Raw genomic sequence first — 72,089 nt, forward strand, 5'->3', positions numbered from 1 at the left:
TGTTTTCTTCCTAAGATCACAAACAAAGTGGTGAGACTCTCACTACTATCACTCAGCATAGTACTAGAAGTTCTTGCCTGCACAATAACGCAAGGAAAGAAAATTAAAAGCATGCCAATCAGAAAGGAAGAAATAAAACTGTCCCTACTTGCAGGTGACATGATGGTTGACATAGAAAATACTAAGGAACCTAAAAAAAAATCCAATTGTATTTCTATGTACTATTTATGAATATGTGGATAGGGAAAATGAAAATATAGTGCCACTTACAATTGAACTACCAAAGCGTAAATCTAACAAAACATCTACTACAGGACTTGTATGTTGAAGACTACAAGATGATGATGAAAGAAAGCAAAGAAGATCTAGATAAATGGAGAGGTACAGTGTTTTCCACAGATTGGAAGACTCAACATAGTAAAGATGTCAATTCTCCCCAAATTGAAATACAGGTTTAATGCAGTTCATATCAAAATACCAGAAAGATTTTTATAAATGTACAAACATTTATTTTAAAACACATGTGGAAAAATCAAGTAACTAGAATAGCTAAAACAATTTTGAAAAACAAAAATATAGTTGGAGGAGTCACTCCACCTGGTTTTAAAACTTATATAGGGACAGTAATCAAGACTGTGTGGCATTGGTGGAGGAACAGACACATAAATCAATGAAACAAAATAGAGACCCCAGAAACAGACCCACAAATAAACCCAACTGATTTTTGGCAAAGATGAAAAGCAATTCAATGGAGGAAAGATAGCTTTTTCAACAAATGGTGCTGGAGGAACTGGACATTCGTAAGCAAAAAGATGAGTCTTCACCTAAACTTCACACCTTACACAAAAATGAACTCAAAATGAACCAGAGATTTAAATGTAAAATGTATAACTACAAAACCTTAAAAAAAAAAAAAAAAAGGAGATAACCTGCAGTACTAAAGGCTTGGTGAACAACTCTTAGATACAACATGAAAAGCCCAATCAATCCACTACAGAAAAAAATGGGTAATTTGGAATTCTTCAAAATTAAACCCTTTACTCTACAAAAGTACTGTAGAAAGGATTAAAAGACAAGCTACATTGTGGGAGAAAATATTTGAAAACCATGTATCTAACAAAGGACTCATATCTAGAATGTACAGAGAAGTCTCAAAACTGAATAGCAAAAAATCAAACAATCCAATTAGAACATGGGCAAAAGACATAAAGAGACATTTCACTGAAGAAGATGTGTGTGTGTGTGCGTGCGCGCGCGTGTGTGTGTGTGTGTGGAAAATAAGCATATGAAAAGATATCAAACATCAGTAAACATTAAGAAATATAAATTAAGAACATGATGAAATACCACTCCACGCCTATTAGAATGACTAAAAAACTAGTGGCAATGCTAAATACCAACAAGAATAAAGATAAACTAAATCATATACATTGCTCGTGGGAGTATATAATGGTACAGCCACTCTGGATAATAGTATGGTGGTTTCTTAAAAAAAAATCACACATTTTCCATACAATTGATCAGTTGCACTTCTGGGTATTGGTCCCAGAAAAATGAACAATTGTCCACACAAAAACCTATGTGTGGTTCAGAGCAGCATTATTTGTAATAGCCAAAAACTAGAAACACCCAAGGTGACCCCAAATAGGTAAGTGGTTAAACAAACTGGTACATCCATACCATGAAATACTACTCAACAATCAAAAGAAACAAACTCTTGATCATGCATGGATGAATTTCCAGAGAATTATGATGTGATAAATCCAGTCCCAAAGATTCCATGCTATATGATTCCAATTATATAACATTCTTGAAATGACAAAATTACAATGTTGGGGAATAGATTAGTGGTTGCCTGGGGTTAGGGATGGTTGGGTAAAGGGGGATGGGTATGACTATAAAGAGGTAGCATGATGGAGATCTTTGTGATGATGGAACATTTCTGTGTCTTGATTGTGCTGGTGGTTACACAAATCTACATTGATCAAACAGCATAGATCTGTATGAACACATTATACCAGTGTCAGTTTCCTGGATTTGATATTCTACTATAATTATGTAAAATGAAGATATTGGGGAATACTGGATAGAGGATACATGGAACCCCTCTGCACTCTCTTTTTCCCCTTATGCTATTTTTATTCAGATATAATTCATATACCATAATATTCACCCTATAAAGTATATAATTCAGTATTTTTAGTATATTCACAATGTTGCACAAAACTCATTATCACCTAACTCCAGAACATTTTCATTACCTTCAAATAAAATTCAATACCCATTAGCAGTCACTCCACATTTCCTTCCAAATACCTCAGCCTCTGGCAATCACTAATCTACTTTCTGTCTCTATAAATATGTCTATTATGGACACTTATATAAATGGAATCATACAATTTTTGGTCCTCTTGATTGGCTTCTTTAGGTTAGCATAATATTTTCAAGGTTCATCCATGTTCCAGGACATATTAGTATTAAGTTAATGTTTATGACAGAATAATATTCCTTTGTATGTATATATCACATTTCTTGTATTCATTCATCAGTTGATGGACATACAGACTGCTTCCACTTTTGGCTATTACGAATAATTCTGCTAAGGACATTCATGAAGTTTTTGTGTGAACATATGTTTCTAATTTCCATGGGTATCTATACTAGGAGTGGATTTGTTGGGTTGTGTGGTAACTTATGCTTAACATTTCGAGAAATGGCCAAGCTGTTTTCCAAAGAGGCTGAATCATTTTACATTCCCACTAGCAAAGTGTGAGGGTTCAGATTTCTTCCTATCCTCATCAACATTTCTTATTATCTGACATTTTCATTCTTGCCACTCTAGTGAGTGTGAAGTGGTATCATTGTTTTGAACTGCGTTTCACTAATGACTAATGATGTTGAGCATCTTTTCATGAGCTTGTTGCTCATTTATATATCTTCTTTAGAGATATTGATATTCCAACCCTTTGCCCATTTTAAAATTGTGTTCTTTTTTATTGCTAACTTTTAAATGCTCTTATATACTGCTAGTCTTTTATCAGATATATAATTTACAAATATTTTCTCTTATTCTGTGGGTTGTCTTTTTATTTTGGGGATAGTATTCTTGGAAGCACAAAAGTCTGCATTTGGATGAAGTCCAATTTGTCTGTTTTTGTTCTATTTGTTTTGTTGCTTGTACTTTTGGTGTTATAGCTAAGAAACCATTGTGTAATCCAAGGTCAAAAAATTTTACCCCTGTGTTTTCTTTTTAATGTTTTATTGTTTAGCTCCTACATTTAGGTATTTGACCTATTTTGAGGTATTTTTTGTATACGGTGTGAGATAGAGGTTCAAATTCATTTTTTTGCATGAAAAGACTGTTATTTTCCCATTGAATGGTCTGACCCCCTCGTTGAAAATAAATTAAACATAAATGTATAGGTTTATTTCTAGATTCTCAATTCTTTTCTCTTCATTCATATGTCCATCTTTATGCCAGTATAACTCAGGCTTGGTTTAATGTAGCTTTTTTCAGCAAGTTTTGAAATTGGGAAGTTTCAAGGAACCAACTTTGTTCTTTTTCATGATTGTTCCACAATCAGTCTGTATAATAGCTCTATAAAGTGGATATCCCTAGGCTTCTTTAACAGATTAAAAACTGAGGATCAGAGAGTTCCAATGATTTGTCCAAGGTTACATAGCTAGAAAAGATCTGACCTGGAAATTCCAGTCTCTATGGGCCTACTTCCCAAACTTGCTTTTCCATTGCCTTGATTCCTTCATGTATCCAAGATACCTTTGTGAAATATCTACTATGTGTCAGGCACTGTTGTAGATTCTGGTGATACAGCAATGAACAAAACAAAGCACTATCCCTCATGGAGTTGATAGCCTAGTGGAGAAAGACAGACAAAAGATTAAAACATACATATATACATACATAAATAGATAAATAATATGGCTGATAGTGATGAGTGATGTAAGGAAAATGAAACAGGACAATGGTCAGAGTGTATTGATGGTGATGGGAGGTACTCTTTTAGCTTGGGTGAGCAGAGAAGTCCTCTCTGAGGAAGAAACATCTGAGCAGGACTCTGAATAAAGTGAGGGTTCTGGGCAAACAGTTGGCTGGAGGAAAAGTATCCCAGGCAGTGGGAACACTAAGTGCAAAGGCCATCAGGTGAGAGTGTGCCTGGGTTTTAGCAGAACAGCAAAGACAGTGACTGGAGCAGAGGGAATGGGGGGAGATTAAGAAATTAATTCAGAGAAGTAAGGGTGGTGGTGAAAGCAGATCACATGGGCACTAGTGCTTACCTAGACTCATTGGTGGAGCTTTTTAAAATCCCCAGCACCAGGCTGCATCCCAAACCAATTAAACCAGAGCCTCTGGCCATGAGACCCAGGTATCGGTAGTTTTTTAAATCCCTAGATAGCTCCACTGTGCAGCCAAGTTTGAAAACCCATGATGTGTTTTCTTATAGATCATTTCAAGGCCTTTGGCATTTTACTATGGTTGTTGAGAAGCAAAGGGATGCTTTTGAACAGAGACATGGCATGATGTGGTGTATGTTTTAATAGGATCCCACTGGCTCCTGCATTGAGAATAGACTGAAGTCGGAAAAAGTGGAAACAGGGAGATAAGTCAAGGTCATGTTCCCTGACATCCCAGCCAGGCCTCATCTCTAAAATGTAGGCCTAGACAGTGTCATTTTACTAATTCAAAAAGGGGAAAGAACTGGCCCTGGGATTCCCAGCCAGTCACTGGTAGTGTGGGAACACTTCTGGGCCTCTTGCCTTCCTAGGCAAGCTCTACTGGCCCAAGTCTGCCCTCCTGGGAAGTCCTCAGAAAGTAAGGCCAGCCACAGGGTCATTGTTAAGCTCCCTCAATGTAGGGAATGGAAGCAGCACCGACTCACAGTATGACTGAGGATGTAGCCTGGGCAAGGACATGGGGAGCTGGCAAATAGGCTAGAATTCCCAGGGTCCCTGCCCTCTGATTTCTATGAAGGTGATTGGAAGGAAACTGCCAGAAGGCAGTGACTCAAAATGTCCATCCCTCCTCAGTCAATGGCAAATTTCATGTTAAGAAACACAAGGGCATCTGGATATTGTTTTGACCAGATCAGGTCACTGATGTAAGTGCTAGAGGGGGAACCAGTGAAGAACTGGAAAAGGACACAGCTACCTGGGCCTTGGGATACAGGAAGAGGTCAAGCCACTGATTAAATATCTCCCAGGTCAGAAATTGCCAAGCCTCAGCTCATAAACACCAGAGTTTCTTTGTAGCTCCTCAGTGCAAAAAGGTAAGAAGTGAGAGCTCGCACAGTGTGCCAGAGAGTCTGTGGCCTCTTGTACCAAAGCCTTCTTAAACCCCCTGTCAGGTAAGGACTACTTTACTGCTACAGAAACCGCAGCTCAGAGAGGCATGGTCCAAGGTCACAAAGGACTGGGGTTTAAACTGAAGTCGGCCTGATGCCCATACTGTGCTTTTTTTCTCTTCGCCATACCACCTCCCCTTGAGAAACTTCAAGGCTACTCAAGAACAAATGCACACACTCACTGGTTATAAAATACTGACTGGGCAGCCATAGGAAAAGATAAAGAAATTGCTGGTGGGATTCCAAGGCAGAAGAGATCAAGAAAGTCTTCCTGGAGGAAGTAACATGGGACTGTTTAAGGCCTTGAAAGCTGGGTGGGGTTTGGCAATGCAGAGAGTGAACTGCAGGAAAACCAGTGAGCAAAAAGAAGCCTGGAGTTGGGCATAGATATGGCAGGTCTGCATACTTATTTTTTGAATCTGTTTAACAACTCTGATATGGCCCTTGCTCTGTGTCAGGCACTGGTCCAACTTTACATAGAGCAACGAATTTAATCTTCAGAACAATCCTTCAGAACAGGAAACCAATCTTTGATGAGTCCAGTTTGGCTGAGGCATACGATTTATAAACAGGGAAATGGAGTTAAAGCTGGAAAACTGGACTGCAGCTTTATATAGGAGGCCCTGGGTGGCAGGCTAAGGACTTTGTACTTCATTTGGCAGGCCACAGGGAGTCATTGAGGGTTTCTAAGCAAGTGTGCAATAGGACCCAAGGTGTACATTTGAAAGATTCATCTGGAAGCCAGTGAGAGGGCTAAGGAGGCAGCACCAGGTGTGAGTGGGGGAGGAGAAGACTTGACCCTGGCAGGCACAGAAGGGATGGAGACATGCTGATAAACCAAAGGCATATCTAGGAGGTGGACTCATCAGGATGTCAGAGATAAGGGAAAGAGAGGAGTCCAAGGGGATAGAATTTTGAAGTAGAAGTCAGTAAACTGAGTCCCAAGCCCAGGACTGCCAGGAACATACAATATGATTCTGGATACATTTCTGTATCACCCTCACCCTCAGATCTTAGTCTCCTCATCCACACCATGGGAGCACTGAATATGTTTATCACTAATGGTTCAGCCACAGCTAATGACTTTTGCCTGTGGTTCTAGATGTTAGGGGATGGTGCTTATGTCAAACTGTTGTCCAAGAATGGGGCCTCCTAAAATAAAGAGAAGCTGCCCCTTGGTTAGTGGTTAAGACCATGGGCTCCATAGCGGCGCCTGCTTGGGCTCAATTCCCAGACAGTAAGCTGTTCAATAACATAGGTTCTTCTTCTGTAAACTGGGGCAATAAAATTCCCTACTTTGGAGGACTATAGTGAAGGCTTGGTGACACAATGCAGTAGACAAGCTGAGCAGCCGCACGGTACTTAGAGTAGCTTCCATCCTTAGTAGTTCTCCTCCTCCAGTTGGCATGAGTACAGGGTATGAGAACCAGGCTCAGAGGTACTCAGGAACAAGAAACCCCGGAGGTGAAGGATGACTTCCCAGTCCCAAGTTCCAGGAACCCAGCACAGCACTTCACAGTTTATAGAACTGTTTTCTATCCCAAGCAGCCTAGGAAGTAATAAAAATGATAATCACCATTTTAGAGATGAGGCCTGGCTAGGATGTCAGGGAGCATGATCCAAGGACAAGTTTTCCCACTAAGTCATATGCAACTTGGGCAAGTGTGTCAGAGCACCGCTAGGGAACTCCTCATGGTGCCCTTGGGGAAAGTGAAGCCCCAGAGGATATCCTTCTGGCCATCCTCAGAGCCACTGTGGTATCAGAGCTTAGGCAAGAGCAGGTGCCACCAGGAGCCCAGGCCTGGCTTTCATTTACCACTGGGCTGGGCGCCATGCAGCTTGCCCAGGGCCATGATTCGGGCCCAAATTGGGGTGTTTGGTTCCTTTCTTTATGTCTCCTCTTGTAACTCCAGCTTAACACTCCCCAGATGGCCGTTCCTGCCGGCTCCCTGCCCACGCCGCCATTCAGACGGGAAAACAATCATTTTGCAGCCCCATTAATTAAAGACTAATTGCTGATTGGAAACACATGGACTGGGCCCTGAGCCGGTATCACGTTGTGGGCCCTCTGGCCCTGGTGAAGGCCTGGCCCTAACGAGCCTCTGGCCCCCCAGCAGCTCGCTCTCTCACTGCATGGCAGCAGACTTGGGCCTGGACTTAGGCTAATGAGGTGTCAGCTGACTATTTGAACCACATTGATGGGGGAGGCTGGTGACCAGACCAGATAGGAGCTGCCACATGTAGCAGCCATTAGCTCTGAAGTTACTCCCTGGGGGCCATGTCTGCTCCCAAGCCCTTCCTGGCCATTTATGGAGGGATTCATCTTCCAGCTAAGTCACCCTCCGAGAAAGCCCATCTCCCCTGACCCAGGGTACTCTAGGCCTCCATTTCAGACACCAAACACCTAGTCTATGCCAGGCCCTGGGGATAGAGAAATGAGTAATAATAGCTGTGTTTATTGAGCACTTGCTGTAAGCTTGGCACTGTTCTAAGTGCTTTATATGGACTCTTTCTTTCTGACAAAACTCCTCTGGCAGGTTGGTGCTATGATAATCCACATTTTACAGAAGAAAACCATGGTATAGAGTGGCAAAGGGATGTACTCAGGTGCACACATCTACTAACTCGCAGGACCAGGGTTCCAAGCCAGGTAATCTGAGCCCAGAGTCCAGGCTCTTAACCACTGCATTCTACTGGCCCTCTGTCCTGCCTGGGATGAATGTCCAGGCTTGTAGGAGACCTCAAACAAAGGTGGTTTTATTACAGGGTACATGGGAAAGGGCCATGGTGGAAGTGAACCCAGAAGGCTCTGGGAGGCCGGGGGAGAGCCACCTAACTCAAATAAAGAGGAGAGCAGTCAGGACAAACTTTCAGGAGGAAGCAACATGTGAATTGAGTCTGAAAGAATACAAGGAATATGCCAGCACTAAAAGGGTGGAGGAGTTAAACGACAATCAAGACAGAGGGAGAAAATGACTGGGAGCTGTTTGGAGAGTTCCCGGCAAACGAGTGGGTGTGAGTGGGGTCATGGGACACAGTCAGCTGCGACCTTTCGGAAGTTCCCTCTGGCCACAGTGGAGAGCTGATGGGAAGGGAGGGAGAACAGGAGAAGGAAGACCATGTGGGAGACTCTGCTGTGGTCCAGATGAGAGGTGTGGGGCAAGGCAGTGGGGATGGAGAGCTATTTGGGAGGTGGGGGTCAAAGGACTTACAAAGGGTAAGCTGTGGGGGGAGAAGGAGACAGGACACTGAATTCCCCTTCCATATCCCATGGACCACCTGACTGGCCCAGAAGACAAGATAGAACCAACCACCTGCATGCTCAAAGTGTTCTATGGGCTTCCAGCCCTCTTCCTCCCAATACTGAGGCAGACCTGGGTTTGGGGTTTGGGATTCCAGCTCTTCTACTAGCTGTGTGGCTTTGGGCAAATGGTCTAACCTTTTAACCTCGGTTTGCTTGTCGTCTGGGTTCACAGGATTGCTGTAAGAACTAACCAAGTTCCTGCATGCGTGTACCTCACAGAGTGCCAGGTAGGCACTAGGGTCTCCAGAGATGAGGGGTCAACAAATGTTCATTCCCATCTCCCCTTCTCCTGCTCCCCTCCATCACCCCGAGACCCAGTCACACTCAACTAGTATACAACCCAGACATGGCCACCTCCCTGTCTTTGTTGTCCTTGCTGCAAATTCCAGTCTTCCTCCTGTTTCCATCTCCAACCATCCAAAGCCTGCCCATCCTTCCAGTCTCAAATGCAGCCTCTTCCTGGAAGCTTTCCCTGATTTCACTCTGGCCAGAAGAAAAGCCCCATTCTCTGCCATCCAGAGCCCTTTATTTATGAACGACATAAATAAAGGTTTGCCCCCCTTGCTTACATGGTGTGGAGAGAGAGAGAGGCCTGGGTAGAAGGGCTGGGGATAAATGACTATAGAACTAATGGGAAGCTCATGTGGGTAGACAGCTCCTTCAGTGCCAGGGTTTCCCTTGGGTTCAGACTCTGCCTCAGAAGGCACCAGCCCTGATGTCATATCAGGCCAAATGGGGGACGTAGGTGTAGATACAGAATGAGTGGCAGGAAGCTATGGGACAAGCAGGTGGGTGGATGCCAGCTGGAGTGACAACAGAAAGTACTGAGCCCTAGGTGAAATGGCAACAACGTGCCCCATCTCCAAGAGCAGCAGCTGGAATACAGTTGGTTGTTGCCATGTTGGAATGCAAGCCCAAGGTTGTCAGGGCTCCTGAATTTTTCAAGAGGAGCTCTGGATTTTTATATAAAATTACTCTTTCAATCATGGTGACTAATCTTAAACTCCCTAGATATTCTTCAAGCTGAACAACACATATCGCTTTTCGGGGTTTGGCCTATGTGCTACATCCTACTGAGCACTCAGTTCTGTGCCAGGCACTGCTGGGCAAAGAGACTCAGAGCTCGCAGAAGGCTTTTATCCCCGAGGGGGAGACAGATAGGTCCACAGAACTTCAGGGGCCATGGCTGGAGTGGTAATGAATGTGGGCCTGGAGTCACACAGATGTGAGTTCATGCCCTGGCTGTGCCACGTACTACCTGTGTGCCTCCAGGCAAATTGCTCAACCTCTCTGAGACTCAGCTTCTGTCTGTATGGGGAACAAAGAGGTTTAAAATCTTGATCTCCCGGAATTGTCATGCCTGCCAAATGAGCTAATGGCTGGTGAGTCCTTTGTGAATCATGAGCTGTGCAGGTGTGCAGGGATGTTCCAAGAGGCTGGGATTACAGGTTTGGGGCCACGCCTGGAAAGGGCGGAGCCTCTGGTGTGCATCCAGATGTGCATGTGCACCAGTAAGCTGAATGAGAAGAGCACTCTGGGCAAAAGAGGGTGAGGGACCCTGTCTCAGAGCCAAGCAGCAAGATGCTGTCTACTGCCTATTTCTGCCACTATCGTGGCAGTGTGGAAGTATTTCCTGACCAAATGCTGGGACACATGGAGCTCCAGAGGGAGAAAAGTGCCTGCCTAAGGTGGGACAGATCCTAAAAACCCAGAAATTTCATCTCTGTTCCACAGCCACTAATAACTTACAGCTACTAATAACAACCCACACTTATACAGGACTTATTATGTGCCAGGCACTGCTCTAAACACTTTTACATGTGTTGGCTCTTTAACACTCCCCTTGAACCTGTGAGGTACATACTGCTATTATCACCTCTAGCTTAGAGATGACGACACTGAAGCACAGTGAGGCTAAGTTGTAAGTAAACAGCAGAGCCAGGACCTGACGCCGGGCTGTCTCACTCCCGAGTTGGTGCTACCTGGATTAAATCCCTGTATGAAATCCCCTCTGTTGAAAAACCTATGGTGGTTTCTGTTGCCTGATTGCATTTCAACAGACACAGTCCCCATCTGTGCCATGGGGATAGTGGAAGTTATCAGAGCAATTCAACATGAATAACCCATGCCATTCTGATGGCAGCAGCCTATGCCTGAGCCCAGGCCTCCAGGAACACCATCATGCTGGTTCTCAGGGGACTGAGCTAGTGTGTACTTACATCCATCACAGTGGTCTCTGCTTCCCCTAGACAGGGCCTGGAGGCCTTGAGGGAAAGGCCAAAAGCCAGGCAGGGAGTGACAAAGAGGCCGAAAACAAAGCTGAGAACCAGGTGATTTCTGATGTGGGCTGCAGAACTGGGCCAACAGGTGTGGCCGAGGAGGCAGGGCAGGCTGAGGCCAGCCAGATCAGTAGAAGGGCTCAGCGGTTAGCCCCATGCTCCAGAGCCCCACACACCCATCCCCACATGCATGCTCACACACGCACACACACCTCCCACTCTTATCATACCCATGCCCAGGTACACACATTCACACGTATTCTCCTATCCAGCTGTGGTTACACACACAGACATCAATAAATACATACACACCCAGGAAGACACTCACAAGAGTTCCTGCACACACTGTGCCCCAACACCCTCATCCAGCCAGACACTCATGTGAAAACACAGGCAGGCACACACATGCATGAACACCCACAGACATGTGTGTATCTTCTAGGGAGGCTTGGAAGGGATTGTTCCAGCCTAGCCCATAGTGCTCCTCCCTCATATCTCTCCTTCAGTCTTTGGGGGACGAAGACACTCACTGAGCGGAAAAATGCCTCCAGCAAATGCCACCCACTTGGCGGCAGCTCAGCCTCCTTTCCTGGCCTCTGCCATTCAGGGCATGGGCTGGTGAGAAAGCTCCAAGATTCTGCTTGGAAACAGGCAGGTGGGGGAGGGGAGGAATCAAAAGAACATTGCAAAAAATAAAGATGAAGTCTAAAGACAATAGTCGACCTTCAGAGTCTGTGTGAGCTTGGAGGGTTAGGGTGGAAAGCTGGAGAAATGTGACGCCCATCAGAGGAATCACTGGGCTGTGAGTCAGGTGCATTGGCACCAATATATGCTTCACCATAAATTTGCTGTGTGACCTTGGGAAGTCACCCCCATCTGAGTTTGGTTTTCCTATCAGCATATAGGCTAAGAGCACAAAGTATAGAGCCTGAATGCCTCAGTTTCAATTCCAGCCTTGTCTTTGAACAACTAGCAGTGCCCTTGAGCAAGTTATTTAACCTCTCTGTCCCTCAGTTTCATCACATGTGTAAGTTGGATGATAACAATATCTACTTTATAGGATGGTCGTTGTGAGAATCAAATGTCTTGATGCACATAAAGCTCTAAGAATAAGTGTTGGCATTATAGTAAGCACCATGCAAGTGGCAGCAAATGATGATATGAATATCTACCAAACAGGATTGTAGCAGAGGTATATAAGTCAGCAGATTAGCAAAGGCTCCATATGCTCTACTGATGAATGTGCACAGTCAGCCTTCACCTGGCTCAGTGCTACTGGATGAATTCAGAGGCTCAGATGGGACTAGAGACTTGGCCTAAGCAGAAAGGACTCCAGGCAGCATCTCAGGGCTTCCTCTGCTTCTGTGGATGGTTCCTAGCCAGCTGAGGACTACTTGCTGGCCAGCCTTTCTGTGGCCATTCTTCTGCTTGCCAGCAGTAACAATACCTCCCTGGCCCTGCCTACCTGCCCAGTTTTCTTGAGAAAACAAAAAACCCACCCCAGATCCTCTCCCATTTGATCTATTTGAACTTGCCTGGATCATCGTAGTAGCTTCCCACACTGGTTCCCTGACTCTGCCCTTGCCCCCTACAGATTTCTCCACTGAGAAGCCTGAGAGATCCTGTTACAACATAGGTCGAGACCCTCCCACAGCTCCCCATCTCACTCAGAGTAAAAGCTATTGTCTCTACACTGGCCTCAGAATCCTCCTGCAATTCAACCCCCCAGCATCTCCAGCTACTCCCCCTTAGCTCACTGGACTTCAGCCACAGTGGTCTCCAGGCTGTTCTCCAACCACATCAGGCATGCTTCCACCTCATGGTCTTTGTACTGGCTTTTCCCTCTGCCCAGAATGCTCTGCCCTCAGATATCTGCATGGCTAATTCTCTCGCCTCCTTAAAGTCTTGGCTCAAATCTCCCCTTTTCAACATTTCAATGAGGCCAGCCCTGACCACCTTGAGTAATTCTGCATCCTGCCCTGCACTCTAGCATCCCCAATCCCTGCTACTTTTCTCTTTGGTTTTTCTAAAACATGCACCACCTTCTAATGCACTGTATAATTTACTCCTTACATTCTTGTTTACAGTTCATCTCCTTCTGCCACACTGTTAGGTAGCTCCATGAGGGATCTTTTTGTTTGCTGATGTATTCCAAGTGTCCAAAACTGTGCCTGGCACACAGTAGTCCCACAGTGAATTTCGTTGAATGAACACAGCTTTTTTGAGCTCCCTTGGCTGCAATGAGGATGGTGGGATGAAGATGTGAGCCTGGACTGGGGAGAAAAGTGCAGGCCTCACCCAAATCAGTTGGGGGAGAACACTGATGATAAGATAGGATCCATGAGAGCAGAAACCTAGTCCTGCCTGCTTGCTCATGGCTTCCCAGGGCCTGGCACTGTGCCTAGAAGATTCCAGGCACAATGACTATTTGTTGATTAAATGATTAAATGCATGAACCCTTGCAATGGTTGCCAACTTGATTGGATGTGGGGGAAGAGTAATAATCCAAAAATAACACCCTCAGTTTAAGCCTAGGTAACCAAGAAAGTAAGTAGAAAAGTTTCCAAGTGCTGGAATCACAAACCCAGAGGAGATTTCACACACATCACACCTTCAGACGTCAGCTCAAACATCTTTTCCTCTCAAAGGTGTTTCTGCTCCCCAGATAAAACCAGGTGCACCTGATTGACTCTCCTATGGCTGCATGAACTTGGCCTTAGCAGTGCTAAGACCAAGCAGTGGATTTACTGCATCTCCAAGGGCCTAGAATAGTGTCCCTGGGTTTGGGCAAGCCCTCCAATTGGTTCTCCTTGCTTCCCTCTCCTGTTTATCTTTCTCCTCCTCCTCTTTCCCCTCCCCCTTCTTCTCTTCCCACTGCTTCTCCTCTACCTCTTCCCACTCTTGTCTTTATAAGCTGAGTATTCAGGGAACTTCAGCTGATTGTTTGGATTAAACCACAGGAACTAAAGGATGACCTCCCCTGCAGGGCAGGGGAGGGGTGGGAAGCAAGACAACTTATACAAGAATTTGGCCCCAATTCACCTGAAACTGGAGACTCCTGGGTCTGGGCTATAGGCACTGGGAACTGAGTTTGGGGATCATTAAACTCATGCCATATAGATCACAGCCTCCCAGCAGACACATACACCTAATGACACACAGTATGTCTCCACTATACAGCAGCACCATGACACCCAATTTTCCAAGCACACCCATGCCACACTTGCAGTCAAGTATGATGCATCTCCCATATAACCCCCACCTCAGTGAGATAACACACCCATCATAGTATCCATCAGACCCCAAACCATTTACACAACATGCATCACAGCCACAACATGAGCACATAGGACAGAGTAACACCAAACACATACACTACCCCCAAAGCATGGCAGCCCTCCAACCTCTGGCACACAACACACAGAGTAAGTGCATGGCACTCACACAGCACAGTGACAGCCCATCAAATACCTCAGTGGCACCCAGCAGTTTCTGACACAGTGACACAACACATACATCACCACCACTCCACGAACCACATACACACACAGAAAGAGAGAGAGAGAAGAGCTGTCCTTTCCTTGCCTTTCCTCCCCTCCTCATGTGTTGCCCACTGGGCCATGCCAGGCCTGTCTTAGGACCCTGGCTCCAGAGCACAGGAGAGCTGGTGGGCACCATTTCCACAAGGCTGTGGATTTGGCCTCAGCTGATCAAACACATGCTAGGAGGTCCGCGTTTGAACTTCAGCTCCAGTGGTGGCTGGAATGGTCCCCACAAATGAACTGCAGGCAGCAGCTGGCTGTGGTGGGACACACACAGTGAGGGGCCAACTGGACTGAGCTTTGTGGGTGGGGGCCAGGCAAGACCCAAGCTGACTTGATGAGCAGGTATCTGGAGTTCAGGCTGCTTGTGGTGGGAGGGGCACAAGAATGCATCAGCAGCAGGAATGGGAGATAGGAGCTGAGCCACAAGGTAAGAGGAAGGAGGTGCTGTGGTAGAAAGACAAGAAGATGGGCAGAGGGGAAAGAAAGGGTAGAAGGAGGGTCTCCAAGTAACTCTGGCCCATCCTCAGGAAAATGAAGGAGGCAGGGATTGTGAAAGGACGCTGGAGGAGCTAGAGCCAGAGGCTAGCATGGGGGGTTGGAAATGAGGCTTTCAAAGAAAAATGAGCAGCTGGGGTGGGGATATACAGGAAACAAAGAATAAGGAAATGCACTCTGAGGCTATATAGTCAGTTTGGGGGGGTGTGACAGGCATGGGTATCCTTGTTGCCCAGAAGCAGGGGTAGCTTAGACATTGGTGTAGAAGAAGAGGACCCACTGATGAAAGTTCAAAGTGCAAAGAAGCTGACCATTCCTATGAGAAAGAAGAGTGGGTGATTGATGAGGAAAACAAGGGTAGAAAGGACATGTGGGAGAAAGAAGAAAACTATTGGTGAAGGCTTTCAGGCCACACACACCAGGCCTACGATCATGTAAACAGAGGGTACCATAAAAATCTGTACCCCATCAGAACTCCCAACTCAGTGAAAATCCTACTCTGATTTCAGATCACTTAGAAGGGCACAGCCCACAGTTTCCTGTGGCAGGTGGAGAAGGATTGGCCAGCTTCAGACGATGGTAAAGTCAAGTTCTGAACTCAGTAGAAGCAGAAGATGAGAGAAAGAAATGGAGGAAGGCCTTTGGCCTTTTGGGGTTGTCATCTGGCTCAAAAGTCCCCAGGCAGTTGACTCAAACCCCATAATTGACATATTTACATGTGACTTATGCAAAAGGACACAAGTGAACGCCTCCCGTCCCATTCTACCCAAGCTGAACATGGATGGCTTCATGGCTTGGTTCTAATTCTATATCCTCAGTGACCCCTGAACCCCTGAATACTTTGGCTCTGGTCTCCTCAAGGGGAAACCCCCCCTGAGCTGGGGCACTAGCCTAGACTCCAAAGACTAATCCTCTCCTCCCTCCCAGACAAAGCTAAAAACACCCACAAGTTCAGCAGTTTGCACTTCCCAAAGCATGATCTCATTTGAGCCTCACAATAACCCTGCAAGGCCAGCAGAGCAGGGATTATTATCCCTATTTTCAGATAAGGAAACTGAGGCCCAGAGAAGCTAAACAATAACCAAGGTCATACCACAAACGAGTCTTCTGACTCTAAACCTAGCACCCAGGCTGGATAAGGTGCTTTCCCCTTTAACATTATGTAGACTTTCCTGGTCTCATGGAGAATGCAGGGAGCAGGCTCAGATGGCATAGTGAGATGGGAAAGGTCTTTGCCCAAGGGGCCTGGTAAGGGGACTAGACCATGCCTACTTACTCCCTTTCTGAAAGGGGTGGTGGGACGTAAGGTGGGTGGAGTAGACTAATATTTCTTAGACATCTACTAGGCACCAAGTAGTATATTAAGTACCTTACAAACATTATCTAATTTAATTCTTTGAGGTAGGCCCTCATTTTACAGAGAGTGGCACCCTGTAGGTCTAAAGTCACAGTGATTAAATAATGGAGTTAGAACTTCAACCTAGTTCTGATTCTAAAGCCTATGCTATTTGTGAGGCCTTTTGTTTCCCCTTTCCCTTGGTATGTTACCCTTGCCTTGGTACAGGCAATGTACCAGTTGCTACAGGAAGCCTGTCCCTGATGGGCTTCTGTGAGTGGCCTTCGCAAATCAAAAAAACTGAGAAGAGGGAGGGCAAAGGAGAACTTCCGGGGGAGGTAAGAGCTCCAAAAGTCTGTGGGAGAAAGCAGATTCCTCCCAGGAACTGTGAGCAGTGTCCCTCCCTCTCCCCTTCCTCTCCCTCCCTCTTACCACAGCCTGGCTGGGGGATGGGAGCCATGGCCCTGAAGGGCGGCCTCTTGGCAGATGCAGGGCTGGAGGCAATGTGACAGAGGCCCACATCCTGGGTCACCTCCCACTCAGAACCACAAGGAATCTGGACAAGAATGCCAACATTTCTCTAAACCACCAGACTGCATTGCCTCTTCCCTTCCCAAACCAACTCTTCTCATGCCCTCACCATTAGCTTCTAAGACAGAACTCCAAGTTTCAGTAGACAAATCCACCTCCTTTCCCTGACTAGCAAGGCAAACAATCAGAGTCCTGAAGTTGGCCCTGAGATCATCATGTCCATCCCCCTGTCTTTAGGCATAATTCATGCAGGCCAATGAGATCTCTCCCTCTCTTAATCTGTGCCATGCCACCTCAAAGGTAGGACATTCCATAGCCTTCCTCAGGTAACTCTACATAATTGCACTGCATTCCTCACCATTAGGATGTTCCTCATAATCCCTAACTTTAGTCCCTGGTGTCAAGACTTTGCTGTTTTGACGTTAGTGGAAATGAGAAAGTCACTGACTGAATTCTGACTCTCCCAACAACAAATGAGACTAGGGGACCCAGCTACTCTTCTGGAAACCAGCAGCTGCACAGTATCTTTATTGGTTGGCCCAATTTTCTAATCTCCCAGAAAAGGTGAAGGATAGAAGGTAAGGTAAAGCTAAGATGGATGGTATTAGATGAAAAATCAGGAGTAAAATAGAAAATAATAGATTTAGTGAGTATAGCTATCAGACTCTTGGCTATCATAATTGTCATCACCATCACCATTGTCTATTGCTTCTGTCTTCATCACCATCATCATTATTACCACAGCCACCATCATTTCCATCCCCATTACCATTGTTATTGTCATCACAACAATTAACATTACCATCTTCATCATTACCCTGAATACCACTATCACCACCACTGCCTACACCATTACTCTCAATATCAACGACACCTCCATCAAGCACCACTATTCCTACCTCTAATATCACAAGTACCACATCTACCATCATCATCAACTTCACTACCTCTACATTAATATCTCCATTTCCATCATTGTCACTACTATTACTACCTCAACTATTATCACCCTCATCCTCTTCCTTGCCACCATTTCTGTGTGTAACATAATCATCATTACCTTCACTATCATCATCACCACCACCTCTGTCACGATTACTAAGTGCATCAACACCATCGCCATTACTACATGTGCCATCACCATCATCACCTCTATTACCATCACCTGTATTGTTATCTACATCATTATCTTCCTCACCACAGTCACCTGAATTACCACCATTGAGACTGTCACTATCTTCATTGGTAGTAGTGTTATTATCACAATGACCATTTTTATCATTAATGAACTGTATTTTTGTGGTCCTTGACTTCAAGGGCCTACAGACAATTGGTAGGTACTCAGGCAGAAAGTAAAGAGAATGAAGGCAAAGACCAAAAGTGTGAGAATTTGGAGGTCCACAAATGTCCATATCAACTGTGGCAAAAGAAGTTTCCCCATTCAGGGATGCAGGTCTGTCCTGGAGAGTGAAGAGATGCAGGACAGGATTTGAGACCTACAGTAGCAGATAAGGGTAGCCAGCCACCAACTCCCAGGGTGAATGATAGATCAGCCTCAGCTGAGCCTCAGAAGTGACTAAGTAGCCAAGCTAGGCTACATGATGCCCTGAGAGACAGAAGCCAAAGAAGAAGGCACAGGGATAGGTTGAAAATGCCATGGAGGGGAGCTAGGGAGCTGTTTGTTGCCTGGTTTCTAGATTCAGTCTGTGGTTAAGAAGCATCTCCTCCTATATTCAAATGTCCCTGGATTACCCTGGAGTTTGGGTCACCTTCTATTTTCGTAACTATGATCCTAGCCACTGGAGCATGGAATAGCTCTAGAACTAGCCCCAGGGATTCACTGAGACACTGCAACACCTGCTCTAAAGAAGATGCCACCAGGCTCAGACAGAGATAGGGGGCGGCCTTCTCAGTGCCACTGCATTCCCCTTCACTTCCCTCCCCTCTGAGGTTCCGGTTCTCTCACTCTTCCTCAAAACCCCAAGTCTTCTTCCAACCACTTATTCTAGTATTCCCTGCAAACTTGACATCCTTCCCAGTCTCCTCCCAAGTCTGCCTCCAGCATATGTTTCCTGTCTCCCTTCTCTCTCTTTCCCAGCTCCCCAGCTTTGTCCTCTCTTCTCTTGGGCAGGTAAGGCTTTGAAATGCCTTGGGTAAGAACCACAGGGTACTGGGAGGGACCATTTCCTAAGCTAATAGGCTACTCTGTCGGGAGCTGTTTCCTGATTCTCCAGCTAAATTGTCTTCTGCCCACTTTCATCTCATTCAACCTGCTGCTGAGAGGGGAGCAGGTTCATTAAATCATCAGATCCTTATACCCAAGTCTAGGCTTCTCTCAGCTTCCTGTGTGCATGCATGTGGCCTTTGCTCCTACTCTCTGGACTTCCCTTCCAGGAGGGTATTCCCAGGGTCTACCCAATACCTCCAGTTTCTTCAAGCAGGTTTTCCTTCACACACTCTGACCCATACTGGCATGCACACACACATGCTCATACTCTCTACATGGCACACATGACCCAGACAGCCAAGCTCACCATATACTAATTGCCATCATCATCATTATCAACAATTATCATCTATTGTGCACTCACCACGTGCCAGGTCATATGCTAAGAGTTTTGCCTACATTAGCACATTTTACACTCTCTACATCCCTGTGAGTTTGACCTTTGTATACCCTCCCTTTTTATAGGTGACAAAACTGGGACTTAGATAAATTCAAGGACCAAGATAAGTGTACAGCTGGGATGCAAACCCATGTCAGCTCTGACAGGTTTGGCTCAGTGGGTTGGGTGTCATCCCACAGATGGAGGGGTCACTGGTTTGATTCCCAGTCAGGGTACGTGCCTGGGTTATGGGCCAGGTCCCTAGCTGGAGGCGTGTGAGAGGCAATATTTCTGTTCCTCTCCTTCTCCCTCCCTGCCCTTATCTTCTCTCTAAAAATAAATTTTTAAAAAATCTTGAAAAATAATTCAGGTCAGTCTGGTTCAGAGTTTGTGCCTTGAACTCTATTTCACTCTCCTGCCTGTACCCACTCCCATGTAAACATACATTGCAGCACACCATGCACATTCATATCCACTTGCCAAGCATATATAGTACACATGACCACTGAGTGCACACTCTATACCCAAAGTGCACACATTTCATACACTACACACACACATGCGTGCGTGTGAGGTACAGACTCCCAGAAAGAACATACCTAGTCAGTCTAGTCATTTGACAAACACTGACTGATTATCTAGTGTGTGCTCACCCACTAGCTCTGCCCAGTGTTAGGTACTATGGTCACCCAAGGGAGGGAGAGAATGAGCACATCTTGAATGCTTACCATATGCCAGACCCAATGTCAAAGGGAGTCCATGGTCATAGGAACATACATGAGTTTGTACATAAATGTGTGTACATATACACATACACTCACTCTAGCTAGAATTAGTCCTGTGCCTACAATTCCTGGAGCCATAAGACCTGGAGAAGACAGTGGGGACAAGAATAGTATTTGGTATAGGTACTGAGAGAAGTTTGAGAGGTTGGGGGTTACTGAGCCCACTAAAATTAGGTCTGAAAACTCCCTGACTGCCCAAGTTGGGCGAAAGGGACCTCAGAGGTTCCTCCCCTGCTCCTGCCAATTACTAATACTTGTTTACAGAGGAAGCCCAGACTGGGAAGTGGTGGGTTCCACCAGCCTTCATAGGCTCTGGATCCTAGGCTACCTCTCTGGGCCCCAGGGGCCCTGGGTGAGCATCTATGAGCTTTCCCATGCTATCCCACCACTTTTGGCCTGACTTAGCTCCACTTAGCTCCCCAGTAAGGGAAATGGACAGGAAATTAAAGATAACTAGGCAGCTTGAGAGGATTAACGATAAGGGAGAGCAACGTAATTATGTCATAGTTGCTATTGGACAGGAGAGCAGAGCAAAGGAAATGTAAATGGCCTAAACTAGCCCATTATAAGAACAAGGGCAAGGCCAGCAAGCAGATAAGAGAGTCCTGAGCATGGGACAGAAACATTAATCACCCAGCAAGGCTGCCACCTCAGCACAGCCTACCAGGGCAATGGACCCAAAGATGGGAAGCCCGAGAAGGGTCCTAATGGTCCTGCATAGGGTGAAGAAACTGCCCTGTGCCAGCTGACCTGGCAGAGCCTCTGACACAGAGAGGGAAGGGAGTCCCTGGGCTTGGCAGCTGGCATCCTTTGACATGGAGCTAAGCCAGCTTATTCCATATCCTGAAGGAAAGACTTTGAGCCCAAGGACTCAAAGTATGGAGAAATCCCTAGTTAAAGTCATGTATTAGAAATTTCCCTGGGCCAAGAGCCAAGGGTCCTGGGTACCATGTCCAATCCTATACCATCCTAGCTGTGTTGCCTTGGACAAGTCATTTCCCCCTCTCTGGACTTGTGCCTCCATGTTTACAATGAATGGCCTTTTAGAAGAATGAAATGAAATGAAATGAAATGAAATGAAATGAAATGAAATGAAATGAAATGATAACAGCTCACATTTACTGAGCACTTACTTCCTCTATGAACTAACACAGAGGTTGGTAGCTATTTTCTGTAGAGGACCAGAAAGTACAGTCTTGGTTGAAACTGCTCAAATCTGCTGTTGTAGCACAAAAGCAGCCAAAGATGATAGTCAAATAAATTAAGCTTGCTGTGTCCCAATAAAACTTTATTTACAAAAACACACAGAGAGTCAGACATGGCCTGCAGGTTGTAGCTTGGTGATGCTTGGACTAAGCACTGTGCTAAAAACTTTATTTTCATTAACTACTTTGATCCTCATACAACCTTGGGAAGTAGGCACTACTATCATGATCCTCATTTGATAGATGGGGAAATTGAGACACAGAGAAGTTAAGCTACTTGCTCAGTGTCATACAGATGGGAAGTGGCAGAGCCAGTATTTGAACCCTAGCAGTTTGGCTCCTGTACTTTTGTACTATGTGGCCCCTCAGGATAGAAACAATGGTCATTATTATAACAGTACTAATCATTGCTTGCAAAAGACCTATTGGAAACACCAGCCCTTATCCCCAAGAAGTCGTGACCCATTGGTGTGTCACAATCAGTTGCATGGTGTGTCAAAGGTCATTTGTTGCTAATAATAGTTTTAAAAATGATTTACTGCTGTTTAAATAAACTAGAGTTGACCCAATGTTATCGCTCTAATAATGTCCCTCTCACTCACTTGCATTCAAATATGTTTCCTGGAAAGAGAGTGAAGGGGCCGGATTTCCAAGTGCCTTGACAGGAATGTCTCAGGAGGATGGCAGTGAGCAGCATGTCATCTGTTAGTCACTCGTAGAGAATCAGGGGGGAAGCAAAGAAAGTCTGATATAGCCAACCACCCTGGGTTATTGTCAAGACCAATGCTGGGGAGTTGGGGAAATTATTCCCATTGGGCAGCTGAATAAAATGAGGCTCATAGAGATGTAATAAGAGGCCTGAGGTCACACAGCTAGAAATTCAGACATAAGCTATTATGAATGGTATGAGTAAGTGTTCCATTAGCAAAATAAGCCAGGAGACAGACAGAATGGCATTCAAGTCCTGCCTCTAGCACTTGTTGTGGGACCAGAATCTCTTTCCTTGGGCCTCAGTTTCTGTATCTATCACCTAGAGATGTAGATAGAACCATACCTGACAGGGCGTGTTGTAGGGATTAAATGAGATAATAAGGGATGTCTGAACCTGCTGGGTTATTTAGCCTGGACCAGGTAAGACTCAGTGAAAAGAAAGTGTGAGAGAACCAACATTTAAGGAGCATCTACTATGTGCTAAGAAAGCTCCAAAAACTATCAAAAACACCCCCAGCAACTCAGAAGTGGGAATAGCTATCTCCATTTTACAGATAAGGAAATTAAGTCCTGAGGTCACCTAGCCAGAAAGTGATGGAACTGGAACCTGGGCTCGTCTGTGAGTGCAGAGCATTCTGAACATCAGCAGCCTTCGATCATGGCGATGGATCATGAGCTGGGAAAGCAGAGGGGTTCAGATAGTGACATAGTTCTGGAGCACTTCCTATGTGTCAGGCATTGTTCTTGGCACTGAGGATACAGCCCAGGTCAAAACAAAGTCCCTGCCCCTGTGGAGCCAAAAATCTAGAGGGTAACTAAGCACACTTTGGGGTCCCTTCCATTTGGTGGTGCCATTCAAACTCTGTCATGATCATGGGCAAAGTGCCTGCTCCCTTCCTCAGTTTACTTCTCAGAAACCCTTCTGAGAGAAATAAAAAAATAGCACTGTCTAGAGCCCTGGCTGGCGTAGCTCAGTGGATTGAGCACGGGCTGTGAACCAAAGTGTCGCAGGTTCGATTCCCAGTCAGGGCACATGCCTGGGTTGCAGGCCATGGCCCCCAGCAACAGAACATTGATGTTTCTCTCTCTCTCTCTCTATCTCCTTCCCCTCCCTCTCTAAAAATAAATTAAAGAAAAATAAAATCTTTAAAAAAAATAGCACTGTCTACCCCAACCCCTGTCCCACCGAGCCATGGCATCCTGAGTGGCTGCCTGCCCAGTAAGAATAAAATCTGGAGGAGCCGCTTCTCTGGGGCATCATGTGCTTCCTCCCAGGGGGTAGGGGCTCAGGACCCTGACCTGGCCTACACCTGACCCTGGTGAGTTGTCCCTTGGGACAATCGTTCAAAGGCATCTTCTCCAGGACTCCCACCAAGGATGAGAAGTAAGGCTGGGGACAGGCTGGCTCATTCATTGTTCAAAAGGTGGTTTCCTGGCTAAGTTAAACTTCAGAGGTCCCAGGGTACTGGAGTGGGCCAAGGAGGGCCTGCATTTGTGCCCCTATTCTCTTGAAACAAAGCCCCTCTTTTTACAGCCATCTTAGTTCCCTTGGAGGATGCCGCAGGGCTACAGAGCTGATCCCCACCTCCTCCGGTCCAGGATAGAACCCAGACTGCTCCACGCCCACACATGCACACAGGAGCTGATGCTCTGAGCCAAGAGGCTGAGAGGCTCGGACCAACCCACAGCACTAGCCACTCCTCACACACGCTAGAGGCTGCTAAGCACCAGGCAATGGACAGTGGGATGCCTCACACAGTTAGGCCATGAGCAGCTTGCCAGCAGTACAGTCCTCTATGAGTTAGTCTAGGTAGCTGGTGGCCATAGGTCCACATAACAGCTAGGTAAGGTGGTAATCAGAAGGCAGGGCTTGGATAGCTTGCCAGACAGGTGATTCACCCACCTACCCACCAGTGGTCAGATGAGCAGCCTGTTCTTCACTCATATCAGGCCTGAGTGGGGGCTATGGGCCTGTGATAAATACTGGGAGGGGGGGAATACCAAGACATCCAGGCAACCAAGAGAATGCACTAAACCCTCAGCAATGCTAAGAACTCATCTCCCACCCCCTGCCTCACCCCACCCTGTGCCTTTGATCACACACACATAGGCCAGCCCTGGCCCTGCCCTCCACATGCCCTTGTTTCTTCTGTACCCGCTCCTAGCACATCTGGGCAGGGCACTGGGCTTTGGGGCCTCACCTCTATGTGAACCTCTCCTTTGATCACCAACCAGCCAGAAAGGGAGAAGGGTTGGGAGGGGAGAAGAGAGAAGACACATTCTCCCTTTCTTTGCCTCTCTGAATACAGCTCAGTGAGGCTCAGAAAAGTCAAGGCGTCTCTGAAGGTCCTTCAGCAAAATATGCAACCACCGTTCTAAGCCCTGACCTTCCATGGGCTGACGCCTCAAGGAATCCCATCATGTCAAGTGGAAAGAACTGGGGAATGTGCCCCTGATGACAGAAAAGCAGAGAACCACCTGTTTCTTCTTTTCCATCCTAGCCATGTAGATAAATATAACACCCCTCCTGTCACAGCCCTTGACTGTTTACAGAGCACTTTCCACATGTTCCTCCATTTAATCCTCCCAACAACCCTGAGAGGGTATTATTCTTATCCCCCATTGTAGAGATGAGCAAACTGAGGCTCAGAGAAAGTGATTTACTTGCCCAAGTTCACTCAGCAAGGAAGAGGTGGCACAAGATATTGTGTCAGAACTGTGGTTCCTAAAACATTTGAGTGACCCCTTCATTTTCAGAGGAAAACTCTAAGACTTTAAGTGACAAGGTGTGGCTTGCTGAAAACAGGGTTTGAACTTGCAATTTAACAGGTAAGCATTGGCTTATTGGTTCCTGGGGTATGATCATGTTGGACTGCTAATGCTAGCCTGCCAGGAGAGCTCCGAGTCAGCCCTAGCCCTGACACCTGGTCTGTAGTACCCCAAGCCCCTGTGGATGCCACCTGGTTGGCATAAGGAACAGGGGCCTGGACCCACCTCCCTAGCACTCTGGACTCAGGCTGTCCCTCAATTACTCTCTGTGCTCAGCCTATGGCATGGCTCAGGGGCTGGGGGTGGGGTGGTGCTGGGGAGGGAAGCCTGAGTCATCCCCAGGCCAGGAAGCACAATGCTTGGCAAGATTCCTGGGCCCAGCTAAGGAAGGAGAAGGAGCATTGAGTTACAGAGGCCAGCTAGGGCAGGGAGGAGGCGGTAGAGAAGGGGGTGTCAGTGAGTCTATGGAGATGGAAACCTCACAGAAAACTGGGTTGCACAGGCTCCAGCCGGAGGGCCAGACCTAGGAATTATTGGGGGCACCTGGTGGGAGGAGGGGTGCAGAGAGGCCAGAAGGACCTTTATTCTGTCCAGCTCTCCTTCCCAACCCAGGCCCCCCAGCCAGGGCCCTCTCCCTGCAAAGCTGTGTAACAGCTGGGGCAGTTCCAGAGCAGGGATCCCCTTTAACCACACAGAGGGAGGGCACCACCACCCGCCCCCTCCCTCCACCTCTTCCTGTCATGTCCTTGGCCACCAGTGTTTCAAAATAGACTGGTTCTTGTCTGGCTGTTTACTTAGGAATCAAAAACATCAAGTTCAAATTCATTCCCACAGCTTTAGCTCTCACCTCTTGGCAGAGCGGTCCAGCCCAAACTGGTCCTTGAACTCCTAGCCCACAGAATTGACAGTTTACTCAATATGTCTTCTGGGGTGACCTTCAGATACCTCCAGCTCAACTGGGTCTCAACTAAACTCATCTTTCCCCACTCTTCCCCCCAAAAATTGATCCTCTGTCTCAAGGACTGTTATCAACATCCAACAGTAGAGCATCGTTTTGGATGTATCCCTCTCCTTTCCTTTCTTTGGCATTTATTAAACATGTGCCAGCCCTATGCATAGAGCTGGATCACAGTGGTGAACAAGTTAGACATGATCCTTACCATCCCCTGGCTTACAGAATATCACCAAACGGACTACTAAGGGTCGAGATGGGGCCAGCCCAAAGGGCCAAGGGAGCCCATCAGAGTAGTGGAAATCATGGAGCGATAGGTGATATCTGAAGGGTGAGTAGGCCAGAGCCCAGTGTGTGGGGTTGTTGGGTTAGGGTGAGGAGAGGACTAGCAGGGTGAAAACTGGATTAATCCAGGTAAGGAAGGTCATGAGACAAGGGGAGAAGTGAGGGAGAGCATGCAGCTACTGAGCAACTGAATGATGCTGTGCATAGAGCCAAAGCTAAGAATTTAGAGGTGGGGGGCTGCATGGTAGCAAAGGAGGTTGAAGAAATGGCTAGGTAACAGGGCACCTGGGCCCAGTAGGCCTCTGAAAGCCATTTAGACTTTACCCTAAAAGCCATCAGGAGCCATTAGAATGTTGTAAGCAAGTGAGTGAAAGCTGTGATGTGAGTTTCTGAAAGAGCACCCAGTCTTCCTCAGGCTGACATTCAAGTAGTGTAACTCCACAACCACTTTGCCACCCCTTATTCCTTCTGTCATCAACCACATGGGCCTATACTTGGACCATTGCCCCAGCTCCTCATCTTCAGGCCCTGGACCCTCCTATGACCCCATCCAGCCTCCGACCATAAGGGGAAGAAATGTTATATAGGTCAAATTTGATCATGTCACTTACTTTGTTGTGTGTCCATCCACAGTTCCCCATAGCTTTCAGGATAAAGTCAGGTTTCTCCTCCAGAGAGTCACACAGACCATCCCATTTTAAACATGACTGTCCCCACCTCAGCTCCATCCTTGGCCTTCTTACACCAGGTGTTCTCTCCACACACAGCAGGCCTCAGGGGCACTTGTCTCCACTGTGTCCTCCCACTTTATCCTTCTCATCTGTCTTTTGCAAGTTCTCCCTTATGCTTCAAGGTTTGACTCCAATGTCATGTGCCTGATCTTTCCCAGCCTTGTTCCTTTTCCCTCACCAAAGCTGGGTAGTTAGCATCTTGCTCAGGTGCCCACAGGAGCCTTGCCTGTCATTTATACATAGCGCCTCCTCTCCCCCACCACCAGGGTTAACTACTTGCAGCATGGATCTGCCTCTTCATTACATTCTGTTTGTGCCTCCACTCTGTCCCTCTGACAATGGCTGCCCAGTGTAGTCCTCAGGAATCTGCCCCAAAGCCCAGGTCTGGCCTAGCTTACTGGCTTCCTTGCAGGCTCACTGTCAGCTTCCCCCCACCACCACACCTGAACTGTGACCTCTCCAATTTTGAATCCCAGCATCCTCTGGACTAGGGAAGTTTTTCTGGTCAGGGAGTCCCATGGAAGCCTGGCCCAGCTCTCACAGGCCTCCCCTCCTCCCAGTACTCGGTGGCTAAGCAGTGTTGACTATAACTGCCTAGGCTGGGAGGGGGCTTGTGTGGCCTAGGAGAGGACTGGAGGCTGGTGGAGGGCTCTCCTGGCATAGGAAGGCTCCTCTCTCTGGGATGGATACCCAGCTTCACCTTAGGGAGGGAACATATGGGTAGCCAGGCTGAGTCAGCACCTGTGGGGTTGTGTTTTTGAGGGAGATGTAAAAGTTCATCCCATGACAGGGAAACACACCTTCCATCACCCTTTCCAGTGCCTTCCTAATCCCACCCAGAGAGCATGCTTTGGGCCCAGAATCTGATCGGATTGAAGAGGTGCAGAGGGCTTTATATATGTTCCCCAAACTAAGGCCAGCTCAGGAAGCTAGGGGCTCCCACCCATCTGCACCAACATCTACACTACTGAGCCCCTCTTCACAACAGCTTGGGGCCTCTGGGTTGCTTTCGGGAAGGGGGTGCTTCTCTCTACAGCCCAGTTTGGAAGAGGGAGAAGGGGGAAAGATGGCTTGATATGGATTTTTGTGGTCGGAGGTGATTGGAATCCCAGCTGTGCTCCCTGCCCCCTCTGCTACACTAGCACCCCTCCTCCTGCAGAGGTGGGCAGAGGAGGGAAGGGGGAGAAGAAGGGCGGTGCTGGCCCCTCTAGTGCTCACAGATACCCCATGAGGGCCGCAGCCAGATTTTCCAAAAAGGCCAGCAGGCCCAGGGCCTAGCAATAGGGTCAAATGCGAGCTCATCCTTGGAAACTTTTCCCAGAAAGTGAGCTCAAGCCCAGAGGTTCTCAGCACTGGCTTCACAATAGGATCACCTGGGGCGATTATACAACATCAGTGCTTAGGCCCCAGTGCACAGGTTCTGTCCTCGTTGATCTAGACTGAAGTCCAGGCAACAGGTGCTTCTCACCCCTGGCTTTAGAGCAGAATTTCTCAACCTCAGCATTATGGACACTTTTGGCCAGATAATCCTCATTATGGGGAAAGGGGAGCATTAGTAGGGTGTTGAGCAGTATCCCTGGGTACTACCCACTAGGTGCCAGTACTTTCTGGCCCCTCTTCTGTAACAACTAGGAATGGCTCCAGGCATGGCCAGATATGCCCTGGGGACAAAGTTGTCCCTGATTGAGAACTGCTTTAGTGTCAGACACAGCCTCAAGGTAGGAGTGCACACTTTCCACAGGGGAGGAGCCCCCTTCAAAGCAGGGCCCTACTGTCCTCCCCTGATCCCTTCAGGTGGACAACAGCAATATAGCACTTCTGTCCTCTGGGCCTGGCCCTGTTCTGGGGAAAGCTGGGAACACACAGGGAATTCAACCTAGTTTTTGTCACCTGGAGACACAGAACTGAGAAATCAAAGATCAGAGCTGACTTGGGGATCCAAGGACCCTTGGTGGGCCTCAGTCTTATTCTGTGACCAAATATACTTCAAGCACAATTTGACAAATGTTTCTCAGCCACCTGCCAACCACTGGCTATTATGTTGGGTGCTGAGGGCCCAACAATGAACCAGACAGAAATTGTCCATGCTGTCATGGAGCCCATGGTCTGGAGCAGAGCTTAGCAACCTATTCTGTAAAGGGCCCAGAGTAATTACTTGGGGCTTTGGAGTCTGTCACAACTACTCAAATTGGCCGTTGAAGTGTGAGAGCAGCCATAGATGATATGTAAGTGAATAGGCATGGCATTGCTCCAATAAAACTTTATTTACAAAAACAAGCTGTGGCCACACTTTTCCTGTGGACTGTAGTTTGCCAGCCCTTGGTCTCATGGGACAAATAAACAAGTACCCAAACATTTACAGTTTGTGTTTAACCACACTCTGATAGATCTACAGGGTGGCAGGGGGAATGGTGGACAGGGATCAGAGCCCACAGGTGAAAGGAAGGGCATATCTAACCCAGACTTGAGGGGAACAGAAGTCTGAGAAGGCTTCCAGGAAGAAGTGACACCTCAGCCAAACCTTAAAGGACACATGTAGAATGATGAGGCCCAGAGACTGAGGTGGAGTTGGCCAGGTGAAGGGTGAAAGGACAAGTGTTCAGGCAGAAGCTGCAGCCTGGACAAAACTCAGGAGCAGAAGATGGCCTGGCACATTCAACATAGCAGGGGAGGAGGGGAGTGAGGTAAAATCCTCCAGGCTCTTGAATTTATTCTCAATCCCTGGCATTTCTGAGCATTGCAATGATGAGGACTGATTTGCTTTCTGCAGCATTCCTTCTGACTACATTGTGAGTAAACAGGCTGGCAGCTGGGAGGCAGAGTGGAAGCAGGCAGGGGGCAGGCAGCAACCACAAGTGACGGATGATGAGGCTTGGCCTGAGGTGGAAACTGTGGAGCTGGAGAGAAGCAGGTGGATTCAGCTTGTGAAGCAGGTAGAATAGGCAGGAATTGGTGGCTGATTGGATGTGACATGTGGCAGGAGAAAGGTAGGGAGGATGCCTCCAGGATTCTGGTGGGGAAGTGATGATGTCATCCACTGAGAAAGGGGGCACAGGAAAAAGGATGGGGCTTGAAAGAATGGCAGCTGATGGATCTGGTTGGGACACGTTGGAATTTGAGGTGGGTAGGGGACATCCTGGTGGAGATGACCTGGATGCAATCAGAAATCCTGTCCTTAAGGCCTCATCATAGATAAGCTCCCCTAGAGAGAAAAAGGAGGGAAGAAGAGGAGAGGGGTGGTGACATAGAGGACGGGAAGGGAACAGAAAGAGGATCTAAAGCCCTGAGGATATCCAACAGGATAGAGACTGTGAAACACTGGCAAAACAGGGAGAAATCAGGAGGGTATTAGAGCACCATCCTCCCTCTGGCTCTCCCCAGCTCCTTCTCAGGGCACAAAGAGGGTTCTACTCAAACATCCCCAAGATCTATTGTGCTAGCAACATAAAGCTAGAGTGCCACAAAGCCCTCTGGGAGCAGAGGAAGTCCTTCAGCTTTCAAGAATCAGACGAATCATCACAGCTTTGAAGAATAAAGAGGATTTCCAGGGGCCCAGGAGACCATAAGGGGTGGAAGAGGGAGGAGTGGGGCACAGCAGAGTGGGGTGGACATTCCAGGCCAAAGGAGCCTGGTGAGGAAAAACACGGAGGCAGGAAAATGCAGGGAGTGTTTTGGAAATCCTGAGTAGTCAGTGCATCATGACAGGGGCCTGGGATGCTGGGCTGGGGTGGGAGGAAGGAAGGTGATGATAAAGATTAAAAGGACAGTGGGTATGGTCTAGTGGGTTTGAATCCTGTGTCAATCGTACAGCTGCCTGACCTTGGACAAGTCATTAAATCGAGCCTCAGTTTCTTTATCTGCATCAACATCTTTCCTCTCCATGGGGAGGGAATAGAAGCAGAGTCTTTTAAGCTATGAAGTTGGTGGGTCTTCACACCCTGACTGGGTTTCTAGAAAGATCCCATGGGTGCACAATGCTGAGAATCCCCAGAGCTGGCCATGGTGTCACACAGAGGGACTCTAGTCCCTGCCCCTGAAGCCCTTTGCTATCTTGTATGACAACTACCTTTCTCTGCCAAGGGGAAGGAGCCAAGAGAAAAGAGACTCTGGACTGGGCTCAGAGCAAGCCTGCCAGAGGCCCCCCAGTGCACTTCCTGTTCCCACTCCTGCCTGCCACCATCTGCCTCACTTGGGTAGCCTCAGAGAGAGGTTGTGGTGAGAGAAGCCTTCCATTTTCTGGGTATGCACCATGAGCCTGACCTGGTGCTTTTCACTACATCCCCATTCCACAGCAGAGAAGATGGCCAGGCAGCCAGGAAGGAGCAGAACCAGGACTAGAACCCAAGTCTCTGATTCCCAAACCCATGCATGCCTTTGCCATTTCAGCAGTGCATAAATTGGCTCCAGAAGTGCCCCCTCCGTGGCTTTGTGTGTGGAGAGGTTCCTGCTGGCTCTCTGTGCTCAAGATGGCCCATGGGTCCCCTTCATGGCCCTCCTTGTCCTTCCTTTCCTCTGCCCTGCCCTTCCCTGGCACACATTCCCTCTAGCCAGCCCTGAAGCCAGTGACTGCCCACTCCACTGGGACCCAGACACACGACAGTGGAATAATTGAAGTGTCCTTCCCATGACCTTGAGTTCTGGCAGGGCCAACTTCTCTTGTGGTGACTGGAGCTAATGACAGCTGAGTGGCAAGAGGACGCACATACATAGAGATGGGCCACGTCAGAGTGGGAATGGCCAGGATACCCCAGGCACAGGCCAGGGCAGCTGCTTCCCCCTCCTCATGCAGACAGCTGGGAATACCCCTGTCCAAGTGATAGGCCTCAGTCACTGTCCTGCTCCTCCTCAGCCAGCCAGGAAAACCCCTGCTGACTGACAGGGCACAGTCATTTCCTACTGCCTCAGACAGATCCCTAGGTCACCTCTGCAAATGGGTAGGAGACAGCCACTTCCTCCTGCCTCTTAGACACCCGGGGGGGATACCTCCAGCAGCCGCACACAGACATACCCAACACTGGCGAGCTGTACACAGAGCTGTGAGAGACATGTGGTTCCCAGGAGCCCTGGTTGGAGTCTAGGGGGTCACAGATACAGATACCAGCCTCCCTTGGATTTGGGCATTAATGAACACCAATACTACCAGACCCACACTCTGGACCCTCACTGTGGGCCAGTGTAGCTGGTGCAGGGGTGGGAGGAGGCTCCTGAAAATATTTGGATAATTTAGGCCCTTCCAGGGCCCAGCCCATTCTTCCAATTCAAGCTGTAGGCCCATGTATGCATGCAGACATTCCCAACATGCCCCTCATTCTCAGCTACCTCAGCACATAAGCTGTGATACCAACTCTAGGCAAGGTTCTGGACTGGGTCTTAGGGTAACAAAAAGGAATCAGGCCCTGACCAGCATGGCTTCAGTGGGTTGAGTGTTGTCTCACTATGTAAAAGGTCACCAGTTCAATTCCAAGTCAGTGCACATGGCTGTGTTGTGGGCCCAGTGCCCAGTTGGGGCACATTCGAGAGGCAACTGATTGTTTCTCTCTCATATCGAGGTTTCTTTTGTTCTGTTTCTCCCTCCCTTCCCTTCTCTCTCAAAATAAATAACTAAAATCTTTTTCTAAAGCAATTAGAAAAGTACCCTATCTTCACAGAGCTTACAGGCCAGGGGAGACCCCACAGGTGATAAAGCCAAGGGGACCTCAGGTTGAACTGCAAGAACCATTGCATGTGGAAGGACCAAGGTGGCCTTGGGCCCTCTGCATCCTTGCCAAGGCCCTACCTGGGGGATTGTGTCCAGTTATAGTCCCCACACATTAAAGGATCACAGGCAAGTCTTTATGACAACACTCAGAGCTGTTCAGCCTGGGGAAGAGTAAATTCAAGGGAACTTGAACTCTGAAATCAGACCTTGTAGGGGCTGTAACAGGGAAAATGATCTGTGTGGACCCAGGAGACAAAGGTAGGACCCACTGAGGGAAGCCAAAGAAACGCTGTGTAACAGATGGCTATGCTGAGATAAAACAAGATACCATTGGAGGAAGTGAGCTTCCTGTCACTGGAGGTATACAAGCAGAGTTTAGGTAATCACTTTGCAGGATGCTGTGGAGGGGACTCAAGGTCTGGGTGGGAGCTGGGATTAGATGACCATTAAGGGTACTTCCAACCTTAAGAGTCCATGGCGCTGTGGTCCTAATTCAATCCTTTTATGCTACCAATGAGGAGATTGAGACCCACAGAGAGGCGGGGTTATGTTCAAGGTCACACAGAGACTTAGTGGTACTCAGAAGACTAGACCCAGAATTCCTTAGTCCTCATCTTTGATCTCCCAACTCCTCAGACCATCTCAGTCAGAATAAACCTCCTTGGCGGATCCAGAAAGGTCCCTCCCCACTCCACACCCTGGGTGGCCTGACCCTGTGGTCTTCTTTCGCAGCTCCACCCTGGGCTCAGCTGATGGATGAGCTCCTTGTTAGACGGCCTCTGGCTCCAGCTCCAGCTCCACAGATGGACACTCTCAGACCTGCTGGTTGAAAGGAAATCCACATTTGACCTGGAGCCAGATGCAGAGCAAAGGGATATAGGGAAATGGGAAATCCAGGGCCTAAAGGAGAACAGGAACCTGGGGGCCAGGCTGGGACTCATAGACTTTGCAAACCCCTCAATGCTTAGGTGTCTAATAGCCTGTCCCTGAGCATGCCTCTTCTGGAGCAGGGGCATTGGAGAGGCCACTGAGCAATGCCAGGGGTCCCCTAGGCCCAAATCGAAAATCCAAATTCCTCATTCATTGCTGGCTTCCCCAGACTCCCTCTGAATACCTCCCAGGCCTTTCTTCCCTTTCCCTCTGCCCTCATCTTGCCAAACACAGAGGACTTCTGCCCTATCCCTCAGGACATGGCAAGGCAACTTGCTATACTACTACATTATTACTACAGAAGCGGTTCTTTTTGTTGTCATTAAGAATATAGAAAAAAACCTTTATCATGCAGACCTCCACATTTCACAAATTATGAAACAGGTGTTTGGGGGTTTGGAGAGTAGAAAGTGTCAGGCCATGGTGACCCAGTGACAGGATAGAACATGCCTCCAGTCTCCCAGTTCACAGGTATTTCACCAGCATCCCTTCAGCTTGTTCAGGTTGAACCACTACTTTCTGCTGTCTCCTGAGCTCTTTGCAATAACAGTGAAGTAAGGACAATGATCTTCACATTAAGAAAAATGAAATGGAAGTCAAGAGACTCCCAGTGACTTCCCAGCTACCTCTCCTTAAAACCCCATAATGTAATATGTATTCATTGTGTGGGCCAGGATTAGGAATGGTTAGAAAAGTAACCCTAATGGTGAACTTTCAGGAACCATTTGAGGCCCAGGGACATATGTGGAGCAGTCGTCCCCAAACACTACTCTATGGATAAAGTGCAGAAGAATCACCAGTGGAATTAGCAAATGTATGTTTTCATGTATGCACATGCCTGCACACGTCTGAATTCTTGGGCTCTATTTTACACAATTCTGATTTCACAGCCATTAACTAGGCAGGAGTCTTTATTTTTAGCAAGCACCTCAAGGTAATCTTACATGTGGTCAGGTTTGGAAGTAACTACGTTAGGGTCACCTTATATTCTAAAGGTGGAGCACATCCTGGAAAGTAACTTCTGGAGGATACATGCTTGTATGGGTTTAAACTCCTCTCCTGGTGCTAATAGCAGACAAAGGGTTTGCCTGGATATTGGGTATCTAACAGCCAATCATCACCACTTCCTCTTTTCCCAGCATATAGGAGGCTGGGGTACAGGGGTTGAATCTTGGTTGATCTAAGCATATCTGACTCACTTGCTCACTTGGAGAACTTTTAAAATATGCTAGCAACCGGGTCCCATCTGCAAGGATTGAATTGCTCTGGGAATGTAGTCTGGGCATTCCAGGAAATTCTCATGTATAGCTATGGTTGAGAAGACTCATATAAACCAGTCATGACAAATCCATCCTCCTTGCCATGTGGTCAGGCTCAGCTTGGGCAAGTGACTCACTTCTGGCCAATCAGAAAGCTGATAAGGAATTCTGGGGAAGGCTGCCTTGATTTTAAAAGGGGACATAAGGCAAGATTGTCACTTTTTCCAGTCTGGATTTTGTTGAATTAGAGTGTGATACTTGGAGCTGTTGTGGCCACCTGATGACCATAAGCAGCTGACCTAAGAACAAAGGCTAAGAGCTGAGAATGGTAGAGAAGAAAGATGGAAAGAACCAGAATGCTTAATGCTGAATGAACCAACCATTGAGGTACTCTTCTTTAAACTTTGTGGAATAATAAATGTGCTTATTGTATAAGACATTTTGAGTGGGTTTTTTTTCTGCCACTTGCAGCCAAATGCTATCTCCATTTAATGGAAGGGGAAACTGAAGATCAGAGAGGTTAAGTTACAAACCATGATCACAGAGGTAGTTAGTAGCAGAGCTGAGATGAAGGCTATACCCTTTACCATCATCAAATAAACACATATGCACATGCACACACCAGCCCTCAAACCTTAGGTAGTGTAGTATAGTGGAAAAAACACTGGGCTATGAGAGGAGGCCTGGGGCAGAGAGATGAAGATAGAGGCCACTTAGCAGTGATTATCGGGTCAAGCATCCAATGGGTGTCCCCTGCCTCCCAGCAGGGGGGTGGCAGCTGGTGCCCGCTCTGGCTTCATCAGCCATTAATTAAAACTTGACAAGAAGATTAATACACAGGGGACAGTTTTAATTAGAGACTCCTGGAACGTTAGTGCCGGCACAGCCCTAAGAGACCAGGTCTGCCAGTCTCCTTATTGTAGAAATGGGGAAACTGAGGCCCAGAGAAGTGGAGGGAGTGGCCTAAGGTTCCTCAGGAGTCCAGGTACCCTGTGTGACTCTCTGGCCAAGTCTCTTTCCTGTACCCTGCAAAGCCTCACATATGGAACAGCTTTAATTAACTTATTATCCCATTCAATTTGTCACTGACTCCAGGGCCCCAGCAAAGGCCTACCACAAAATTTCCCTTTTGTGCAAACTCTGCCTGGCCCCAGGGGGCTGATGGGATCAGGGCAATATTGAGGAGTCCAGGGCAGCTGAATTTGACCACCTACTTCCCAGGTTTCCCCCAGCTAGGACTCTGTGCCTGGGAATGATGCACCCTGGGACACTTTGCCTTTACCTTGTTCACAACAGCCGTGGGAAGATAACTAAGCAGTTATCCCAACCCCTCAATTTGCAAAGTGCTGTCCATTATCTCAACTGATAGTCACACCAAGCCTGAGCATTAAGGTTTTGTTCCTTTTAAGAATACTTCTATTACTTTTAAAAACTAAACATGTTCATTGTGAGAAAATGCATATGTTGCCTAAGAGTACGTGGCAAAAAGTTACATTCTCCTCATCTGTCTCTCCCCAGCAGATCCACTGTCAATGGTTTGCTGTCTATCTCTAGACCTACCTACCCCATCTCTCTCCCTCCCTCTCCCCCTTTCTCTCTCACAAACACACACACATACACATATGTTATATTTTCCTCTATTTAGAAATAGGTATACCTTCTTGAGGGCAGATGCTCACAGGGCATACAACTTGGCAGGAGGACCAGAAGGAGCCCTCTAGATGTCCTTTCACAGAGCAGTGGCTCTGCCTTTACATCCCAAACATCCCCATCTCTGCCCCTTTGTGGCCACTGCCACTGTCACTGCCCTAAGTCAGGCTACCATCATTACTTTCAGCTACCCCAGCCTTCTCACTCATGACCCTGCCTCTCATCTGTCCCTCCAAGTCCTCTCCTCACCACTGCCAGACAGATTGTTCTAATAGGCAAAGCAGATTATGTACCTCCTAGGCTAAGCCTCTCAATCGCTTCCTCTGGCCTCAGGATCAAGGCCATGATCCTTAAGGATGGTGCTTAGGGTTCACACATTGGCTCAGCACAGGGGCTCTGCACCAGCTGGCCTGGATGTGAACCCTGGCTCCAACACTTACCAGATGATGGCTGTGGGCAATCCATTTAACTCCCTATGCCTCTATTTCCTTACCTGGAAAATGGGAACAATGATGATAATACCAAATCTACCTCCATGGGTTGCAGTGAGGAGTAAATGAGGTCACTTGGGTAACAGAGCTCCCTACAGTACCACTGAACTAAGGCCCCCCAGCAGCACAAGAGCACTTGCTTCACAAGACCCCAATGCCTTCAGCCTCGTGGCTCTGTGCAAGTCACAAAGCATGGCTAGACATGGAGGGAGGGAAGAAAGGGGCTGTGAGAGAGGCTGGACACAGCCTCATTCCCAGGAGTTAAGAAGATCTGTCCTTGGCCAAGCAGTTCACTGAGGGGGTCCTGGGAAAGGGATGAAACTGCAAACACAAGTCCCCAAGGCCCCTCCCTGCAGCCTCTGCACTGGGTCCTGGCAAGGAGGCAGGCCCGGATGCCCAGGGGTCTCTGGGAGCTCCTGAGCCTCAGTTTTCTCATCTAAAAATCAGGGTTCAAGTTTACTTCATACAGTAGCTGTGAGATGAAGGGACTATTATGCAGAACCCCCCAGCACAACACCTGGAGAGTTATAGATGTTCAATAAACCCTTGGAGAGGGGAGTAAAGGGGAGGGTACAGACACCCAGGCAGGAGCACAGGATCAAATGCTGCCTTCCCATCATGCAACCCCTACAGAGTGAAAAAAAATGGGACACTTCCCATGTACTACAGGAGTGCTGCTGGTTTTTCCCTTGGAGCCAAGGTAGGGGAACAGGGACATTTAGCTGCAACCCAGCACACATGGGGCAACAGAAGGAAGGCAGTGAACTCTTCCCTCCTCAGAGCCTCAATCCACTCATCTGTAAGGTAAGCATAATATCACCAGGGCCACAGGGCTGTTGTGAAGCTCAAATGAGCTAACGAATAGAAATGCACATTACACAGAATGCAGGCAGGTACTAGTTTATCACCTGCAGTAAAGGAACTTAGTTTAGTATCAAGGTTCTCAGCACCGGATTTGCAGTAAGACTACTCTAGGTGAAAGTCGGGATATTATAATTTTAGGCAAGTCACTTAAGTTTCCTTAGTCTCAGTTTCCTCATCCCTAACATGGGAATAATAATAGCACCTACTTCAGAAGACTTGGGAAGAAATTCAATGAGATGATTTCAATACAGTCCCTAGCCTATGTAAACATATTTGATACATATTATTTTTAAAGATAATATTATTCCTTGAAGACAGAACCTAGGTCTTAACCTTCTTTCTTTCCCCAACCAACCCCACCACTTGGCCCCAATGTCTGCATACAGCTGGCACTCAATATATCCTTGTTAGCTAAGAAAGCCTTAGCTCTCAGAAATTGTAGAGCATTATGAGTAGCAAAACCACAGGGACTGTTGAAGATCATTTATTGCAACCACCTCACTATACAGATGGGAAAACCAAGGCTCAGTGAGCAGAAGGGACAGACCTCAAACACAGCATGTGAGTTGCACAGCTGGACCAAGGCCTTCTGACCAGAAACCAGCACCCCATGTTCACCAACGTAGTCCCTTGTCTGAAGTTATTTCTAAGGAGGAGAGATGTCCCTCAAATACAGGGGAACACCTGCTATGGCCTCCCCAGAATCCCCCCAGTCTAGAACCTCTTTATCCAACGTCCCTGGCCTTGCCCCAGGCCACACCTAGCTGGCAGCCTATCCCTGCCTCAGCCTGCCCTCCCTCTACTGTGAGCAGCCTAGGCCGGGTGGTCCGTAATTGCTTCCTGTCCTCACAGGCTCTGTTTGTTTGCTCTGTGGCCGCTTCCTCACACCCCAGCACACCGGAGGCGCTGACCAGCAGTGTGGGACTCCTGGGGCCCAGCCCCCAGCTTGCTGTCAGATGTTGGGCCAGCCCTCCCCAGACCCACCACCTGGAGCCCAGGAACCCAGCAAGGCCCTGGAGACAACCCCACCTCAGCACTTCCCCCAGCTTCCGCCACCCCCAGCAGCTGGTCCTGTCCCCAGCTTGGGGAGATGCTAAAAAATCAATAGGTGGCAGGTCATGGGGAAGCCCTGGTCACCCTTGGGCTGGAGGGGACCAAGCTTCCCTTCTTCTAGTCCACCCCCACTTCTTGCCCCAGCACGGTGGACTCAGGCAGTAGGTCCAAATGACACTGCCTCATGCCAAGACTTTGAACCTCTGCTGAGGTTGAATGTGTATAGGGGGTGAGATGGGGGCCTACTAAGTTTGTCCCTGAAGGTCTTCAAGTCTAGGATAAAATAACTCAATGCACTGACACAATAGACCTTGGCTTCAAATCTGCCACTTACTGTGTGACGCTAAAGCAACTTATTTCAATTTGCTTAGCTTCCATTTTCTCATCTATAAAATGGGACTAATACACTCCACCACCACTTCTCCCAGAGTTGTTGTAAGATTGACATGAGCCATCCTGCACATAACTGCCCGATAGGTGTGTGGATGGGTGGGAAATAGGTAGGGTGACCAAGTATCCTGGTTTACCTGGGACTCAGGGGTTTCTCAGGATGTGAGACTTCCAGTGCTAAAATCTGGACAGTTCTGAACAAACCCAAATGACTTGGCCATGCTAAGAATAGGTGTTAGATGAGTGTTTGTTCCTGGAAACAGGCCTTGCTGCCCCCCTCTGAAGGGCTTCTCACTTCTCCACATAACTAAACTCTTACTTCTCCACACCTTTCTCACTTCTCCACTCTCACTTCTTCACATAACTACACAGCACTTATGTTCATCAGTCTGAAAGTCTCTTTTCCCAGATCTGTCCCCACTCTTCAGGAAACCTCCTGCACTCACATCATTCAATTCTTCCTACATCCCTTTCCTCAGCATCTGCGTGCACAGCTTCTCCTGCGCCGTTGGGCTTTCTCCTCTCCATCCCCTCTACCATCTCATTGTCTTTCCGCAGACCATTGTAGAACCTCTCTTCTGAGGTCCCTGCATTGTGTCTCATCCTCTGCTCTTGTCACCCCCCAAAAATCAATGATCCTCTCTCTACTTTAGGTATCAGCCCACCCACACCATACACAGCTCATGTCCCACATGCCATACACATCACTGGGACCCCCACACTCTGTCTGAGTCCCAGGACAAGGAATTTCAGTTTGATGTAGGAACATTCTGACAGACAGTGGGATAAGGCCTAAGAATCAGGATGGAGGGTGTTAGACTTTTCCTCTAAGGGTATTTAAATACAGAACGATTAATTGCAAAGGGTAGGCTGTTGTCTGGGAGAAAAAGGATGGCTGCTATGATCTCAGTGGGGTTCTTGCATCTACTACCTTGCTTCAGAGGCCTCTGGGATTGTTTTCCCTCCCCAAAGCCCCTGTCCTGGAGCCTCAGTAGGCCAGGCCAGGACAAACACGGCACTGAATTCCATTTAGTTGGCTTCAGGCCGTACATACTGGAGGGAAGTGTATGCATAGCGTGTGTGATGGGGGGTGTTGATGAGTGGGCTAGGCCTGGGGTGAGCAGCCCCTCAAGGCCTGTTCCTTTTTTTCCAGCTGGGGAGACACTCTGAGCTGGCTGGAAAGCTCGGAAGGCAAGCGCACGGGCATGGAAAGGACACTGCTGTCTCCTTGGGGCCCCTGCCCGCCTCCAGCTCACACTGCCCCTCCTCAGCCCCCGAGGAAAGCGCCGTCAGCAGAATTCCTCACGTCCTGCTGCTGGGGCCATGTTTATCCAGCACAGCAAACCTCCCCAGAAGCATCCTGGGGCAGCCTCAGAAACACAGATTCTGAGCAGGCTTGAAAGCCCGAGTGAGGGAGCTACATGGTGACTCAGAATGAGGAAGAGCCAGCAGCTGGAGAGACTGGAGAAGGGAGACAGAGGGGAGCTCAGAGGTGGAGGGTGAGAGGCAGGAGCTAAGCTAACAGGGCATCCCTCTGGAGAAGCAAGATGGTGTTGCTGCAAGATGGAAACACAGGGAAGCAGACCCTAAAAAAGAATGGGGGGCTGACTGAGAGATGATGACAAAACCAAGACAGAAAGAGACAGAAACAGAGCCAGGGTGAGAGGAGAAAAAAAGAAGCTGAAGAAATAGACAAATAGAGGGATAGATGCAGGAGGAGCAGTGGAGAGACAGGAACAGAGCCGGGGTGGTTAGAGGGGTGGGTGAGGGGAGAAAGCAAGAGCAGCCTTAGAGGGCTGGATGGGGCAGCCTCAGTGCCCGCTCCACATGCACAGCCGCAAGGCCCATCCCCAGGCCCATCCCCAGCCCCAGCCTCAGCCCCAGCCGGCTGTTTGCAGAAGGAAGCCAGCTCTGTGGTCAGGCCGCCCCAGGCCCGGCGGCTGCCACCCCCTGCACTTAATGAGATTCTTGTTCAGAGCTGCGGGAGATGGGGCCAGGCTATGGAGACCCTGCAGTGCCTCTGCTCTCACCCAAAGGGGGCCTGGGCTGGGGCTGGGGCCCAGGGAACTGAAGGGGCTATGCAGGAAGGTGATCAGACAAAGCCTGGCCACTGCAGCCACTAGGCATTGGGAATAGAGGGGAGAGCAGTGGCAGGGGGCCCTGCAGCTTCTGCAGAGCTCTAGGGAGTATGGTGCACAGGAAAGGGTGTGGGGCTGGCCAGCAGACAAAAACTCTGGGTCCTCCTCCACTGTGGCTAAGTGACCTTGGGCAAGTAGCCTCCTTTCTCTCTGGACCTAGATTTTCCCATCTGTCCCCATGAAAAGCAAACTCAAGTGTGTGGGGGGACGGCGGGGGGTTACATAGAGAAGCAGAGTGTGTGCCCTGGATGAGAGGACAGCCTGGACTCAGCTCCAGTTGTTGCCTTGTGAAAACGGGGGCCTGGTGTTCTTGGGATTTTGTGAAAGTTATAAATCTGGATTTTTATGTAAAAATCTCCTGAATGTGAAATGATGGCAGCTAATTCCTTTTTAATGTAGGCACTGTGTGAGCCAAAGAAAATACTTTGAGGGTCTTAAGTGGTCCATAAGGTGCCTGTTTATGGCAGTCTCTAAGGCCCACATCAGCTCTGACAATCGTCACATCTATGGCTCTCCAGCATCCTGAAGGGAGTCTAAACCTCACCCAAATCTCGCACCCTTGGAGAATGGGCAGAATGTACCACCAGGAGTAGGTTGCCTTACCTTGCCCTGGCACTGGGTGGGGGAGACCTGACCCAAGATGCTAGGCTTCTGGACGGCCTGCTTAATGGCCAGTGATCTTGCTCCCAAAGCCCCCACCTCTCCCTACCTCAGCCAAGCCCTCTAAGGCCTTCCTTTGGAAACACATTGTGCCCGGGCCATTGCAAAGCCATAGCTTCTCTACCACTCACCCTCAGGCCCAGGCTAGAGAGAGGCAGCGCCCCAGAGCCACATCGACCAGTAACCCTGTCCTTACTCAGACACTCTGACTCCAGGTCCCAGGCTTCATAAGCACCGCCCTGGCATAGAGGGGCCAGGGATGGGGATGGAGGGGGAGGGGAGGAATGAGGTGAAGCATCCTGGTGTGTGCAACCCCACCCCTTCCCACTCCACAGCTCATGAAGCCCAGCCAAGCATGACAAGGGTTAATTGGATACCCCCAGCTGGAATCATAGAATCATAGGGCTGGAACGGACCTTGGAGGTCATCCGTCAGGGGAAGAGGAGAGATTTTAATTACTCGATTCATCTGGGTTGGAAGTACCCAGCCCAGGTTGTTTATCGAAGAGGAGGTGAGGCCTGGAAGGGCTGCTGGGCTGGGAGCCTCTGAAGGGTAGGGCCTGGCCTCTTTGGTCACATTCCTGTCAGTGCTGCCCCTACCCCCAGCAGTGCCTCACTCTGGGATGGGCACACAGCATTTGGTTGAATAATTGACTAACAGGCAGAACTAATGGTACCAAGAGGGACATCAGTGCTAAGACCCTGAACCAGGAGGAAATGGCCAGGGCTCTAGGAATGGCTCCATTCAAGGTCACACAGCTACAAAGTAGCTGCACTGAACCCTTTCCCATTGCCCTGCTATGCCTCTTTCATGGGACTGGAGCAGGAACCTCAAAAGCCACCAGGAAGAAGGAGCTAGCCCCTCAGGTCCCACTCCAGCAGACTCAGAGCCCCTTCAGGATTCCTGGTCCAGTCCATGCTTCCTAGTCTACTAAGGTCCACTCACAGTGTGATCTTAAATGAGAAAGCTTTGCCTCTCGATTCCCTTGACAAAACCAGGAAAAAAAATGTTAGTTACAGCAAGAAAGCTTAAGGTCAGACATGAGGGGGAACTTCCTGTAGGTGGAACCTACAGAAGCAGCAATCCAGGCAGACTGCAGTCTTCTGCCCTGACCTGAAAGCCTAAGGGGTTGGGGAAGTAACATTCAGAGCTGGGCAAAGGCTGGCTGAGTGGCTTTTCCACCTGTATGTGAAAGCCCAGAGCTCAGAATTGGGGGTTAGGAGGACCCCAGGATGGAGGGGAGTCAATTTACCTCATTTCCTATCTACTAGTCTAGAGCTAATGGCACCTAGGAATGTTCCCAGTTCAGCACTAAGGCTGCTGATTAGAGGTGGAAGCTCAAGGCCACCACTCTTTCTCCAGAAAAGCCGCCCAAGGGGCAGAGCCCAGCTGAGATAGACAGGCCCAGGCCCACCCTGTCTTCACTGCAGAGAAGCTCAGAAATCAATGTTGGTTCCTTGGCTCAGAGCCCAAGGTGGGGAGGGGGACACTAGGCTGAAGGATAGAGAAGGGGGTGGTGGCCATGATCACAGACACAATGCAGGGAGGTAGGTATGGGGTGGGGGTGGGGGGAGCCACACATCTCCATCCCAAGGCAAAGGGGAGTGAGAAAGACAGAGCTCCCTTGGGAACTCTCAATATCGCTTTAAAGGGTGTTCATAGTTACCTTGTTCTCTGCTTTAAAAGTCCTGAGGGTTTAATAACACTTTTAAGTGGCATCTTCTGTGGGGGAAGTTCCCATTGGCTACAGGCCCAGCCCGTGTCATTTCCATCCCAATGCTTTCCCACAGCCAAGCAGTGTATTTATCTCAGCCCGGCAATCAAAGCTTGTGCACCCTGGAAGTTCCCCTTGATATCTAGCCTCTATCTTTCCTGTTATAGTACCCCACTCTCTTTCCTCCTGCTCTGCCCTAAAATTGACTTTAAGTCCTCTTTGGTCCCTGAATGGACAAAGCTCAGAGTAGAAACCTCCTGCCATTCAGGAGGTAATCCCAGCATGCTGCCACCCGGCAGTCCACACCACCACCATTCCCAGCACATACCTTCCTGGGAACTGGTTGTGGGGATTAAAGTAAGAGCCTAGGACAAGTCAAGCTGAGGATCTATTCCTGACAATGGGTTGCAGGAAGAAGGAAAAGGAGGGAGGGGTAGAACTGGGTGGCCTTTGGGCTAAGTCAGATAATAAACCTAAGCCACCTGCTGTTTGAGCCCAGAGTATAAATCGCTAATCGGTTTGGGACTTGCACATCCGCTAATGAATTTCTTTCTATTCCCAGAAGGTCTCTCTGAAGCCGCCCCACTGGCAGGGGGCCAATCAGGGAGTTTCTGGGGCTAGGGACAGCTCTTGCATCCTCCAGCCCTACTTCTCCTTCTCCCTAGCCCCATTCAGCCCCTCCTAGCCCCCTGTCCTCTATGCTGCTTGCCAGGTCTGAGAACTGAGAGGGAGAAGGGGGAGGAGGGGCTCAAAGGGAGCCCAGCATGCCAGAGGCCCCAGACAGGGGTGAGTACCCAGCCTTGGCCCTCTCCTTTCCCAGCCCTACCCCAATGTCCAGCAGCTTTGTAAGTCTCTCTGAGAGGCTTATAGGAGTGACAGAAAAAGCAAGTGCTCTGGGGTGGAGCCAACCTAGCTAGGCTCCATCCCAACCCAGACTCTTATTTGCTATAAGGCTCTAAGAGAGCCATCTCTCTAGGCTTTGTTTCTGCTATAAAATGGAAACAATCATGTCTGCCTCATGGGGTTGGTTGAGGGGTGAATCAGATCTTGTAAGAGAATCACCTACCCTAATGCCTGGCACATAATAGGTCATTGCATGGACCTTACTATCTCTTTCTCCTTTGATATCATGCAGACAGAGGGGCTGGCCACTCTTGGCCTCCAAGCAGGAATTATGAAAAATGGCAGCAGAATGAAGTTGAGTGAGGGATAAAAAGTTTCTTGACTGGGCCTGTGACCCTGCCCTCACTAGCCATTGGCTTTTCATGGCAGCAGTTCCCACTGCCACCTGTTTGGACTTCAGAATGGGCTATGGACTACAGAGGCTAGGGCTGGATGGACTGACCTTCCCCTTCCAGTGTGTCCTGTGGCCTAAGGACTATGGGCACTGTTGTCTGGATAACTCTTGGGCACAGAGGGGCTGCTTAGGAAAGGTCTCAGGATGCTGTTCCTGGGGTTAGATCAGGAGACAGGTAGCCACATCTCTGAGGACTCAGGGCTGTGGCTCTCTGAACTGCTCTGGTACTCTGTTTCACTAGTTTGTTGCCCCTTGGTACCCATAGAGCTTGCATGAGAACAGGGAGCAGGCCAAAGACAACAGACTGAAGGGCAGTGTGATACCAAAATGGGCAAATCCTGCCTCCTCATTGAACCTCAGGTTGGCCACTCCTTTTTGCTGAGTTCAGTTGCAGGGTTCTTTGCACGTGTGTCTTCAGGGGCTACTGGAAGAGGATGTAGGGGGTTGGGTTCCCCACTGAGGCTGCAAGCTGTGCAGTTTATGTGGCTAAAAAATAGTTTTTTCAACCTTTCATTGTTCCTTTCTGGTCTGACACTGTCAGATTAGATGAGGTTAATGCTTTACTGGAAAGTTCATCAGCTTATCTAACCTATGTCCCGGGAATCCATAATCTCCAAAGAAACTAGAACTGATCTTCACTTTCTACATAGTAACGTGGAAGAGATAAGCAATGCACACCAAGCCTCTCTCCCCTCCTGGCTTCAGTGTCTCCATCTTTAAAATGTGAAGAATTGGATTCAGTCTTTTCAGAAGGTCCTCCCGTGGTTGGGTCCCTCTTGCAGGCAGGAAGAGAGCCAGCCTCAAGGACTAACAGAAATCCCATACTAGAGGCTGTCTCTGTCTCTATAAAGCCAAATTGAGTAGCTGCTTCTGAACTGGGACAAGATGAGCCCAGTTTTGCCTAATCCCAGCCTCCAGAGAACAGGCTTTCCCCTCCCTGTGAATCTCCCAAAAGGCGCCAAAATCAAATGCTTGCATTCTCCAGGGTGTTGATGGATGCAGCCCAGGCCCACAGAAGGGCTCACTGTAGTGGTGCAGTCCAGTGTGGCCTGAATCTCACCAGAGGCCCCACCAAGCCAGGACCATGCGAGAGCCTATCTGGACATCAGCCCCAGGAGAGAGGGGTCTGCTGGAAGAAAGGACTGAGGCCCACACAGACAAGGAGGTCCTAAAAGTGCCCAGCTCCTCCTTGGCTAGCATATACCTTCTTTTCACCTCTACTCATAGAGACCTCAAGACAATTGGAGCTGGAAGGGGACATCCAGTACAATGCCCCATAGCACAGATGAATAAACTGAGGCCAGAGAGAGGAGAAGGAACTTGCTCAAGCCTCCTGACATTCCCATAATAATAATAGCTAATGTAATAATAATAAGACACGAGGAGAATTCCTGTGTCTTACATCCTGGCATGCTCACTGAGTCTTAATATGTTCAGTGAGGCTACACAGAATAGCCATGAAATAGATTTCACTACTATCCCCATATTACAGATGGGGAAGCCAGGGCTCAGAGAGGAATCGACTGGCCCAAAGCCCGGCAGCCTGGAAGTGGCAAAATCTGGACTGGAACCTAGGGTTGTCTGCTGCCAAAAGTTTACAATGTTAGCCATTATTGCTCCAGGGCCTCTCCTGGATTTATTCCCATCTCTACCCCTGCCAGGCTGTGGACCTGCTTGTGCACCAGGCACTGACAGAAGTCTGGGAGGGCATTGAGGCTCTCCAAGCTCAGGTCCTTGCCTTCAGGGTGAAGTAAGGGGCACTGTAAAGAGTATTCAATGATATGGGGAAATGCTTATGGCTCGGTGATATATGGGAAACTCAGGGTACAAAACACAATGGCTAAAAGAAGACATACAAATGTCCAACAGGTACATGAAAGGATGCTCAACATCACTAATCATCAGGGAAATGCAAATCAAAACCACAATGAGATATCACCTCACGGCTGTCAGAATGGCCATTATAACGATTGCTGGTGAGGATGTGAAGAAAAAGAAACCCTGCACATTGTTGCTGGGATTGTGAAATGATGTAATCACTATGGAAAACAGTATGTTTTCCAAAATGAGAAAAGAATTAGCATATGACCCAGCAATCTCACTTCTAGGTATATATTCAGAATTTAAGTCAGAATCTTGAAGAGATATCTGTAGCCCCATGCATTACTTACAATAACCAAGAGATAGAAACTACCTAAGTATTCATCAATGGATGGATAGATAAGGAAAATGTAAAATACATACACACTCACAATGGAATATTACTCAGTCTTTGAAAAAAGAAGGATAGCCTGCCATTTGCAATAACAGGGATGAACCTGGAGGACACTATACTAAGTGAAATAAGTCAGTCACAGAAAGACAAACACTGCATAATTCCACTTATATGAGGTGTCTAAAATAGTCAAATTCTTAGAAACAGAGTATAATGGTGGTTGCCAGGGCCCAGGGGAACGGGGTGCAGAGTTTCAGTCATACAAGACAGGAAAATTCTAGAGATCTGCTGTACAACAGTGTGCCTATATATTAACAACACTGTACACATAAAACTTTGTCGGGCTTAGATCTCATACTATATGATTTTTACCACAATTTTAAAAAGACAGAATGGCCAGTATGCTCTTATATATAAAGGAGAATTGGGGCGGTGGGGGTGACTAGAAAGAAAGATATCAAAAAGTTAAGAGTGCTTATTACAGGTGATATTCTCTTGGTAATACTCTCTGTGGTATTCAAACATTCTGCAGCGAGTATGCATTACTTTTATTATTCCTCTCTCCTCCCCTAAAGTAAGGAAGACATAAAGAAATAAACCAACCAACCAAATCAGCAGATGATTTGGAGCCTGACACCTTGAGTATTATGGTTGTGCTTCCACTAGCAGTGTGACTGTGGATGAGTCACCCAGGCTCTCCGAGTCTCAAACACCTCACTTCTGGGGTAAGTGTTGTGATATCACGTTTCTTTGTCTCTACTGTAGAGCCAACTTATCTTTTCTTTTGCTCCCTCAAGGGAGATCGAGAACAAAGGTGGAGAAACTGGCATCCATATCCTCAAAGCCGTCAGGATGCAAGCAAGTGCCAGGTGAGGCCCTCAGTCTCAACCAGAAATACTTTTTAAGCATTTAAAAAAAAGGGGAGGATGTGTCCCCTTTGGGACCTCTTTGGGGCCTCAGTTTATCAATGTGGAAAAAGAGTGCTGTGAGCAGGTCTTCCCCCTGTGCTATGGAATTGGGAAGGAGGAAGCGCTTGGTCTGGGCAAAGCCTACCAGCCCAGCAGGCCTCCTTACCCTGGCCCTGTCTCCTCATGCACTGTAGAAGTGGGAGTAGGAATGCAAGTGTAGGAAAGGCCTTCAAGATAAGGTGGAGAGAAGGAAGCACTGAGCATGTTGAAAAGGGCCTGCATGGGGCAAACTTCACTTCTCCCCGAAACTACTAGCCAGGCAGATGTTCTATCATCTTGGTTGCCACACTGCAGGTCCCTGACACTCAGGCCATGGCTGTGTAATCTCTGTGGGTCCACACTCCAGCCCCATGGCAGAACTAGTGGGGTCTGTTACCCCTCTCCAGCTGGCCCAGTCCTGGAGCTAACGCTAGCCCCTACCATCTCCCTTTACCCTATTGATCAAGCTCTCAAGTTCTAGGGCAGAGGCAAGACTGTGCCCCATAGTAGCCAGGCCCCCATGTTGTCTGGGGGTAGCACAGCCTTTGGAGTACCCAGTGCCTATCCAGCAACTCTCAAAACTCCTATAAGCAGCCTGGCAGAGGTTTCAAAATGATCTTGACCAGTTAAGCTCTCCTCTACCTGATGGAACCTCCCTCTTCCCAGTACAAAGCAGTCCTCCTTCATAGCTTTTTTATGCCCCCCTCATGCTTGGACATCCAGTTGTGTTTCCCTCTGGAGACTGGAAATCTGACAACTTAGTCTTCTCTACAGAAAAAAAAAAATTGTATTCGTATGGAGACAAAATTCTTTGCCTGCAGATTTCTGTAGGTTGAGGGATTTCGCTTTCTCCTGCATTTCCTCAGATAAATTCCAGAACATTAGAGCTGGAAAAGATGATTAAATGCAGTCTCCATGCCCTAATCCTCCCCACATGCATCCATTGTACAGAAAGGCCTACTGAGGCCTCCAAATGGGAAAATCCTAATACCAGGTTCAAAGCTAACTGGTGTTAGAGCTTTAAGAATCCAAGTCAGAACAGTCTCTCACCCCACCCTCCTAGCCTCTGCCCCAAAGGGTTGCACACTCTCAGCCTCTCTCTGAGGCCATGGGGGGCTGGGACAAGTCCCAGGAGTTTCTCCTGGATGAGAGAATCTGGGATCCTGGGGTGCTGACCTCATCATACCTATCTCCCCTACCCCAAGGAGCTTAACCCTGCCCTGCCTAACCTGCTTCTCCCCCACTCCCAGCCTGTACCCACCCCAGCCCTCTACCCCTTTCCCCTGTTCAGAGGTAGCAGAAGGAAAGGTATCTGAATTTCTTCTGTCTACAGTGTATAGCTGCACTCACCCTCCCTCTCCATCTCATGGATGTCTTGCAGGTTCTCTCCCAATTGTCTTCATCTCTCTCCCTGTCTCTCAACCTATCTTTCTGTTTTCTCTCCCACACAATATTGGTCTCCCACAGGTCTTTCTTTTACCCTCATCTATTGTTCAGTCTCCCTGTCTCAGTCTCTCTCACACACACTGATGCCCTCTGTCTCCTTGTCTGGGTATCCTCTGCCTCTGTCTCTCTCACACTGTTTCTCTTTCTCCCACCTTCCTTTCTCTCTCAGTTGCTGGAGGTTCCTCCCTCTCACCCCTCCCTAGAGTGAGCAGGGGCATCTGGGCCAGGCTGAGTGGGGGCAGGGATGGGAGCTGATGGAATTAGGTGCTTGGGAAGTTCTCCTCCCTGATGTCAGGACCTTCATGAGTCAGACCCTGGGAATAACCATCCCAACGAAACCTTTGGGCTGCTGGGATAGAAAAGCGGTCCTGGCACCCCATCGGTCTTGTGGGCCTGGGAGTTGGTGCCATTATCATCTCCCCACTTTACAACTAGTCAATAGCTCTGATGGCATCTAAGTTGATCAGCACTACAAATTTCTGGGATGCAGAGCAGATTCTTCTTCCTGCTTCAGACAAGGGCTTTGAGTTCCAAGAAGTCACAGGGCCTTGGACCAGGATATATAGCCAGTCACTGACAGATCTAGAGCAAGAGTAAAAACTGTTGAGCAAAGGTCAACCATTCAGGACTGTCCCAGCCCTACTCTGCTCCCGGAACCATGGGCACAACAGGCAAAGGAGCAGGGAGGTGCTCTCTAATGCAAAGGCTTTGTCAACAAACACTGAGGTCCCACATTGAGCCAGAACCCAGGGAAATGCAAAGACAGACAGGAATAAACTGTAATATCTGGTGAGAGCTTTACTTTTTGCAAAGTATCTTTCAGACACATCACACTTGCGACCTTTGTAATAATTGAGGTAAGTGGTGATTAAGCTTATACCCACTTCTGCTAAAAAGTAGATGGCGGAGAGAGGATAGAGCCTAGTCATCCAATCCCCTACCTAGTGCATTTTCTGCCCTGCTCCACAGGCAGCAGAGGGCCCCAGAAGCTCTGGCCCTCTGCCACCAGGAAGGTTGGTGTCAGCCACGAGGCCTCCACCAGGGCCAGCTCAGGCTGCTCTCCCAGGGCTGAATGGTGCATCCATCCCAAACAGGTTGAGCTCAGCATACAGGAGAAGAGGGTATTCCAGTCCCAAGACCAGACATGAGGGATGGGTCATTGAACCTTGCCCTTCAATTCTGAACCCAGCCCAGCTGGCCTCATAGTGGCCAAAAAAAGAAAAGCTGCTGTAGGAGAAAGGCACAGGTTCCTCTCAGAGTAATGACATGGAGGAGTGGTCCTGACATGGCCCAGAGCCCCAACCCTGCTTCCTGCCCTCATCCCCCAAACTCTGGTTTATAGAAGAGCAGTTATCTGCTCATTATCTATCTCTCAACTATAATGCCAGCTCCATGTGGGTAAGGATTCTAACATTTGTTTACTGCTTGACACCCAGTGCCTACAGCAGTGGCTGGCACAAAGCACATACTCAGTAAATAATTGCTGGATTGGATCAATGAATGAATGTTATACCAGGAACCCCATAAGTACAGAGGAGGGTTTCATAGCCTAAGATGGGCCTGCCTCCTTCTCCTGAGCAGAATGGGGGAGGACATGCCTCCAGCAGAGTTCAGACTCTACACATCTCAGAGCACCTGGCACACACTCCTGTGAGACCCTACCTTCTCCTGAGGGCTGTACCAGGCCTCAGAGATAAGGAATAAAGGGCTTCCCTTGTGTCCCACAGAGCACAACCTGCCCTAACTCACAGACATGCAGGGTGTCTGGTGGAGTCCATTACAGTTGGGGAGACTGAGGCCTGGAGAGAAATGTAAGGAGCAGCCTAAGGTCACTGTGGGTCAGCCTGGAGCTAGACTTGGAGGTCTGGGCCCCTGATCCTTCAGACTCTCCTGTTGGACTCTGGGAGGGGTCAGGGAAGGGAAGGCAAAGCAGAAAGGCTGCCTACACCAGGCCTACTATCTTTGGCATGTTTGCTGCATTTCAGACCCATATTATACTTCTTCCTTCCTTGGGAGGTGGCATAGGAGCCAAAGTGGTAATGAATAAGGATTTCCATCTCTGCTCAGACCCCAGCCTTGGCCCACTCTTGTCCCAGCCCTATCCACACATCCCCAAATTTAATTCCTGTCCTGAGATGGAAACTCTATCTCCACTCAAACTTACTCCCTTTATATCTCTCCCCTCGGCTTTATGGGGCATCTGTGGCAAGAAAGAATGGGGGGGCTGTGTCTCAGAGACTGTCCTTTATTAGTTCTTTCTTCCCCGGGAAATGAGGGGCTACAGCTGGCCGCCTGTGTGGGTGGGGTAAGCTGGCCTCTGGCTGCTGGGAAGGCTGCACATCTGGGGATAGGGGCTTGGAAGGGAAGCTGAGATGAATTACCTGTGTGTGCTCGGAGAAGCAATTGGGCATGTGAGCACGCTGCCTGCCACTCTGGAATTAGGGAGCCAAGCTGGGGGCTCCAGCTGGGGACCTGGGGGCAGGCAGAGCCTCCATAGAGGGCAGGAGACAGGAAGTGGCAGAGCTGGGGAGAGAAAGCCCAGTTTCCCCGAAAAAGAAGAAAGAGCTACTTTCGAACTCAAGCACAAATCTCAGTAAGTGGAGCCTGCCCTTCTCCATGGTATGACCTTTTGTAGCCACATCACCAGACCCACATTCTCCCACTCCCCTCCCCATCTATCCCAAAGCCACATCCACGTGAGTCTTCCCATCTCTGTGCCTCTGCCCAGCAGGCATGGATGCCCCATGATGCATCCTGGCCCTTTGCCTGACATGAACATGCACAGGCATTCTCTATTTCTCTGAAAACATTCCCTGCCCCACTCCAAGACCACCATTCACAACTCTGCCACTTAATAGCTTTGTGTGACTTCAGTTTTCTTTATCTGGAAAATATAGCTAATCATTCCAGGACAGAATCTTTGAGTTTTTGAGACCATTAACAGGTAACACTGGGTCCTCAGCTCCTGTCTTGGGCAACAGTGGGTGAAATGGGCTTTGGAGCCCAGCAGAGTAGGGCTCAAACACAGGTTATGCAACTTACCACTGAGTGACCTCAGGCAGGTCACTACTGCTTGTCTCCCTGAACCTTAGTTTCTGTACTTGCTGTATGGGAAGAAGAACACAACTCAGATGGCAAAAAAAAATTGTTTTATTCTTTTTCCATACGATGGCTCTAGTAGTGCTTAGTTGTCTTTAACTTCATTCAAAACAATGTTGTTAGATTGTATTGTGACAGTTCTCATATCAGCAGGCATTTTTTAAAAACTTATCAAAATTGGTGAATTTTTGTATACTAATTTTAATATTGAAGATTGAGGAAAATAAACAGTGTTTTCAGCATATTATGATTTGCTATTTCAAGAAAGGTAAAAACTCAACTGAAACACACAAAAAAGATTTGTGCAGTATATATGGAGAAGGTGCTGTGACTGATCAAACATGTCAAAAGTGGTTTGTGAAGTTTCTTGTACTGTTGACATTTTGGTCAAATAATTCTTTCCTGAGGGGCTGTCTGATGCATTGGAAGGTGTTTTACGGCACCCCTGGCTTCTACCTACTAGAACCTAATAGCGAGAGATAGCCTGACACACTCAAAATATCCAAATCATTGAAGTTTTTGGTGAAAATGAAAAATGCGACTTTTATTTTACAGAGAAAACTAAATGGACTTTTTGGCCAACCCAATACCTTGCTACATGGCTGAGAGAATTTATAGTGACATGTTTGGAAGAATGAGTCCTTTCACATGCTGTGAAATGTAGCACCAGGCGGTAAGACTGTGTCCTGATGACTCCCTCTACCCTGTCCTCCTAGCCCTGGTCCTTGAGGGCCCTCAACAGAAATGTGCCCCCTCAGCTCCAAAGGTGTCAGGAGAGCCAGGAGACAGCTTGGGGTCAGAAAGCCAGGTGGACTGACTGGGTCCTGAGCCTTGAATGTGACTGCCTGCATAGCTGCTGGGGACAGCGGAGATAGCCCTCTCCTTCCCACACCTCCCTGCTGCTCCCCCACCCCCAGAGGCAGCCTCCTCTCTGACATCATCTGCAGGCAATTCCCCTGAGGGCCATCCCCAATTTTCATTTCCTCTCAGTAATCCTCACACAGTCCCTTTGCACAGCCCAGAACGGCCTCTGTCCCAGAGCTGGCTCCACTCACCAGATATTTGTTGCAGCTCACAAACTGTAGATTTCTCAGCTGGGCGGGCCTTTCGGAGTTCATCACCTCCAGTCCCCTTCCCCCAGGGCTCTGTCACCGGGGATGAGACTCAGGGGGGTGAGCCAGGGCCCCTCCCACTCATTCAGCACCTTTGTGCTAATTAGAAAAGCGCACCCCCTGTAGGCAGACGCACCCTGCACCAGTGTAAACAGAAGGTAGGGTGGATGTCAGTCCCCACTCACACCCTCAGCCAGATGCCCTTTTGCAGTTCAAAATCTGGACAACTATGCACAGGGCAGCTCTGGGAGACAGCCTGAGCCTTCTAACGCATGCTCAGAAACCCTGGACTGGGCTCCTTTAGAGACCTTACTGTAGGAAAAGCCAGGAAGGTTATAACAAGTCCTGGAACAGCTCAAGAGATAGAGAGTCACCAAAGGAAGGTGATCTGTTCCCTCCGCAGCAGGCCACCTCTGGAGAAAAGGTGCAGGTGGCAAGGCCACCCCTGGGATTCCAGTGGTTAGGGAGGGGATGCAGGGCTGAGGGCAGACTGGCACAGCGGGCTCAGCAATGAAGTGCAAAGTGAAAACCAAAGATGAAAGGCCTGGAGTTGTTTGGAGAACAGGACTGGAGATTCCATCCATGTGATTAAGGCTGAGAGCTGATGAAGGAAGAGGTCAGTGCTGTGGGGCTCTGGAGAGAGCCCTCCGTCCTGTATTAGGTCAGGCCACAGTCTCTGTGGTTGGGCAGCAGGCAGTGGCCCACCAGGACTGTGTGAAAATAGGGCCCATTCCCTAGCAGGGCAGATCCCGTTCTTCTGCCTCTTTCTAGCCCCAGGATCCCAAGGTTGTAAATAATCATTAGAACAGATAACACATTTGTTTAGCACTTTCACATACCAACTCCTCCCGTGTGCCTTGAAGGAAGCAAATCTCCAGCTCAGTCTATCTTTACCCTGGCGGAGCCCTATTTATCTTTTCAAGCCTAGTTTAGATGTCACCTCCTCTGTGAAGCCTTCCCTGACCTCCCACCTTGACATTCTCTCAGCTCCCATAGCTTCTTGGATTCCAACTGTCACCACGCAGGTCACCCTGCACTATATATCTCCGTTTTGTCTGTCACCCCCACCAGACTAAGGGCCCTGAGAGCAGGGCCTCTGTCTGATGTGCCTGTGAGTCCCCAGGGCCTGGCACTGAGCCTGGTACCAAGAGGAGCTTAAGAAATGCATAGTGGGTAGATGAATGAAATGAAATGAAATGAAATGAAATGAAATGAAATGAAATGAAATGAAATGAACACATGTCACTGGGAACTGGGTCTGAGGAGGGCAGTGAACTTGACAACTGGACTGGAGACCAAAGGTCCATGACTGCTGTCATTGCAGGGACCCAGGCTGTGTCTGGATCAGGACACAGATATGGCAGCAAGGGCAGAGAGATGGAGTGGGACACTAGCCTGTGAAGGGCAGTTCCCACTCATGCTTGCCCATCCTCCTGACTGTTCCTCCCTCAGTCTGCTTCCAGCTCTGGACAAGCTCCAGGAAGCCTACCAGAGGATATCCAAGTGACATCTGACCCACCCTTGTGGTGGGCACCATACCAATGGCCTGTCTTATTTGTGATGCCAGAACAAACCCAGCTACCTCTTTTCCTCAGGCCATCTTAGAGGGCTCTATCTCCCTTCAGTCCTCAAGCCCCTAGAGGGCCCTGACTGGGGGGCCCAAGCCCTGCTTGGAATTGCCTCTCCACTTCCCACCCTCCAAGCTGGGATTGGACAGCATGACCAAGCAAGGCGAACAAAACAGAAAGGGGGGCTGGCCTCTGGAGTTCTTGATGCAGCTTTGTCACCAATCTGTCAGGTGGTGACTGTGGTTGAATGTGTGGTCCTGGCTGACCCAGGATCGTGCCTGCTGGGGTCTAAAGGCCCTGGGAGGGATAGGGGCTCCTCAGAAGCAAGAAGAGGACTGACTTGGGTGCTGAAGCATGGCTGTCACCACCCAAGGCATAAGGAGGGCTTTTTAAGGAAGGCAACAGAACTGGGCCTGGTCCCACAAAGGACTGAGGCGAGAGGCATCAGGCGCCCGCCCGTCCACCCGCCACCCGCCTGCCCGCCTGAGCCTGCACCCGCCTGGCCACAGGCTGAGGAAGCATAATCATGCTGGGCTATTTCAGACCCATTATCTCAGCTCAGCTCCTGCTTCCTGAGCAGGCCCCGAATTAGCCTGGCGCTTTGTTCTCAAGTGCATTTGTCAGATCGCTTGGCCTGTACCTCGAGAAGGAGGGAGAGGCGGGAGGGGAGGGCAGGGGCGGGGAGGGGGCGGAGAGGGAGCTGGAGGAGGAACTCGACGCTAATTAAGTCTCATTAAAAAAGAGAAGACGACAATGAGGAGTAAGGAGAAGAAGAAAGAGAAACGAAGTGGAGGGGGCAGGGAAGGCTTGCTGAGGAAGCAGAACAGCCGCCCGGGAGACACACACAGAAACACAGAAACGCACAGGCACACACACGCCCACAGCAAGACACACAAACACACAGGGCTCTCTCTCTTCATGTCCCTCAGCCCCCTTCCCAGTGCTCAGCACTGCCTTGGCTTATCTGGGCTAGGTCAGATGGAGGCACGGGAACCTGGCCTTCCTTTCAGTGGCCCAGGGCTGCCAGGCTAAGGCCAGTCACAGCCTAGCTTCCAATCTGAGCTTGACAATTCAGGAGCACTGTGGCCTCGGGTAATCCCCTCTCAGGGCATAGATTTCTACATTTGTCACAAGAGGAGACTCCTCAGGCCCCACTCTGCAAGGCTGATGGGAAGAATAAGGAGCCCTCTGTGCAAAGAGCCCCATGGAGTGCATGAGCACAGAGGCCACTCTGCTCCAGGAGCTCCTCACCCAATGCAGGCTTCTGCCTCTGGCCTGTGCCCTCCTAAGTCAGACCTGGCTGAGCTGTTCTCAAAGCCAGGATAGCACTACACTGGGCTGGAGGCCTGCAGGGCTCCCTCCCCTCCTGCCACTGTCAGCCTGTGCCCTGCCCCCAGCCCCAGCCCAGGATGCTTTAATGGACTATTGCTTGGGTGACAGACAAAGCTGCCCAGGGCAGGGAGGCCTATGTGCCTCCACAAAGGTCCCAAGTATCCCTAACAAACTCTCTCTCTCTCTCTCTCTCTCTCTCTCTCTCTCTCTCTCTCTCTCTCTCTCAGAATTTTTTGGTCTCTTAGTAACTCACATATCCCAAGGCAGGAGCCCAGCTCAGTGCCAAGCTTACCTTTCATACCACTTCAGCTGAGCCAGGGTGAACGACGAGAAGACCAAGGTTTGGAACATCTGCTCCATCCCTCCTGGCTGCACTCGGTCTTCCCTTCTGTGAAATGTAACCTGTACCCTCTGTCCACCCACCTGCCCCATGACAGGGGCTGCCACTCTAGGCAGGATAGTACTTCTTCCCACCCAGAGAGAGGGGGCATTTCCCAGCTCCTGCCAACTCTTTGGAAGATTTAGGTTCACTCTGAGCCTTTGGGGCTGGCATTTACACTCCTGCTTGTGTTCAGAGGCATGGATTAAGATGTCCTTTCAAAAGGTCTCTTAACTCACAGCATTCATAAAAACAGCTTAGTGGCAAGAACATTCATCTGGGAGCCAGACAATCCTGGATTCAAAACTGCTCTGAAGATCACTGGTCATGAGACCTTGAGAAAGTTACCTATCCTTTCTGAGTCTTGATTTCCTCCTCTGTAAAATGGGGTTCGTGACATACCTACTACATAGGGTACCTGTGGGGGTGACATGAGATCATGTGTACAAAGCACTTAGCACTGTACCTGGCACATACTACATGCTCAATTCATGGAGCTATTTTTTTATTGAGATATAATTGACATATCTGTTGTATTAGTTTTAGGTATACACTATAATGATTTGTATATATATACATATTGTGAAATGATCACCACAATAAGTTTAGTTCACATCTATCCCCACACAGAGTCAACATTGTTTTCTGGTGGTGAGAACATGTTGGGGTATTATCATCCCCCTGCTTCCATTTCTCCATAGTACCCCCACCTTATCTGGCCCAGCCCAGACCCATATCCCTTTAGAGCAGCCCAGGTGCCCCTATGTCTGGCAGGGCAGAAGAAGTGGAGTGAATCCACTGGAAGTGGACAGGTTCGCAAGGCTCAGGTTGGCCCAGGCACTGGGGCTTCAACACAGCAAGCCATTGGCTCCAGGAGCAGGAGGGGTATGGCCTGGGGTCCAGAGGACTGGCTGTCAGTCCCAGATTTGCCAGGGACTCTGCGTGCCATCAGCTGAGTCCCTGCTGCACAGGGGTGTCAGCTGGTACCTTCTGCCCCAGCAGTGAGGCTGCAAGGGCTCCAAGATGCATACGTGGAGGTCACTCCAAAGGCCCTGACCAGCTCAGCGAAATCAGCAGCACACTCATTCTGGCCTCCCTTCCCTGCATTTCTTCACTCCTCTGTCTGGCACAGCTTTTTCTTGCAGCCTCTTCTGCAGTGTGCCCTCTGAGCCTTTCCGCCCCACATTCCTGTGCAAGCCTTCAAGCAGTCCCAGACTGAGCTGGGGCTCGGATGGGATGCACTGTGAGCTGAGTTCCCATTGTCCGCAAATCGGGACCAGCTGTGAGCAGCCTGAGAGCCCCGGGCTCATGGCCACCCCCACTCCCACTGCAGTTACAGAAGAAGGGAGCAGAGTGAGCCCACCGCCTGCCCGGGGCTCCCCCCACCCCCCAACACACACAGCATGATCAGCTCCCTAGCCAGGAACAATCAAGCATTATGAATAAAGATGTGCAGCTGGACAGAGAATTCCTCCACACCCACCTGGCCCACCCGGCAGCTCACAGCCTTCCTCCCCCGACCAGGCCCTCTCCACCTCAGGAGTACCCCACCCTGGCATGCAGGCAGGCAGAGGCCAGTTTCTGGGAGCACAGCACTGCATCAGACTGGCACTGCCCTCAAAACAGCACCCCATTCCTCTGGAAAGAGGTTACTTGACCTCATCATGACATAACTTGGGCGGGCTTGTGTATAAGGCATTCTGTGATCTGAGCCATCAGGATTGGCAGGGAATGAGGCAGCCAGACCCTGGGAAACTGAGGCCAAAACCCTCAATCCAGAGCAGGAAGCTTGGTCCAATGGGGTGTGGCCCCTGATGTTGGTCAGGCTCATTGTTGGTATAGGTTCAGTAGCAAGAGACCAGAAGGTGGGTAACCATCTGTTGGTAGCAGAGTGGTAGGATTCTCAATATTCCACATTGACAATGACATTCTAGCCAGAGGCTGAGCATGAAGAAGATAGCATTTAGCATTGAAGGTTTGGGTGGGGAGTGGGCTTTGGACAGAGAGTCAATTATGTGAGGAAGACGTATGCTATATTGGACAAATAGTGTGCTTTGGACCATCTATGGCCAAGAGTGCCAAGAAAGTCACAACAGACACAAGTTTGGCCCAGGATTCTCACCCAGTTCCAGGCACTGCACCATATATAATAAGAAAATTTCTGGATAGCTTTCTCATCAACCACTACCCTCCTCCTCCAACTCTATCCTAAGCTCCACTCCCCCTTCTATCTCAAAAACCCAGTGGGGCTGAGGTGGCCCAGGTAAGGATTAGCTTTAGACCTGAGAGCTGGGCCTCTAGATCAGTGGTCTCAATCCTAGTCACACCGTAGAATCACCTAGGGAGCTTTGAAAAATCCCTAAGTACCAAGCCATACCCCAAACCAATTAAGTCAGGATCTCTGTGGGCAAGATCCAGCCATCCATAATTTTTAAGCACCCTCCCCCAAGTGAGTCTAATGTGCAGCCAAAGTTGAGACTGCTATGAAAGGTCAGCATCCAGCAAAGTGGTTAAGAACAGGAGCTCTGTGAGCAGACAGGCCTGAATTACAGTCCGAGCTTACTTGGACTTACTGCCACTTCACTGTGTTTTGCACTGGGCTGATTACCTCACCTCATCAAATTTATTTTCTTTATCTGTCAAATCTGACCTCCACAGTTGTAAGGATTGAAAGAGAAAATGCTTGCAAAGATCTTGGCATGGTCCATAGTAAGTACTCCAGAAATGCTGGCTGTTATTATTATTAGCTGGCAGGGCTGATTCAGGCAGAGGTTGACACATAGGTCGAAAGCCATCCCTCTTCACCCAGAGGCTTTTAAACTTAGGTTACAGGTTGGCAATGTCAGGGGCTTTCCTGAAGGTCAGGCATATTCATGGATGGTGGAGGCATCAAGCTCCAGGACCTGAGGCATAGGAAACCAATAGGTCCCATCCACTCAAGTTACAAAGATGGGAACTGAGATGCAGGATAGGAAAGAGACTAGACACCTGGTCTCCTGACTTTCAGGCCCATGTGCCTGGCTCTGTGTTCACATGGAAGGAGCTCAGAGGTAAATACGATCGAGTCTGTCTTCTCAGAAGGCCAGGGCCCAGGCATGCAGATGTGTTACTCACAAAGGATGGGATCAGTTCCATGTGCATGGAAAGGTTATATCCACTTAGAATGCTCTATAAAAGGCTTTACCAGGCAAAGGTGGGCCATGGAGAAAGCCTTCGGGGTGAAGGAGAAGACATGGGTAAAGACATTGAAGGTTTAGGGCAGGGCTTAACCTTTCTAACCTTTGGGAGTATGAGCTAGCTTACATGTGAAGGATGGAGGAAAACACAGAAGCAGGGAAGCCTGCTAGGGACTCTTGTAATAACTCAGGGGCCACTGATGGCAATATGATTCAGTTCTTCTGTCTTTCCCCAATTCCCACCCCTCACCATTGATAACCTCACCTCATCATGCACTGAGGAAACAAGTGCCACCTGATTGAAACTTAGTTTTATCCCCACAAGTCACATGATCCCATGATTTCCACCCCTCAGCCCATCACAATGAAGACTGAAGCCTTTCTTCCATCTCAGACCAGCCCTTAAAACTGCACTCAGGAGCTCACCCTTCTCACCTTCCCAGGGCTTTTTCTGGGAAGGTAGCTCCTTCTACTCTCCAACTCATTCCCTTTCACAAAGACACAAGTCCAGTTTGTTCTTTCTTCTTTTTTTCTTTTTTTGAAAGATTTTATTTATTTAGTTTTAGGGAGAGGGAAGGGAGGGAGAAAGAGACAGCGAGAAACATCAATGTGTGGTTGCCTCTCACGTGCCCCCTACTGGGGACCTGGCCCACAACCCAGGCACACACCCCAACCAGGAACAGAACCCGAGAACCTCCGGTTTGCAGGCCGGTGCTCAATCCACTGAGCCATACTAGCCAGGGCCAGTATCTTCTTTCTTACCAAAAAATAAATAAAATAAAAGTGCAAAGGAGGAGCGAGAAGGGACTGAAGGGAAGGAGAGGAAAGGGGAAAAGCAATTTTTTTAAACACAAGACTTCCTTTTGAACCACATCTCCCTCTAGGTATGGCCCCATTTTGGTGCTTTTCTTCACAAGCAAAATTCTCGAAAAAGCCATCTACACTCCATCTCTGCTTTTTCACCTTCCATTCATCTGTCAATCACTACATTCTAGCTTTTCCCCTCGTCCCTCCACTAAAATCACTCTTGTCAAGATTACCAACAGCTATCAGATTGCCAAATCCAGCAGACACTTCTAGGAGCTAATATTATGAGAAACAGGGCAGTGTAGAGGTTAAAACAGGGCTTCTGGAGCCAACCTGCCTGGATTTGAACACTGGGTTTACTACTAGCCTACTGTGTGACCTTGAGAAAGATACTTAACCTCTCTGGGACTCAATTACCTAATCTGTATAGTGGAGGTGCTAATAATACTGCCTATCTCATAGAGTTGATGTGAGGATTGAATGATGTAAATAATATATGTAAGCACCTTGGCACAGGGCTTGGCACACAGCAGGTGCTCCACACAGGCTGGCTCCATCAGTAGTTTCTATCTGACCTGACTTCTCAGCAGACCTGCCCAGTGTTGACTGACATTCGCCTTCTGTAAAAAGCTTCTTCTGTCAACCCTGTAAGAATACACTCTCCTGGCTTTTATATTACCTTACTTGCCCCTCTGTTTTCTCCTCCTCTATCCAACCTCTAAATACTAAAATTCCTCAGAGCCCCATCCTGGGCTCTCTCCTCCTATTTCCTGCAATCTCTCCCTAGGTGAGCGTATCCATTCCCATGGCTTAAAGTATCATTTATATGTCCGTAAGTCCCAAATGTCCATGTGCATCCCAACCTTCTCTGATCTGCAGCCTCATTTAACTAACCATCTACTTGATAGCTTCACTTGAATATTTAATGAGCAATCCAAATCCAATATGTTCAAAGGAATAGTCTGAACTCATCCTAAAATCTGTGCCCCCAAGTCTTCCCATCTCAGTAAATGGCAACATTCACTAGTTGCTCAGGCCAAAATCCCAGAAGTACTCCTTGATTCTTTCCTTCCCCTCTCTCCCCACATGGAATCAACCAGCAGGTTCTGTTTTTTACATGAAGCATGTCTCTTCCAACTGTGCCTCTTCATCCATCCCACCATCCATCTTCTTTCCCATGGACAACCGTGTAGGCTTCCTCTCCACTCTCCTGCTTCCCCTCTTACCCTGCTACAGTCCAGTCTCTTCACAGTAGCCAGAGTGATTTCCAAAGTGCATATCACAGTTTGCCTCTCCCTAACTTAAAACCTGGCAGTGGTTTTGAATTGTGCTTGGAGTAAATTGCAAGCTTCTTCCTCTGGCTCACAATCGTCCCCAAGCTGTGGTCCCTGCCTCGCTCTCTGACCACATCTTGTCCTACTGGCTTCCTCGTTCTCTCCACTTCAGCCACACTGACATCACATCTGCTCTGTAGTGCACTTGACCTCTTTCTGGCCTCAGGATCTTTACAGGTATTGTTCCCTCTGCCTGGGAAGTTCACTCCTCGGCTCTTCACATTGCTGGCTCTCTGTCAGTCTTTAGGCCTTAACTTAAATATCGCCACCTTAAAAAAGCCTTCCTTGAAAAACATATCCAAAACAGGTCTGCCTGTTGTTCCCTATCACAGGCACTATTTACTCCTTTTGTATCTCTTTATGTGTCTGTTTGTTTCATCACTGTTTCCCTCACTCGAATGCAAGTATCACAAGGGCAGATAGCTTGACCATCTTGTTCACCATGGATTCTTCAGAGTTTTGTACAAACACTGGCAAAAAGAATTCAATAACTACTGAATAAATGGATACATGAAGGAAAGCAGAAAGTGGGGCTGGAGAGAAGGCAACAAATTAGAGAGCTATTAAAGAAGTAGATGTAAGACTTGGTGATGGATTGGATGTATGTGGGGGCAAGAAGGAAGGAGGCTGACTCCTGGTTTCTAACTTGATTAACTGAGTGGATAGTTGTGCCATTTATGAAACTGGACAATAAGAGAAAGGACCAGTTTGGGAGGATAGATACTGACTTCAGCTTGATACATTGAGTTCCAGATATAAAATGTCTGACATAAAATGAATATGCCCAGTAGGTACACTGGGATTCGAGTCCAGAGCTGAGTGAATAATCAGGGCTAACGATTCATAATGGGATGTAATCAGAATAACTGAAAGCAGGAGAGTGGGATGGTACTGCTCTGGAGAGAGCATAGAGAGAGAAGAAGACCAAAGGCGAATGCTACCACAAAACTGACCAATGTATTTCAAGGAAGGGGATGAAAGGAGCCATAAGATGGAAGAGACCTGGAGCCACTGGATGTCCCCAAAGCCAAGTGAAAGAGAAGGACAAGCAGGAAGGGACATGTGATAGGCTCAGATGTGAGAATGGGGAAAAAACTGCTCAATTTGGTGATAAGGAAGTCATTGGTAACCTTTAAATGAGCAATTTCAGGTGAGAGGGAGAGAGGACAGAATGCAGTAGACTGAGGAGAGAGTGGGAGGTGAGGAGGCAGACACAGTGTGAGTAGATGAATCTTCCAAGAAGCTTCACTGAGAAAGGAAGGCAAGAGAGAGGATGATAGCTTAAGAGGGAGGCAGGGTCAAGGGAGGGTTTCTTTGAAGGATAGGGGAGAGCTGAAAATCCTTGTAGGCTGAGGAGGAAATAGCACTCATAGGAGGGGGAGAGATGGCGATACCAGAGAAAGAGAATAATTGATGGAGTTAGAGGTTAGGTATGGAGAGGAGGATAGACATGTCTTCCTAGGAGACAAAAGGGAAAGGGAGGAAGAAGGGAGGGAGGGAGGGAGGGAGGGATGAAGGAGAAAGAGACTGGGAGGAAGGACACTCAAAGAGAGTCTCAAATAGACAGCCTTTATCTTAGCAAAATTGAAAGCCAAGTATTAGGAGGGGTGTAGCCTTGAGGCTGGAATGTCAGAAAAGTAGATGAGAACAGCAGTCCCTATGGGATGAGTTAAAGATTATGGACCACCAGTATCTGCAAGGGCCTCTTGCTGAGGCTGGCAAACTTGTAAGTGACAGAAGCCAGTTACTGGCCAGAGCTGGGCACAGCTGAAGGCAGAACCAGCAGAAGGTGTACAAAGCTTGAATGACTTCAAGTCATGAAGGTCATGGCTGGCGCCAGGGCCTAGAGCAGCAATTTCCATTCTTTTTCATGTGATGGCACACAAAGTAATTACTAAAATTCTGTGGCACACCAAAAAATATATATTTTTTGCCGATTTGAGAAAAAGATATAATTTTGATTCATTCACACCAGACAGCTATTGTGTTGTCTGTTGTCATTTTTTTCATTTGACAATCTAAGGGAAAAGAGGTCAGTGTCCCTGACTAAACAGTCACGTATTGCATGCTTGACAAATTTTTGTGGCACATCAATATGCCACGGCACAGTGGTTAAAAATTGCTGGTCTAGAGCAGATGAAACAGGGAGGTGAGGGAGGCCTGAAGAGGGTGGAAGACTGGGAAAATGGGGTAGGGAATGGAAATGATGGACTGAAATGTTCAGGAGGAGGGGGCGCAATTCACTTTTTGTTCATTTATCCAACAAATGGTTACATAACAGCCCAGTGCCAAGCACTGGAACCAAGATCAGATCCAGGAGGAATGAAGGAGACAGTCATCTGAGGCATTGAGAGTACATGAGCTGAGCACTGGAAATATTTGAGCTGAAGTCTTCCCAAGGAATGCCAAGGCTGAGATGTGACCATGCCTGGTGAGAAGCTTCAGATAGCTGGGTGTCAGGCTATGGGGACATTCAGAAGGATGCTGAAGCCAGTGAGGAAGAAAGCAAGGCCCAGTGTGGCCAGTGGGGCTGAGAAAGGGAATAGGGACTTGTAGTCAAATAGCATTGCTTTCTATGGAAGAGTGGGAATTGGAAGTAGATAGAATGATCCTTGGGTCATAAATAGCAATTGCACACTTGGACCACTCCAGTCTCCCTACTGCTTCTAAGAACCAATCTAGGCAAAGATCAAAGCAGGGCATTCATAGGAGAGTTGTTAAAGGTAGATACCAGGTTTCAGTTCTGACCTGAGGGTAAGAGGAAGATGTTTTTGGAGAAAAGATGGAAGCTGGTGGCCTTGTTTCCAATAAAACAAGTTCCCATGGAGAACCCTCAGGCTGGTGGCAGAGTAATATCAGGCCTAGGGAGAAGAATAAGGGACTTGGTGGCAACTGACAGAGCCCTTTGTCCTTGGAGCAGTAACCACAGGTGGCAGGACCAGGAGTCATGGAAGGGGGCCATCAGGGAGATGAGACTGACCTCTTAGAGTGTGACCGCAACAGCTGATCCACCCCCTTCCCAGCCAAGTTGGATGCAAGAGACAACAGAAAGGAGGTCTGCCCAAGTCTCTGAGGCTGACCAGCACAAAGCATGGCAAGCATGCTGCCTTTTTCTGGATACTCCTTAGCTAGACCAGCCGCTCCATTTTGTTTATCAAGAAGTTGGTCCTAATATCTTCCTGAACAGAACTGAGGTCAGGTTTTTGGTGGCATTGACCAAGCACCATAGTGGCATAGGACCATGTAAGCTAGACTGTGTGAGTTCTGTCTGGTTGCTTTGCTCTCTGAACCTCTTCTGCTTCCTCATCTGAAAAACCAGTGAAAGAATGTTTTTCTCACAAGACAGTTGTGATGATTAACCAAGAGAATGTTCTGAGAAGTCTTTGTAAATCATCAGTCACAGCAGACTTGTCAGCTGGGAGCACCTCATTAACCCTGGGAAGAGGGCCATGGTCCGAGACACTCTGATGAACAACAGTGGACCCATCAGCTTGTCTGCCTGTGCAGTCCATCTCCACACGTGTCAGTGCAGGGAGCTGGGAGCCAAGGACCTATGCCAAGCTGGGACCCTGCTTCTCCTTGCCATGAAGAGCTGCAATGGAGAAACGAGTGGGAAACCAGAACTCTGGGGAGAGCAAAGCATGGGGAGGATCCAAGAGGAGGTGTCCATCTGACCGCCAGCTAAAAGCCTTCCCCTGGGGACTCCGGAACCTGTATGATTGCCATTCCTTGCTTTTCAGGCTGTTTGGAGGCCTCAGGCTGGCCAACTGGACATGGGGCAGGAAGTCCAGAGGACTAGCCCAAGCTGGGTGATTGCTACAGGGACCCTAAGGAGCCTAGAGAATGCAGTGGGAGAAGCAATGGAGTGAGCAGGCAGGGGGCCTGCAGCTCCAGGCTGATACTGCCTGGGAGGGAGGGAATGTCAGTGAAACAGCTGAGCTGGAAATTGGGGAAATCAAACATAAACCACCTCAATAAACTTGTCAGGGCCAGCAAACTCCCTCTTTTGTTCACATTGCCTGACCTGTACTTGGCTTCTGAAGGGACAACAAATTAACTCTGGTTTTTAATTTGTTGTCCATCCTGCCTGCACTGGAATGCCAGGTCTACCTACTTACTAGCTGTGAGAACTTGAACAGGTAAGTTAATGTGTCTGTGCCTCAATTTCTTCATCTGTAAAATGGGGTGTGTGGAATTCAATGACTTATTGGTAAAGCAGTTAGAATGGTGCCTGGCATAGATTTAGCACCCAATATTTCTACAGCACTGCAGTCTGGGCAGCACAGGTTCTATGGAAAAGGCATTAGATTTGTATCCTGAACTATTGGGGCAGAGCCTTCCATTTCTCACTTGACCTCTCTGAGCCTCAGATTCCTCATCTTTAAAGGGAGTGGTGGACTAAGTCTTAGCCCACAGGATGGTATATAAATTACATGAAAAACTGTCTGTGATTCTGTCTGGCCATTCAGGATGGTGTATAAATTAGATGAAAAAAAATGTCTATGATCCTGTTTGGCCATCCATAGCATGTAGTGGGTGCTGAATAAATGACAGCCTTGTAAAATCTCCCACACACCCAGCACCATTTCCCAGATGCCCAGCTAATTACCAGGACAATGCAGGATCCCCTTCCAAAGCCTTCCTGGAGGGAGGTTAGGGAAACGCAATGGACTGAGATTTTTCTGTGAGGGCTTCTTGCTTTGTGCATCTTAGAGCAATAGTGCTTCTCAAACTCTAGAGTTTATCAGAATCACCTGGAGGACTTGTTAAAACACAGATTGCTGGGCCCCACGCCAGAGTTTCTGATTCTGTAGGACTGGGGTGGGTCTAAGATTTTTGATTTGTATCACTTTCTGGGGGTGCTGGTGTTGCCAGTCTGGAGAGCACACCTTGAGAACCATTGCCACAGAGCTGCAACTGTCACATGCACACAGCTACATGGGGAAGTTGAGCAGCTGCCGATTCTGATGAAAGGGGCCCAAGTAGGGCCTGGGATTCTGTATGTCTAACAACCTCCCAAGTGATTCAGCTGCTGCTCCACAGACCACACTTTGGTAGCATGGCTAACAGGAGTAGTCGACACTTAGCTCATGAGTAGTCCTTCGCAAACACCAGGATGGTAGGCTAGCAGAGATAAAGTGACCCAGGATGGGAGGACAGGGCTCAGGAGCAAGGAGTGCAGCAAAAAGGCAATGTCAAAGAGGAGGTGAGAATCTAGTACTTTGCCAGCAAGGAGGCGACCACAGTGAGGGCAGAAGGGCTGGATCCCTGGACTGGCAGGCAGCCTGCGTTGAAGGTACTAACAGCAAGCAGTGCATGCATATCCATGTGAGCACACAAGAGAGAGAGCAAAAATTTTTGAAAGAATTTGATATATTTTTTCAAGCATCCAAGTAGTATCTTGGGAAAAATCAAAACTTTGTTGGACTTCCTTACACGTATTTTATGGGTTAGTATTGTTTTTAATTTTAATTATATATGGCCAGTGGGGGGCAGGGGCTGTGCAGTCTGTTCAGAGCTTAAGGCCTCTAAAGGTCTTAAAACCCAACCCTAGTGGCCACTGAAGTCTTTGTCCCTGAGCTTTGGGGACTAAAGATTATGGCCAAGTGTGTGTTCTGCTGGCTCTCCCTACCCTTCCCCCCAGGATCTGCAAAGGAGATTCAACTTTCTTAGAATACAAGTATTCATCCAAGGGAACACAGGGTTTTAGATGGGATACAATATGTCCTACAAAAATTAAAGAGTGTCCAATGTCCTGGAGGGGGATCAGTGTCATGGGATCAAGGAACAAAAGAAGGGCACATGTCCCCCATGGGTGCCCCAATAGGCATACATCCACCCTAGCAGCCTTTGCTCACCAGCATCATGAAGAGTGACCCAGCCCTCCCAGAAGCCAAGGTCCAGGGTTCCAAGTCACACAGGCATGCATATAAAACCCCATTCCACCTCTTCTTAGCTGAAGGACCTAGGACAAATTCCTTTTTCTTTCTCAGCCTTGGTTTCTGTCTATAAAACAGGAATAACAATAGTTCCCACCTTATAGAGCTGTTGTGAGAACTAAATGAATTAATATGAATAAGGTGCTTAGAATACTGTTTGGAACAGTATGCTATGCACCTCTCCCAAATGGTGGTTATTATTATATTATTACTTGTGGTAATATTACCATCTCAGTAGAGGCAGAGATGAGTCTGGGCAAAGGGAAACATCAGTTCAAGGAGAAAAAGGGGCACATGTGAGAGGTGAGTTGTGTTCAAGATGTGTCTGAGATCCCTCAGGGCCCCTGCCCAGTCCTGCCAAACCATGCAGGGGTTGGGGGGGGGGCAATGAGACCATCAGATAAAATTCAGAATGAGTCTCAAGTGACCTGGAAACCCTGGTGATGGACCTGAAAATCTTGGAGACACAAGGCCTATTTTTACCTCTTCTCTTACACGAAAGTCACCCCTTGTTAAAACAGAGCAGCAGTGGGGTGTTGCAGTTGAACATTCTCTCTGCAGTCTGCTCTAGGCCTCAGGCTCCTGCTGCTAGAAGGGGAATGGCTACCCCATCCTTGGTGGCCCTTGGTAACCATTGGCCTAGCAGGAGGGTTGGGGCCAGTGGCTGCTCTGGACCTAACGTTGACCCACAGGAAGGACCTAGCTGGGCATGGGACGTACTGGATGTCCTTGGATGAAGTGAGCAGTCTTCCCACAGTTGGCTGCCATCAGGAGGAAGGGGTGGGCAGGGGCAGAGACTCTGGGCACTGGGCATACAGAGTTCAGAGAAGCCAGAAAAAAGATTGGGGGACAGTTCAATGTTGGGAGAGCTAATTCTAAGACTCTAAGAAGAATAAGAGGGTCATGTGTGGCCTGAAAGAGGCGGGGGGGATAAAAATGGAAGCAGGCATGTTTTTAAAGAACTAGGAAGAGACTGATAAGCCAACTTGAAGGCAATTAACAACACAGGCCTGTGAGAATAGTTTCTGATCTGCTAGTCAACACCAAAATGCTAGTATAGATCCAGAATGCCTGAGGCTTTCCTTTTCTAAAGGAACACATCTATCCTCAGATAGACTTAGGAGCCCTGCATCAGTGGAAGGTTTCCTGTTGCCCACCAGGGCAGCAGTGCTGGCTGCAAGGTAGGTTTCAGAGGGTGACCAGAGGTAGCTCCCAGTCCTTGCTTCTTCCCACACCTGCGCAAGGCCATCCAACACAATGGGTTCCCATTAGCATCACTAGAAACCTTTGAAAGATTTATTCTCCCAAGCACACAAAATTTGTGGAGTGACAATTTGTCTCCCTAGTTTTATTGTATAGACACAGACATCCTGGGCTGTCAGTCGAAACTTCTGGCCAGTGTGGGCTTGGCCATGACTACAGTGAACTCCTGTGGTCACAACAGCCCCAACTCAGGACAGGCTTTCTAAAGTGCTGCAGCTGATTCTCAGATGCCTTTCTGCTGTTCTCTTCATGGACACTGTCTAGGGATGGGGACCATGGATCTTGCCACATTTCTTCATTCCACAGCAAGAGCCAATGAATAGCCTGAGGGTGCACAGGGATTGCAGGAAAGAAGAGCCAGGTCTTCGGCCTTCTAGCTCTGTCCTCTAGCCATGTTCCTGGATTGCTCAAACTTTCTCAAACCTTCCTCCAAGTGTGCACCAGTGCCTATTAAATCAGTCTTCTTGGCCTGGCCAAAGCCCTCCTCCCCCTTCCCCCAGGCCCTATATCCTGCATCACAGACCCCCTCCCCTTCAGCTTCAGGGCCTAATCCCAAGTGTCCTTTTCACATCCAACCCCCCTCCCCTCCCCCAGCCTGTCCTCCATAGGAATGGGCCTCCCCCAGTCTTCCCATCCCCTGCTTCCCACCCCCTCACCCTTAGTCCTACAGAGTGTCATAAATTCTAAGGAAACCCCATCAGGGGAAGAAAAGGAGCAAAAAGTGCCTAATTGGCAGGGGCCTCGAAGCTCTTGGTCCCTGTGGTGGGATTGATAAGGTTCCTGGGAAGCGGTGGGGGTTTGGAGAAAGGAGGGGGAGGCTGGGGGCCTGCCTGCCAAATGTAGCCAATTAATGTCAGTGCTGCCTTTCATGCCAGCCAATTAAGTCCCACAGACTTGTCACCAGCCCTGGGAAGGGGGGCAGGGAGGGTGGGGCAGGGGGTTTCAAGGGAACAACTAATTTCCCTGCTGCCAGGATAATGCAGCCTTCAAAATGGGGAGAGGGCTCAGGGGGAGCTGGAAGGTGGCTGGGGGTCGCCAGGGGCAGGCAGCAGGGGAGGGGGCAAGGTGCAGAACACTGGGGCTCTGTGGGGACTTTGTTCGGGACCCTGGGAGAAATGGAAGATGGGATTGGTTTCTGAGGCCAATAGCTGCTGGGAACTGGGAAGGGAACTGGCTCACTGTGTCACTCGGTGCCCCACACTAGCAGAGCCAGGCACTTGCCAAAGTTATGTCGTCTAGTCTTTCCAACAGCTCCTGGGTGGTTCAGCAAGGTTACGGAGCCCTCTCAACATGGTCCAGTTCTAACAGACCAGAGTGAGGAGTTATTAACTAGACAAGGTCCCATGGTAAATGTCCCTTGAGACCTGTGCAAAGGAGGTGCAGTGACTTAAGCATCCAGGCATCCTTGCCTCATCCCTTCCCACCTGCACTGATGGGACAGAGGGTCTCCATGGAGGGCCACCAGCCCAGGCTCCAAGATGGTGGGTTAGGGTGAGAGATGGGAAAAGACCTTTAAAGCAGGAGAAGCTGATTGGGAGGAGGATGGGGCACAGGGCCCTCCAAGGATGCCACTGGTTACACATAGAGAGACATTTCTGGACAATCAGAGGTACCAAGTGGGTCTTGGCAGCTCTTCCCTTAGAAGTCCAAATGTGTATGCAAGTCACCCATCTTGCAGACTTGGGAGAGAATTCCAGAACTTCTAAAGGAAGTTCAGGGAAGAGACTGGGGTAGCTCAGGAGCAGTTTGGCAGAGGGCTTCAGGGCCAGAGAAAGAGGCCCCCCAGAGACCACCCCAGAGGCCCCTGGAATGAGCAAGGCCTCTCAGGGCAACTGCTGACTCAGCATCAAACACTTGCCCTGAGGACCTAGTCTATTCCCAGGCTGACCACATAGAGAAAGTGAATGAGTGAGGCAGATCTGAGTTCTAGTCCTGGCTCCCCAATCTGTGAGCTGGAGGATCTTATAGGAATGCCACCCCCTCTAAGCCTCAGTTGCCTCATCTGTGAAGTGGGGCTAAGCCGAATACCTCCCTCCAGGGTTGTGGTGGGACTCACAAAAAAAGACAGAATGGGCAAGGGTTTGTAACCTATGACTGACTGGCTAGGTTTGGAGGTGCCTCTGAGCAGGCAGTTAGGGTAGGGGCAGATGTACCCAGGAGCTGGGCCACACAGTGGCACCATCTGCCCCCTCTACCCTGGGTGCAGGCAGAGTCGCCACAATGTGTGCATTGTCATGCAGATGCTTTGCCCGCCTGCCTACCCCCAGTGGGCCCACTAATGACCCTGAGAGTTGGTTGGAGTCTGGGGCAGGCTAATTACATGGCCCCAAAGCCGCCAAGACCCAATAATTACACAGCAACTTGTACAGAGAGGGTGGCTAATTGTGTGACAAGCTGTGAGGGGAGGGCCACGGCGCCCCTCCAGCTAATGAGC

This window comes from Phyllostomus discolor, chromosome X (genome assembly GCF_004126475.2).
Source record: "Phyllostomus discolor isolate MPI-MPIP mPhyDis1 chromosome X, mPhyDis1.pri.v3, whole genome shotgun sequence".
In the NCBI taxonomy this organism is placed as follows: domain Eukaryota; kingdom Metazoa; phylum Chordata; class Mammalia; order Chiroptera; family Phyllostomidae; genus Phyllostomus; species Phyllostomus discolor.